At 45.1% G+C, this 61,919-nt stretch overlaps 1 protein-coding gene and 1 gene segment (V, D, J or C); both read right to left on the bottom strand.

Moving 5' to 3' along the window:
• Positions 1-1,484: 1,484 nt before the first annotated feature.
• On the bottom strand, positions 1,485-39,129 carry LOC146007801 (Ig mu chain C region secreted form-like). The segment is given in 12 exon segments: positions 1,485-2,460; positions 2,562-2,870; positions 4,681-5,034; positions 6,709-6,828; positions 8,318-8,638; positions 9,495-9,836; positions 11,402-11,511; positions 14,009-14,056; positions 19,995-20,079; positions 25,832-30,357; positions 31,663-33,550; positions 37,754-39,129. Coding segments are annotated over 7 exon segments (1,842 nt in total).
• A 135-nt stretch (positions 39,130-39,264) lies between these two features.
• TP53RK (TP53 regulating kinase) lies at positions 39,265-46,977 on the bottom strand. 2 transcript variants are annotated; one of them, XM_083146447.1, is made up of 3 exons: positions 46,839-46,977; positions 42,699-43,042; positions 39,265-39,831 (listed from the first exon to the last, which is right to left on the bottom strand). In XM_083146447.1, exons 2-3 carry the CDS (start codon positions 42,934-42,936, stop codon positions 39,362-39,364), a joined length of 708 nt encoding a protein of 235 aa, XP_083002573.1. In that variant the 5' UTR covers positions 42,937-43,042; positions 46,839-46,977; the 3' UTR covers positions 39,265-39,361. The 2 variants fall into 2 exon arrangements, with proteins under 2 accessions (XP_083002573.1, XP_083002574.1); XM_083146448.1 differs by having other exon boundaries at positions 46,860-46,977.
• Positions 46,978-61,919: the final 14,942 nt, after the last annotated feature.

Genomic DNA, 61,919 nt, shown 5'->3' with positions numbered 1-61,919 from the left:
GCAGCTATCTCTGCTGCACTTCGCGCGGCCGGAATCCTGTGTCACCTGTGTGCGTCATGACATCATGACGACGACGCCGCACATGCTGGTCCGGGAGTCGGTACCCGCAATGAATGCACCCTTGGGAACGGGTGCTTGGCAAGCCTGGGCGAGTCGGGTGCTTGGCGCACCTGACAGCCTGGGGGAGTCGGCTTTGGGCACAAAAACCGGTACATTCGGTACAGGTTTTATTTGCCGGTACAGACCGTTAAAAAACGGTACTGTACCGGCAAATCCGGTACAGTTGGAGGGTATGTATTTCTTCTGAAATATATATATTTATTATTATTATAAGGGTGTGTGTGTGTGTGTGGGGGGGGGGGGTTTGACCAATATAAATCTTGCCTTTGTGCAACTGGAACAAGCTTACACAGTGGCGTGCAGACCTACTGTGCACACGCCTCTGGAGAGAATCACACTTGCCAAGGATCTCGCACGGTCAGTCCCAACTCCTTAAATTGGGACTGTGACCACAATTTAATCTGGCACGCTTACAGCATTTCATAACACAGCCTTACCAATCCTATGCGCATTGTGGGTTACAAATCTGGGGGGTGGGGGGGGGCATTTTGGAGGAGGATTGGCAGGAAGTATTGTGAAAAATTTGCCATGCCACCGATTCTGATAGATTTCAACAAATTCAACTCTTCTTAGTACATACAATATATATGACCCCTGTGAGGCTCTTTAGATTTGAAACTTGCAGCTTGGAAATCCTTGGTTATTGCATACATCCCAACATGACCCTCTCCAGGAGGGACAGAATGTTCTGTTTCTGGACTTCCCTGTTAATGTATGATTGCCATCAGCTGTGATGAAACACCTTTCTTAACCATTAACCTGTTTAGGCTGCCCATACACTTGTGCGATTGCATTCGATGCAATCTCGGGTTCGATTTCCCTTGAAGCTCAGCATTCGATAAATCGCATGAAAAAAGCATTTAGTGCATTCGATTTTGCATTCGATCATGCGATTTATCCAATGCACCATTCGCTAAAAAAGGAGGAGGGGCCAGGAAGTGACCAGAACGCTTAAAGAATCGCACATCGCTGTTTAGAAAAATCGCATGCGAACAAAACAGCATTCGACCGCACATACAATTCGAGAAATATTATGTGTAGCACATAAGACCGTGAGACGCGACATTCGAGCAGCGTGGCATCGTGTCAAATGGTACACATTTTGTGCATACAATCATTCGATTTCTCGGCCAGCGTTTATGTTGTACTTGTGTAATGCATGATCATTGCTTACTGTTCACACGTAATATTTGACATTGTACTGTTTTCTTTGATTTTGTTTGTCATTTTTATTGCCAATGTTTTTTTGCAAAATCAATAAAAAGATATTGAATTCTAAAAAAATACACGGAAAAAAATTTGTAAATATACCCCCATATGTCTATTCATATATAGCAGTGAAGTGCAGTGAGGTCAGGAAAAGCCTTTCCTGTCATACTCCAGTTTAATCCCCAATTTTTACTATATAAAAAGGTATATCAAATATTATAAATCTCTTCTTGGCATTATTCTGCTATTTTTTTTAGTCAAAACTCAGGTGTAAAAGTCTATGACAGGTGAGGCACTGGCTCTATAACCTGCCTTGTCCCCACATCTCTGATCAAAACTCCCCAAATCTCCAGCAGTATATACTGCTGCACCCATGTCTAAAGCCTACAGTACATGGATGCTTGGGCTAGTATAGTGTGTGTAAGTCTGGCTCTGGTACTAGTCACAGTGACTCCTCAGCCAATCACCACACGTCTCTGATATATAGGCTTGCCATAATATATTCCTTTAATCTGGGAAAACTTTAATATACACAGGATCTTTTGGCTGAACAAATTCAAGCCTGAATTTCACATGGTTCTAATTAGCCACAGAACCAGATGGTTACACAACATAAATATATAAATAAGCCATAATCCAACTATTCTTCAAGTATTTGGATTTTGTGACTGTGGATGCCTTAACTTCCAGGGCAGAAGACAATAATGTTATACACAGACTGCCAAAATCACTTTAGCCTGAGAAGGCTAAAAAAAGTAGACAAAATTAATTTATTGACTTAAATTTTATCATTAGAATTTATTGAATCTGTAATCCAGGGTAACCTCAGTGTGTAAGACCTTTCTTCGCCATACTTTAGTGCAATATGCTGAACAGTACACATGAAAACACTCTCATCATCCTCATTTTGAGGCGTAAACTTTAAAATACTACACATCGAATGAAGGCCACTATTACTGGTGACACACTGAGAATTATAGATGCCAGCCTCCAGCCCACAGCCATTTTTGAACCAGTTTACTCTTATATCTGCCGGAAAAAAGTTATTGATCATGCAGCTGAGGCGTATTGGATCTCCGTTGGCGGGATTTGGAGGATCAGCAGAAATAAACTGAACCTCTGGCGGTGTTCCTGAGGGAGAAAAGGTGGGAACGGTTAGTGATATTTGTGGCTTTGATTAAATAGCATCGTTTTCAGCAGACAAGTCCGTTACAGCGGACTGGAAATCTCACCTTTTAAATTGATTTCATAGGACAGTTCCTCTATTCTTTCCAGGCTGCTATGACTGATCTGACATGTAAAAATCGTCCCATCCTCGTCTGCAGTCAGTAGTAAGTCTGTCTGGCTCCAGGAGGTGTAATAATCATTTTCACAAGGAAAAGGTCCAAGTGGAGTGACATTGGTCAGCGACTGTCCATTCTTTAGCCAGGTGATGCTTATCAGCTTTGGATAAAACTTTTCAACTATGCAGGTTAGAGTCAGAGATTTTCCTGTCTCAGGAACTTGCGGCCAACTTGTAATGTAACTCCTTTTAGGACGTGCTTTAGGAAAATACAGTATATACAGTAGGTCAATTTAATAATACAGTAAAATCTTAATTTCTTGTTACCATGATATTTCACTACAGCTGTGCTATAAAGTATAAGTCAAGTCTCAACTAAAATACAGTGTTCTTATGATATCACAAACACTGATCTGCTTAGTTGCAGTATCCAAAACTAGCACAGGGATATTGGTTCTGTTTCAGGGTGAACTTAGGCCCTTATTCTGGTTCACTCACAAAGGCAAATTCCCTCTCAGATGGAATGTGCACTGCAGGTGGGGCAGATGCAGGTGGGGGAGATGCAACTTGTGCAGAGAGAATTAGATTTGGGTGGGGTTTTACGGCAAATTGAGATCTATATTGCAATGAAAAATAAATGCAGCCAGTATTTTCCCTGCACAGAAACAAAATAACTCACCCAAATCTAATTCTCTCTGCACATGTTACATCTGCCCCCTGCAGTGCACATGGAAGGAATTTGCCTTTGCGAGTGAACCAGAATAAGGGCTTTAGACTCTGATAACCTCCATAGGAGATTAGGTTAAGAGAGTTTGGGTGCTCAATCTGGGCCAGGGGGGTTATCGTGTGTTGAATTCTTTTTGACATGACATTGCATTTGGTACCTTTGTTAATAGAGCCCCATTGTTGGCTAGGTACAAGTAATGTGTGCTCAGGTGAGGCACAGCCTGTCATACTCTAGTAATACTCCTGTTTTGACTATAAAAATGATATGAAAATACAAAAAAATATATTATGATAATCTCCTTTACATTAATCTAATCAGTTATATAGCCTGTCTGCCTTGTAGTAGTATGTACTGCTGCACCTTTATATAATGCCCACATGAACCCTTGAGTTCCGACAGTACATGTGTGTAAATCTGGCTCTAATATTAGCCATTTACCTCACCGCATGTCAATGGTACAGTATGTACTAATTACCCAGGTTGGGGCTTGTCTGGGTGGCATATGCCAAGCACAGAGGAAGAGAAGTGTTCCCTTATCATAGGTGCATCAGTGCCTACAATATTGGTACATCAGTCCAAATATTAACAAGAATGTATTGAAACTGTGGCTGCCACCACTGCTATACTCTGCAGACAGCAGTGGTGGCAGCAGAGGAGGTGAACGGATGCCTGTGTGCGGCATCCATTCACCTCCCGGTGCCCTTGGTGCTGGGCTGCCCCCAGCACGGTGATCGGTGATCCCTGCGCTTGGAGATGATGTTATCTCCAAGCGCCACCTCCATCTATACTGCGGGTAGGCACCACAGTGTAAACGGGGTAAATTTGACCCGGCTTGGATCCTTGTTACAAATGCCAGGTCGGATCCGGGATTTTTGGAGTAAAAGGGGTAGAACTCAGTGGCCCTGGTTCCTACAACACAGTAGTCATTCCTTAGCTTTTTGCTTTGTGTAGTGAAAGATGTGTATATGTAAGCCCCACATTAACATGTACACTTTTGATTTAAACAGGTTCTGTGGCTGGTAATGTTCAAGACTGCATTTCAACTGCTTTTTATCCACCACAGAACCTGTGTAATTCACAGATGTCCTGGATTAAAGCAATATTATGGCAAGACTAATGGAAGCAGAGGAGAAATGTTAATTTAAGCTTCACATTTTATACTGTTTACTGGTAAGATTCACATTTTTGTTAGGACTATGGTGTATATTCTATAGTGCAGTGTTATTAATCTGGTACATTATCATGCATGCACTCTGGGCCACACCCTACCACTGTGTTCCCCGGGCGGGCCCTTTATGCCCCATTGTGACACTGAAGGCAGACATACCTAAGGCATACATACCTACCACATTTATGGGACTCAGACGCCTGGTTACAGCCTGCAGTGCTTTGTGCTGCACCTCACATATTAGCATTGCTCCATCATTCAGGATACAGGGGGTGAAAGATAACTGTGAAGTCACATTATACACATTGCCATGTTTAGTGACGGGATGCTGTGCATGGTGCGTTATATCAGTTTGCAGCAGTCTCTCATTCTCTGACAGATCACTTCCCGCTTCTCGTCTGTGTGTATCAATGTACCAATGAATGTTGATTGTTTTGGGTCTGAAGCCACTTACGTTGCATATAGCTACCATCTTCTCCCCAGCAGCATTCAGTTCTGGCAAAATTAGCTGCGATACCAGTGGAGACACTAGGAAAAGTTAAATAATACTTCATTATTACATTTCCATGCTCTGTGTTCTATGACATCAGTGCTGTATATTTTATCTGATCTGTCTTGTTTTATTTTTTTGTAGATCTTAAATTGCACCAAAAAAGCATTGGATCATTATCGCAACAATCAGTCATAATAGGGGATGCGGTGCACTTGAAACTGTGTTCATGTCGACTGTGTTGACATGGAATCAGTACATCTGTCAGAATGAACTTAGGTTTACAGTCATTAGGTCGACCCCACTAGGTAGACTGGCAGGAAGGTCGACCTGACTTAAGGTCGACATGGGCCAAGGTCGACATGACTTAAGGTCGAATTTGCATAAAGGTCGACATGAGGAAGGGCGACATGGGTTTTTCACTGTTTTTTATCCGAATGTCGACACAGTCGACATGGACACAGTTGGCAATGAGAATCGGACGCTCGCTATGCTTCGGGCACGGTGCCTCGCTGCGCTCGGCACACTATTTTATTCTCCCACCACGCCCTAGTGCAGGGGTGGCCAACCGGTCAGAGGTAAAGAGACGAAAAATATCGGTAGTCAAGCTAAAGAGCCGACATCATGCGCGCGCCAAAGGCACATGCTCCAAAAAAAGGGGTGTAGTCTATTTTGACCCCTTGGGTGGGTGTGATACAAATATGCCTCCAATAGTGCAGTGCCATGTATACATATGCCCCCAATAGTGACAGATACACATATGCCCCCACGGTGCCAGGTATGCACCACACGGTGCCAGAAAGCTGGTATGCCCCCACAGTGCCAAAAAGCTGGTATGCCCCCACAGTGCCACAAACTGCTATGCCCCCACAGTGCAAATTTCCTAGCAGCAGCACTCACCGTTGTTGCTGCTGCTGCTGCTGCCGGGCGGGCGGGGAGAGGACAGTCTGGTGTCCCCCTGCAGTCCTCCTGTCATGTCACCGATGGGAGGAGAGCACAGCACACCGCGCGTCTCCTTCCCCCTCAATTCCCTGTGACTGGGCCGTCCACCAATCAAAGCTCGCTGGCTGGCTCCTGATTGGCTGCTGGCCCGCAAGCTCTGATTGGCAGACAGCCCAGTCACAAGGATGCACAGTAAGGGGTAGGAGAGATGCGCGATGCGCACTCTCCTCCCCTCAGAAGGAGAAGGGATTCAGGGAACCGGCAGCAGGGGGGACTGTGACGGACGGTGGGCGGCGGGCAGCAGTGGGAGCAGGAGCCGCACTTTACAAGGGGGAGAGCCGCATGAGGCTCAAGAGCCACGGGTTGGCCACCACTGCCCTAGTGGATGGTAGGGCATGAAATACCGCCTGTCGGCACATGTCGGCTCAAAAAACAGTGAAAAACCCATGTCGACCTTATGACCAGTCGACCTTCCGCATGTCGACCTTTATGCAAATTCGACCTTAAGTCATGTCGACCTTGGCCCATGTCGACCTTAAGTCAGGTCGACCTTCCTGCCTGTTCATTGGTAGTTACTTTAGAATTAATTGGTAGTTGTTACTTTAGAATGAATGGATAGATTTGCTGAAATAGTATCCAGTGATTAATTCTGATTGACTTTTGTGTTTAATTCAGGTATAGGCTCGGTATACAAATTAAATATTTGTGGTAGTACAGTTGTGAATATTTCTCCTGAAGGGGGAGCTGTACATTATTAGCTTGTAACATACCTTTAGCAAGTAGCCTCTGATATAAGATATTCATGACTATACAAGCTAATAGCAGCAGCCCAATTGTACTGGAAACAATTGTCGCCATATATCCTGCATCTCCCTGGATTTCCTGCGAAACTGTAAACGAGAGACAACATTTTCAGTAATATCCAGCAACTGATTTACAAAAGATAAAGTGTGCTTGTAAATCAGTCAACGGTAGGATTTGCAATGCGATCTAAGGGCCTAATTCAGAATGCATCATAAGGCAAAATCTTGTTGAACTGGAGGTCATATGCATCATGTTCAGAGAGAGTTAGATATGGGTGGGGTGTGTTCAAACCAGAGGCGGATTTAGATCTCATGGGGCCCAAGACAAGACACTGGTTTGAGGCCCTCCTTCCTCCAACACTCCATAGCACTCTATTTTTGCTGATGATTGCGGTCGGCATCGATAGAGCACATTCACATCCATGCTGAATTAGGCCCTGAGTGTGATATTAGAGCCCAGGATCGCATTGCTGAATCGGAGGCAGAGAGTGGGCCACTAAAAGGAGCCCGTCCCGTTGATGTGCCGAGTTTGTTGCCGGGGCCTCTGCACATGTGCAGTCAGCCTGACCGCAATGCACTGTATCCATTTCCAATGGAGGGTTCCTGTAGAACCCTGTTGGTTTTACATAACTGATTTGTAGCCTAAAGTTGGCAGTAGCTGTGGGGACCAATATCGGAAATGCTTTGGTGCATACACTCTGGGCGATTTTGCAAGCTTGTATGTACAACGATAATCACTGAGCTGAAAATCACTCAGTGCATAGTCATACACACTAAGCGATATTCACCCATCTTAGCGATTTTTCAGGGTGTGGGTAACTTTCCATAGCAGGACGCTTTGGAAAGCAGTCCACCCCTTCACTCATCTGCTGGTAATACTAGCAGATGAGTGGCTGGGCCAGAAATGATGCGGGAGCGCACATCATCGCTCACTGCTCATCGCTGCCCTGTACACTGGGTGGCTTTTGAGCTGAAAGCAGCTCAAATGTCATAATTGAGCTGCTTTCAGCTCAAAATTACCAAGTGTGTATGGGTAATAACAGTGGTTGCACATGCATCAATTAGTCAGTGAAGCACTACATGCAATGACTGGGTCTGACACAGGGCATATATACACCTTAGGTTACATTATTAGGATCAGAATGATAATGGGTTCCGGATGGCTGACAGACAGTCGGGATTCCGACAGTCTACACCGATGTCGGAATCCCGACTGTTACAATCCCGACTGTTACAACCCGACACTCGAGGTCCCGACGGCCACCGGCTATTCTCCCTTTTGGGGGTCCACGACCCCCATAGACCGAGAATACAATAAGTGGCGAACGTAGCAAACCACTGTGCCCGCAAGGTGCTTCGTTGTGCTCCCCCTGCTGTCTGAGTCCGGGCAATCGGGATCCTGACATCTGGCTAATGACTGTCAGGATCCCGGCTATCGGGCTCCTATACCACACCCATGAGATTCATGTATAGCAAAATGTTTTCATAAGGGCTGATGATCATACCCAGTATGTTCAAAGTTTCATCTGAGTTTCAGGCCAAAATATTGGTCCCACACATGCAAAAACCCACTCACTTGCAAGGTGGAGAATGCTGTTTTTCCTTAGTGGCTGCAACAGAGAATCATGTCTCACTTCACATATGAGGATGGCACCATTATCATCTTCAGAGAACACCAGGGAAACTTGACTACTGACGTTAAAGGTTCCGGATTCATCCAGAAGTGGAATGCCGGTGCAGATGTTGTTGGTAACAACTATTTCTATCTCCTGCTTCTTTATAAACCAGATTATATCAAGGTCTTGTGGATAAAAATTGCTAATTTTACAAAAAAGGGTCTTTGCCTCTCCCCCTGCTAGATTTGGATTCATCGGTGTGAGGTATACAATGGGCTGTGCTATATAGAAAAAAGACAAGAGAGATGCTAACTGCAGTATTTGCCATGTTAGACAGAATGTAGGAAATAACATTGATAGAATCACTGTTCGGACCTAGAATCAGGGTTGCCTACCCTCCCGGAATGGCCGGGAGGGTCTGGGAAATTGGGTCCCCCTAATGACTGTCAGGATCCCGACTGTTAGGTCCCTGTAGCCCCGCCCCCACCGTGATTGGCTGAATTGCACGCGGGGGGCATGGTCACAAGGACGCAATCGCATTGGCCATGCCCCCAAAACATGACGTACCATTATAGCTCCGCCCACCCCTTTCTTATCCCTTCAGCGGCCCCGCCCCCCTGTCTGATGGAACTGGCTGCCCTCTCCCAAATGATTTCTCTCCCCTCCGGCCGCATGCGAGGGGATGTGTTCTCGTACACATACCCGCGCATGCTAGAGAGGGGATGCGGGCGGCGCATGCTACGGCATTGAACTGTTCCCTAGGCTGCTAGTATATGCCGCCTAGTGAACAGGTCTGAAGCAGGTTCTTACAAAATGGTCTTGAGAGCTGATAATGAACAAATAATAAAAATATATGTAATAAAATAAAAATAACAAACAACAAGACTCTTCAGGGTAAATTTACTAAAGCTTCTAAAACAATAATAAGTGATGGTGCCCATAGCACCCAATCAGACTCTGTCTATAATTTTCTAGGATGCAGTAGAGAATAATCTGATTGGTCGCTATGGTTTCCATTTAAAAAGCTGCACAGAGTGTAAATGTCTATGTATAACAGGAGGGATTTGTCTTCGTTTTCTGATTCATTCCCAGCATCCCAAGTGTCATCATTTTGCTCTTATATTGCTTATCCATTACCTGCCACTTTAAGCAACAATGTAGATTTTCCCACCTCGTGGGAAATGAACACAGTGCAGGTGTACTCTCCCTCATCCTCCAGCGTCACATCTGGCAGGTATAATGATGCGTTGCCCATCGCTAGGAACTTCAGGTCAATACTGCTACCTGACCTCTGAGAATCTGCAGCAATGTCATTAAATGTGTACACTGGTTTCACCACACCGCCCTTCTTTATAGTCCACTTCACAGCAATATCTGCCAGCTGAATGGGCTCCAGGGTAATGAAATCACAGTGTAGTAAAATATCCTTCTGCACCAAGGCTGGTCTTTGCGGCTTGTATGTCTTCACTTCCAAGGAATCTGGAGAAAAATAAAGACCACCAGTAAAGGAACATGTTTATATGTTTGTTTCTATTATTATTGCAGTGGGGAGAACAGAGCATATACATGAAATAGGATATACATAGTAGGTACCATAACATGGAGGAGAAAATAAAGAACATGGGGGCTTTTTTCATTAGAGCTTACAATCTAGTGGGAAAAGGGCACATCTTATGCAATAGAAGCATGAGTGACTCAGAATTGGAGACTAAGGGGGTCCTGAGAACCAGCTGTTCTCAAACTGTGGGTCCTGACCCCAAAGTGGGTCCCAACCTTCTCAGTATGGGGTCGCGACTCCATGTTGCTGACTATCAGGCTGATGACTTTTCTAATCTCAGTCAGTGATTCAAGGAGTCTGAATAATCTGCTGAATTGTCTGTTATTTTAGACTCCTCCCATTTTGTGCCTCCACAATGCTGCCATGTATGTGCTGTCTGCTGACTACACATGTGATGTGATGACCTTCTGCAGTAACTTGCTGGGGTCCTGTGTTTATTTTTATTGTCTGATGGGGTTACAGAGCAAAAAAGTTTGAGGACCCCTGCTCTAGCCCCACAAAAATGACTTTCCGTATTCAATTTTTGCTGTTTTCGGACACTTTTTCCCCTGAAAAATTGGCACTTTAATTGCATAGGGCGAATGTAAATTCAACTGAAAACCTGCAAAAAGTGTTTTCTTTCGACTGTCGGAAAAATCAGCACAAATCTAGTACTCCCCTAAGACATATGTCAGTGTGCACTCGTATGAGTATACACATATCTAATGTATAATAGAAATAGTTTATTAAAAACAGCAATATTTTTTAGTTGGAGGAGGAGTACACCACACTCAGATTGTAAACTCAGGGTTGAACTGTCCCATGGCCACACCCTCCTCTAGGGGTCAGTAACTTGGTTTAGCGGGATCATGGAGGAACTTGGGGATCTTGATTTGTTTCTGTGGAAACTACAACAAGATCAGCCCTCCTGCTATTCAAAGTGCCCCTGTACCCTCCTATAATAAATGACCCTGTTGTTTGCGTGTCTTCTCTAATGGCTGGCCATGTCCACCTCTTATGGCTGGCCACACCCCTTAAGCTTGGACTGCATTCTCTGGTGGGACCTTCATGCTACAGTCTAACACTGTGTAAGATCATTAGGGCATGCTGCATTACCATCTTTACCTTATTTCATGTAAGTTTTTTGCATTATGAAATGTTGGTGACTTACAAATAAAAATTAATAAAAATGAATATAGAGAAAACAAATTACAAAAGAGTATATGAGTAGTTAAGCGTGGGAACACTGACAGATCACAAATTAATTACTTCATCAGCAGCAAAGGAACAAAAGGACAGTTAACTATGCCTGACACATTATGTGATCAATTAGACCTGATATGCAAATTAATTAAATTACTATGTCATCTTCACTTAAAGCCACATAGGTATTTACAAGCAAGTTTCATTGCAGAAAATATTGGTGTCTCACAACGCACACTGCATTGAATATTTCAATATCATCAAGGTTAACAGCGAGTAACGTATGAGATAGGATTGTGTTTACCTGTCAGCACAGAAAGGACCCACAGCACAACCAGACTTTCCATGGTTTGCTAGTAGACACTGCATCTCTGCTGTGTTATTTCTCAAATGGAAAAAATGGACTTTGATAACCTGTAAAACACACCTAAGGAATGAGGAGGAGTCTAAACTAACAGGTTGCTTGACGTCTCAGTAGTACAGGAAGGAAACATTCTTCAACTCATACACCTTTCCCACTGCAGCTCTTAAACGGTAAATTGTCATTTGTTTAGCCTTTTTAAAAGGGTAGAGCTGCAGTGTGAAAGCTCCAGGGTGCTTTACCCGTTTAACAAATACCGGTAAAAAGAGCCATTTTTTTGGGCAGTGAGAAAGGGTCTTAAACTGTATTTAAGATCCCACACTGGTTTTTCCCCTCCACTGGTACATGTCCTGCCTCCCTCCCCTGGTACCTGGCACCCCTGCTCCCCCCCTGGCAGCTGGTACCCCCGCTCCCCCTCCTCCCCTGGTACCTGGCAGCTGGTACCCCCGCTCCCCCCCCCTTTCCTGGTACCTGGCAGTGTGCGTGGATGCGGGCAGCGCGGTAGGCATAGTAGGCAGCGGGCGTGACAGGGCTGCTAGTCGGCATGTGCCCGGCTAGTCCTCCTGTAGGAAACTCCCTCCCAGCCTTAATGTCAACCCTAGCCAGCTTCTATGGGTTGCAGCTGATGCAGTCCATAGAAGCCAGGGTTTTGCTCATGCGCTGTACCATCATTGCTACTGTGCATGCACCGGGGTCCTGGTCCCTGTCAGCCACATTGCATAGATGCGGCGGTGGGAGCTAGGTGGCAGGGACCAGTGGCAGGCCCCTCCTCCTCCTCCTCCTCCTCCTCCCATGGAGAAGTGTATTGAAAATCTATTGTGTAGTGACTGGGCAGTAGCTATTCAGATGCACAGTGAGGGTGTATTGTGTTAGTACCACAAGCATGTCACTGATGTGTTTGTAAATACAGATGTGTAATCACTTACATTGGAGGTCATACTCAGACAATTCATCTGCAGATAATATATTGGTGGTTCAATGTATCTGTATATTTATTTTACTAGGGAATTGTACTCAGAGGCGTAGCGAGGATGGCTGCGGTGGAGCTCAATCTCTAGTAGCAGAGGAGAAGAATGGGTGTGCTAGCAGGCCCCCTCTCCTCCCTTGCGTTGATGCCACCTGCCCACGGTGGCCCCTCCAAAATTGGCCGCCCTCTTGGAGGAGACAGACACTAGAGGTCTTGCCGGACTTCTGGTGTCTGTCAGAGTAGTGCAGCATGCCCAACCCTACTGGGAAGTGCAGATTCTAAGAGTGCTGGCATGCTGTTAATAGTGAACCCCCGGGCCAGGAACATGTAAATCTCCCCTTCATGGCAATGAGCATGTAACCCACCTGGCAACAAGCATGCAAACCCCCCATGGCAACAAGCATGGAGCTTTCCACTGGCAACGAGCATGCAACCCCCCCATGGCAACAAGCATGTAACCCCCGGCAACAAGTATGTGACTTCCCCTGGCAAGGAGCATGTAACCCCCCGGCAAGGAGTATGAAACCGCTGGTTATGAGCAAGTAACCCGGCAATGAGCCAACAAGAAGCATGTAACCTCTGGCAACGAGTATGTAAGTAAAAATATTTCTGTAATTAATGTATGGGGTAGAAGCCTTACTGTGTAATTTGTAAAGGTCTTTTTTATGAGTGGGCCATAAAATGGTGTCAGTGGCATAACTGTAATGTGGCATAATATGTAATAGATGTTATGGTATGTGGTAGAATATGTAATGGCATTACAGTTTGTGTGGCATAAAGTGTAGTGGGTATTACGGTTTGTGTGGCATAATGTGTAATGGGCATTACAGTTTGTGTGGCATAAAGTGTAGTGGGTATTATGGTTTGTATGGCATAATGTTCAGTGACCATTACAGTTTGTGTGGCATATTGTGAAAGGGGCATTACGGTGCTTGGCATAATGTGGTGTGTTGCACAATGTATAAGAGGCATTACTATAAAAAGGAAAAATGGCTAAAGGGGGGTGGGAACATACACTTACTAGTTGTAAATTGTACATAATTAAAGTCTGACACATAAACAAAGCGCAAGGTTCCTCAGTGATTTTCCTGAAAGTAATTTTCAAATGTCAGCAAATACAATAGTGATTAATCTCCTTATAAAGCACATACCGGTCCATTAACATTTTAACATCTGCCTGCATAAGATGCAGGCAGATGTTAAAATGTCCATGGACCGGTGGAACCACAACTTCATGTGTGAGAAGCTGGGCACTTGGTCCGAGTGCTTATCTAGCAAGCGTGTAAATACACTGTAATCATGAGCAGGATGCAGTGCTAGGACGTCTTGCAGTGAGTGGGAGAACGAGGGAATTGAACTCTGGATGGTGGAATGCAAGGCAGGAGCTCTCACCACTGAGCTACAAGAAAAGTGTTCACGCCCACATGCTCACTCACTGCCTGCTATCAGAGACTAGCTCTGCTTAGAACAACTGGAGCTGTTACATTTACAGTAGCTCCATGCTTCAAAGTCAGAGTTGTTACTCTGTCTATTTTTATGTATATTTAGTACTGTAACTTAGACTGATGTTTATTAATACTTACCACTATTAATCTGCTTCTATAGGATAATAGTATGATTCTGCTTTCCCACTGCAATAAAGGATACAAAATTAGCTACATTTATTGAATTACAAACAGGTTAACGCAGTTGCAATAATGAGATGGAAAAGCAGAAGTGCACTACAAGGGACGATCTGACAGGTTTATCATTTTCATGTAATCCTACAAAAGAATGCATTTTATTAGAGCATCCTGACATGAGTGCAGACATGGTATTACACATACTGTATGACAGGGGCGGATTGGGATTTTAAACCAACCTAGGGATGGCCATTGACCATTAATGATTCAAAATCATCGATGGTTTATGGCCAATGTTGAATACCTTTGCCATTGATGCGGGAGAACCAGATGGTTTCCTTCTATCGGCGTCGCAGCAAAACCAATGTTTTTCATTTGTTTTCTTTCAAAGTGCCGAGACACAGAGATTAGCTCCGCTCCCCACGAAGCTCCGCCCTGTGTTTTGTTTGGCTCACAGGCAATGTTCCCTCTAATTTTACGAAGGCTGTGTGCGGCAAAAGATTTTGGCTGTGCAACTTTGGAAGGAAATTTCAATTTTTGTGCGTCACTTATATATAACTGGAAAATGGCGTTCAGCATTTGTGTTAACTTTAAATGTTTAATATCATTTTGAAGTAAACATTCAAAACACAGCACACAATGTAGTTAATGGGTGAAACACACATTAATTGAGTCCACAACTGCAAAAAGGGACCACTGCTACTTTGTGCGCTGTGTTGTAATGTCTGTGCGCACACTCGTTGAGTTGTGTGCGCGCGCACGTGCGCACAGCTTAGAGGGAACACTGCTCACAGGCCAATCAGTCAAAACAAAATGGATGACCATCGATAGGTAAAAATATTGATGGTCATCCATTACATAATTTCACAATATCGATGGCCAGTTGCACTATTGCCATCGATTACAATGGCAACGATGGCCATCCCTAAACAGGGAAATTTCTCAAAGAAGCCCTAATGGGAGTAGGATCTTGTGAGGGGTCATGGTCAGCCAAGGTGGAGGGGATACTCCCACCTCACACGATATTTCCCCACCACATTTATGCTGCAGGCCAGGGCTGTGGTCGAAGTGGCAATTTTGTAGTGGGAGTATGGAAAAGTAAAAGCAGTATAATGGGGTTTATTCTAGTTCATTCTTTCTGACAAAATCCTTCTTAGATGGACAAAACCATGTGCACTGCAGGGGGGCAGATGTAACATGTGCAGAGAGAATTAGATTTGGGTGAGTTATTTTGTTTCTGTGCAGGGAAAATACTGACTGCATGATTTTACACTTCAATATAGATCTCACTTTGAAGAAAAACCCCACCCAAATCTAATTCTCTCTGCACAAGTTACATCTGCCCCACCCACAGTGCACATGGTTTTGTCCATCTAAGAAGGATTTTGTCAGAAAGAATGGACTAGAATAACCCCCAATGTCTCCAGGGTGCACTGTTGCGCACGCCGAAGTAGGGGAAATTGTCAATCACAAAAGGGCGTATCCTTAAAAAGTACTGGATGAGAGGGAGGACACATGAAGGAGGAAGGATGGGGGCACTGGGAGAGAGGGGTGATGCAGGGTGGGAGGAGGATATATTGGGGAGAGTTACATAGGAAGGGGGATGCAGGGTGGCAGAGGGACATATTGGGGATAGGGACACTGGATGGCGAGGGGTGCAGGGTGGGAGAGGGGCACCAGGTGAGAGGGGGGACGCAGGGTGTGAATAGGACATATTGGGGAGAAGGACAGGGCGAGAGGGGGGTGCAGGGTTAGATAAGAGGAAGGATGAGAGGGGGGTGGTTCAGGGTGAGAGAAGATGCAGAGTGAGAGGGGGTGACGCAGGGTGAAAGGGGGGGGGGTGATGCAGGGTGATGGGGTGGTGCAGGGTGAGAGAAGACGCAGAGTGAGAGGGGGTGACGCAGGGTGAAAGGGGGGTGGTGCAGGGTGAGAGAAGACGGAGCAGGGCGAGAAAAGAGAAGATGCAATGTGGCGGAGGAGTGTTTGTATGAATAGGGTTAAGCTATGGGTGTGTGTTTGTGTGTGAAAAGGGTTAGGCTGCGGCTGTGTGTATGGACAGGGTTAAGGTACAGGTGTGTGTGGATGTATTGATAGGGTTAGGCTTTGGCTAGGCTGTATGTGTTTAAATAGGGTTAAGCTATGGGTGTGTGTGCATAGGGTTAGGCTGCGGCTGTGTGTATGGAGACGGTTAGGCTACGTGTGTGTTTGTAGATAGGGTTAGGCTGTGAAGGGGTGTGCATATGGATAGGAATAGGCTGTGAGGGGGTGTTTAGTGGCTCCTAACCTGGCCCTCTTGTGGTTGAAAGGAGCCAGCGATTTGGGGAGACAAATCGGACATTATTCAAGTCATGTCACCGCACTTTGGCTCTGGATACCTCCAGCGGGGAACTCGGACACCTCTCTCACACACACACAAAACACCAACACCCCCCCCCCCCCACTGACACCTCTCACACACAGCACTCCTCACCTCTCACACATACATACACACACACACACACACACACAATGCACCAAACCCCCACTGACACCTCTCACGCACAAAAAGAACCAACCCCAACCCCACTGATACCTCTCACACACTCAAAGAACAAAATCCAACCCCATTGACACCTCTCACACACAGCCCCATTCCCCCTGCACTGACACCTTTCACATACACAAAACACCAACCTCCCCCCCCCCCGACACCTCTCTCACACACAGCACCAACCCCCTCACTGACACCTCTCACACACAGCACCACTCTCCCCCAACTGACACCTCTCACACACAGCACCAACCCCCACCCCATTGTCACCTCTCACACAGCACCCCCCCCCACGACAGCTCTCACAAACACACAGCGACATCCCCCCACCTCCTACACAGAGTACCGACCCCCCGACACCTCTCTCACACACAGCACTCCCCTCCCCTCTACTTCTCTGTTTTCATCAGCTAGGTAGCTAGGGGTCAAGCAGCTTCTGTCCTAGTAAGGGCGGGATGAGGCAGCAAGAGTGTTGAGGACACGCACGCTGCTTACATTACTCCTGTTCCGAGGCAGCGGCTGCAGGGCCTGTCAGCAAGGCGGCGGATGGGATGTGGCTGGAAGAACTTACACGCTACTCTGAGTTTAGCAGCGTGCCAGCTTTTCCCGCCACATCTCGCTCCCCGCCGTGCTGACAGGCCGCTCGGCGCTCACCTCCTCTGGTCTGTCAGCTCAACTCTTTTAGCTGAATAAAATATTAATAGTAATAAATGCTAAATCAAACTTGTTTTGCTTTTAATGCTTTTGCTGTTTTAAATCCAGTGACCAAAGCTACAGAGAATCTGCAGCTTTAAAAGGGTATGGGTCATAGGGTAAACACAATTTCGACACTCAAGAGGTCGACAAAAAAAAAAAAAAAAAAGGTCCATATGCATTAGGTCAACATGACCAAAAGGTTGATACATGCAAAAGGTTGATGTGGGAAAGGTCGACATGGACACCTTATAAGTGTACTGCTGCACTAGTCATGCTTTGGGCTCGGTGCCTTGCTGTGGTCGGAGCACTATGATATCCGCACTCCATGTCCACTGGTATGGAAAATATGAACAAGTCCTTTTTATTAAAAAAAAAAAAAAGTGTGAAAAAGTCATGCTGACCTCTTTCATGTCGACCTTATGCTTAGGTTTACCTTTTTTGCTTGTGTCAACCCAATGCACATCAACCATTTTCATGTGTCAATATTTCAACTATCGACCTAATGATCGCATCCTGCTTCAAAAGACCCAGTTGGCCCTAGTTCTTGGACTTTGGGGGTTATTCTGGTTCATTCGCTCAGATGCAAATTTGCATCCTTGCGAGTGAACCAGATCCCGCCTTGCAAATGGTGGTATGCGAGCCCACCATTCACAAGGTGCGTACGTTCGCACTGGCTGCGAATGGATGTTTTACATAATCATCCATTTGCATGCCACTGGTACCCTCCCACATCTTTCGATGGTTGACGACCATCGAAAGATGTGGGAGGTGCACGCATATGTAAGGCTGCTCTGAGCAACTTTACATATGCGTGTACGCACTGGGGGAAGTGGGCGGGCAGCTGACATCCGGTGATGTCAGCTGCCCCCCCCCCCCCCCCCGCATGTCAGTCATGGCCTCATTAGCATGAGAACACCCATGCAAAGCGCAAACATCGTCCGCGTGCCAATGGACCTGAATAAGGTCCTTCATGTATTATAAACAAACTCTCTCAGTTCCATTCAGTTCTTGTTTCACTAAGAGTTTTAAATCTTAATAAATCATATGATTTACCATGGCAACAACAGTTACATGACACATGCTATGGTAAAAATATTGGTCAGACTGTGGGAACAGCCAATCAGAGTGCTGCCATTACTATGGCATGACTATAGTGGGTGCAATGGGTGCTATTGCTATAGGCCCTGATTCTTAGAAGGGGCCTGGACCCATGTTATAAAGTTGTATACCAATACCACCCAACATCCCAGTGCAAACTTTTTTATGTGTATGGACTTCAAAATCTAAACTTAGACATGTAATTGTGTAAAAAGTAAAAAGTTTATTTGGTAGCAGGATTTTCTTCACACTGTGATGAGTGCTAGATGTTGCAACTTCTGCGAAGTTTAGAATCTTTGAAATGCAGATGTCAGATACTGGCGTCTACGGGCTGCTATAACTAAGGAATTAAATGAAAACAAGGATAGACCATTAAAATACAAACTTTTGTAACATACAGTAGATATCTTCTACATCCATTCACTGCACTAAACCAAAAATCTATACATATAAAAGGCTAACTACTCCTCATCTCTATGAGTACTGCCAGTGACCACCAGAGGCCACTCGACGGACCAAATGACTTCTTTGTGTGCTTAAATATGCCATAACAGAAAGTGAAAGCAATTTGTGCAGGGACACTGATCTGTTTTAAACTTGCTGGATATGTATTTATTTACAGTTTCTTATATAGCGCAGCCTATTCCGTTGCACTTTACAGTTGGAAACAGTGATAAAATAAACTGGGTAGTAACAAGCTGACATTGACCTAGGAGGACCCCTGCTCGCTAACTTATGGTTTATGGGGGAGAATATAACACAGCGAGGCACCATGCCCAAAGCATGGCGAGCGCACGTGGTACACTTACTGTATACGGTGTCCATGTCGGAATAAACACAAACCCCCCTCCATAGAAGATTATGGGGGGGGGGGGGGGGGGGGTTGTATGTATGTGCATGTGTGTAGAGTACTATTTTCATTTTTTGAATAACTACTGTATAAATGACAACACTAACATAAGTATTCCCATAATATACATTCCAGTAGAAGGAAGCGGTTTCGAGTCCTATGTGGAGCCCTGGGATCTGCATCCTGCAAATCGATGTCAATGGGGTTTTTTCAATGTGGCTGGCAAGGGGGTTAAATGAAGGGGATCGATAAAAACAAGCGATCCTCGCCGTTTAACCCCCGCACCGGCCGCTCACCGTATTCAATGTTATGGGGGAATCCTCACTGTCAGTGACAGTGGGGCGCCTGCTGCATTTAGCCGCAACTCTTGCTGTTTCAGCGGCCGCATACGCCGTTTCCCCCTTGCCCCAAATACCTAGCAAGAGAGAAACGGCGTGTGCAGGGGGTCAGTTGAATACTGACCTGCGAGCTGTGGCAGCGAGCAGTCAGCACTGCTCGCTGTAACAGCTTGCAGAAAGCATTAAATACACCTAAATGAGTAGCATAAGCAGGTGGCACTATAGAGTCTCCCACATCTGTCCAAAGGGAATTGATTTGCAGCCGTATTAAGTAAATATTACTGTGTAGGTTCCTTCCTGCCACAAACTGAGACTGCAGATGCAATGGTAAAATGTTCAAAAGGGTTTTCTCACCCCTCCAGGTTCGCCTATACTACCCCTACTGTCCTTAGGAATTCTCCTGTTATGATGAGTAAACATTAAATACTTCCTTACCATGCCTGGTGGAAATCTCTAGGAAAAGGCAGTGCATACCATGGACGATCTTCTTATCCATGCCCGGGATGGAAATCGGTCCATGCTGGTGGTGGTTAGAAATAAAAAGAAGAAAAGTAAAAATGATGGAATAGGAAAAGGTTGGCAGAAGTGAAAAGGAAAACACAGGCTATGGGGATTATGGGAATAGCTGCAGCTGTAGCTTACGTGCAGTAGATGAGATGCCTTTAATGCTATAGAAGAAAAAAACAGTACTCTTTACTTAGAACGGCGCCCACGATTTTGATCGTGGGCATCGTTAGTAAAAAATCGCGGGCATTGAATGCACAAAAAAATCGGGTGCGATGCGAACGACGCGATGGCCGCGATTTCCCATAGGGAACAATGTTAAATGTCTCAATTGACCCGATTTTCCTGTTCAATGCCTCAATTGACCCGATTTTTCCATAGGAAAAAATGTTAAATGGCCCACAGAGGCCAAATAGGCACCCTGAAGTGTGAAATGGCCCCCACAATTGTTAACGCCACCCCACGATCAATGTGAACCCGAAGCGTGGCGAGCGCAGCGAGCCAGCAAGGGGCGGCGGTACGCGTCCTACGACCTTTTCATACCCCCACTATCCACGTCGGCGTGGAGTTGAGAATAGATTAGTGAGGCGAGCGCAGCGAGCCACCGAGCCAGAAGCGTGGCGAGCGCAGCGAGCCCCGCGAGGGGACGCGGACAGCTGTGAAGCCCGCGAGGGGACGCGGATACCTGTAAAGGTATCCGCGTCCGCTCGCCACGCTTCGGGCTCGGTGGCTCGCTGCCCTCGCCACACTAATCTATTCTCAACTCCACGCGGACGTGGATAGTGGGGGTATGAAAAGGTCTTAGGACGCGTACCGCCGCCCCTCGCGGGCTCGCTGCGCTCGCCACGCTTCCGGTTCACGTTGATCGTGGGGTGGCGTTAACAATTGTGGGGGCCATTTCACACTTCAGGGTGCCTATTTGGCCTCTGTGGGCCATTTAACATTGTTTCCTATGGAAAAATCGGGTCAATTGAGGCATTGAACAGGAAAATCTGGTCAATTGAGACATTTAACATTGTTCCCTATGGGAAATCGCAGGCATCGCGTCGGTCGCATCGCACCCGATTTTTTAGTGCATTCAATGCCCGTGATGGCCGCCTTCTAGGTAAAGAGTACCGAAAAAACATATAGGGGGTATTCAATCTGGGGGTCACGGCTGTCGAGCTTGCTGTCCCGTTCTCGGTCTGCTCGATGAGAAGGGGGCTTGGCCGGGAGTTGAAGTGAAGTGAAAAGGATAACAGAGACTATGGGGGTTATGGGGAATAATAGCTGTAGTTTATGTGCAGTAGATGCCATAAATGCCGTATAAGAAAGGACATTTAGTGAGCGAGAGAAACATGGGAATGTACAGTATCATCATTATTACATCCCCTGGTGTAGGTGCTCCCCCCCTCACGGGTGCTTTGTCAGTTATCAGCACGCCCTATGGTGTTAGTGTCAGCACGGTTTTGCCTGAGGGAAGCACACATGCCCAGTATAGTGTGAGTGTGTCCCACGTTGTGAGGAGAGGGGATGGCGCCACAGCCCACATCGCTTCCTGATCCCTGTTAATCACCGCCTCACAGTCAGAGAGTTTCTACAGATAGCACTCCTGGACCGTGAGCTCATATTGGCTCGCGGTCCAGCGTAGAAGAGCAACTGACAGGACGGGCTGAGATGAGCAGTGCAGGGTGGCATTAAAGAGGCAGCACACCCGACCTGTACCTCTGGGCACACCCGCACGGAGGGACCACTGTTGGTGGCACCTGGCCCAGCATAAGGTGCGGCAGCACACACGAAGCAAGGGGACATGGGAGTCAGCCACACACCACCAGAAGGACATACCTGGCCCTGACGACCCAGGAGAAGTGGGCAGTGACCAAGGTACAGTCCAATCCCACTTGGTAAGGAGCATGAAGCCCCCTTAACTTCGAGCTTGAAGCCCCTGGCATCATAGATCCATAGATGGAAAAAAAAACAATAAAAAACTCATGCTGACCTTTTCATATGTGCATGTCAACCTTTTACTGTCGACCAATAGTGGTTTACCGAATAATCCGACAGCATTGAAGGGTGTCAGATCCGACTGTTTTTAAAGTCAGATCTGTTTTGTCATAAACGGCTGTGGATTGTCAAATTCACTCAACAGACGGAACATTGAATTCTGACTGTCGAATTACTGTTGGATAAAACAAAAACAGCCCGCGATTCCGACTGTCGGTTCCTTCTGACAGTCGGGATCACATAATAAATACACCCTATGTGTTTTAGAATTTTCCTGTGGAGGCCTACAGTATGTGCTTCATCATTTATTGTGGGCCAGGGCGCTTTATATTTTTTCTTTTGGTGCCGATGTGTTACTCTGCCCAGGATCGCATTGTAAAAATACTGGGCTGTATCATCCCACAAGCGCAAGAAGAGGGCTCTGAAAGGAGTCCATCCCTATGATCTGCTGAGCCAGAAGCCAGAGGGTCTGCACATGTGCGGTTAGCGCTGACCACACGCCGACCTCACTGACCGCATTGCCCCGTCAGCAGTGCGATCAGTAGCCCATAGGCTACAATGGGCTATTGCCATCTCAGAATGGCGTTAGCCCAGGGATGCGAAGCGCTGCTGCCTGATGTTGATACATCGGGCAGCTTCACATCCCCCATAGCAACCTATGGGGGACGCAGCCAGTGACAGTATAGGGGGGGATCGCAGCAGGGATTGGAGATTTCTGCTGCGGTCCCCCTTTAGTACATTAGGGTGATACTTAATATTTGCAGCTAACCCCCAAAAAAAGGGGTTTTCAGGGATCTAGCCTCAAATATTGTTTGATAAATGCGGCCCCACGTCATCTACTGCTTCTTCCCATCTACTGCTTCTTACGCCTTTCCCCTGCATCACCATAACCCCTTTTACACCAAAATCCTGGATCCGACCGGGTGTTTGGAACACCGTTCCAATCTGGGTCGGATCTGGGATTTTTGACATTTACACTGCGGTGCCGACCCACAGTGTAAACGAGGGAGGTGCTTGGAGATGACATCATCTCCATTTAATGGGACCACTGATCACCCCGCCAGGACTGCCGATCGTCGCACTGGGGGAAAGCCCAGCACCAAGAAAAGCTACTGGGCTGCCCCCGTGCACCCCCCCAGGCCCCGTCTGTGAGGTGAATGGATGCCGCACACAGGCATCCATTCACCTCCTCCCTGCCTCCGCTGCTGTCTGCACAGTACAGCAGCGGAGGCTGTGTGCGCCCCTTGCCCAACCTCCATGTTGACCGCAGGATGCTGCGGTCTGGAGGTTAGACTTCCCCCATTGCTGTAAACGGGAGCCGGGTCGGATGACCCGGCATACACGTTTACACTGCCCTCTACCCAGGTACTGTCCTGCGACCTGGGTCCACGAGGGAAAGACCCGGATTTTTGCGGCAGTGTAAAAGGGGTATAGCTCTCCTGTCACCTTCTGCCTCTCCAAGAACATTACCACTTCACTTTACCCACTGCTTCTCTCTGACACCTCCTACTTCTAATGATCACAATTTACACTCACCCACTGCCTCTAAATCTCCCACTACACCATCACCCATCTCTACTATCACCCTCACCCTGTCGCCTATTGCATCTGCCCATCATTTTGTCACCCACTTCCTCTCCCTGGCACCTCCTACTGCTCTCCCTGGCATCGCTCACTTCTTGTACAACAAAGACATGACTGGTGGCTACTGCATACCCCTTTGAGGACGCACCCATTGTGGCAAGGCTACACTGACTTTCCCAGGAGTGCGTGAAAAGTCACCCCCATCCTTCATTGTTCCCCCCGTCATACTGTTCTGGATCCACCCCTGAGGAGAATAATTCCTAGCCTAGTGTCAACAACACAAACCAGGCTGTCAGTGTATACGGCAGATTCCCACCTTCATGTGATGTTTGCATGTAGCGACAGTAAGCTGAAAGATTGCAGCAGCTTCAGTCTGACGGCCATAGGTGTGCGCACCACATTTTATTAGGGGGTGCACCATCAAAGGGGTGTGTCTAACATTGCTAATCAGGCGTGTCTACCACCATCTATTGGCACTCGCTACAATATAAAACCTCTCTCATACACACCATAATCTCCTGCCTATCTCAGTTGTAATCTCCTAATTACTCTGTGTAACAGTACATGCAAATACAGTCACAAACATATATGGATGACGCAGGTATGTAGTAATATGACAATGGTCTAGTACAAGACCATTTAATGGAATACAGTTCTAAAAAGCAAAAGTCGGTACTTATGTATTATCTGAGCTCCCATGTTAAATGCAGCCCATTTTTTCATACCCCTACTATCCAACTACGCATGGAGTTGATTTTATATAGTGTGGCGAGCGCAGCGAGCCACCGTGCCCGAAGCGTGGTGAGCGCAGCGAGCCCCGCGAGGGGACGCGGTCTCATAAGAAAAACGGGAGCCCAGATATTACATAAGTACCCAAAAGTCTTTGGTGAAAAGTAATTGCTAGCGGCAGGGAGGTGTTCAGAAAGGTGTGCACAGCCTTAGGGGGTGCCTGTGATCTCCTAACAGTCAATGTGCGTATGCCTATGCTGACGGCACTGCTGCCCACAGTATGACAGAAGCAGTGGCAGCATCAGTGCACAAGCACAGCAGCAGGGATGCAGAGCTTTGCATTCTTTGCTGAGCGGGGTAACGCCGGCCCTGCTGGCAATTACACTAGACAGAAAATATGCTATAACTGTGTATAGATCTTAACCCTGTATTGCTTCAGCATTCAGGCACCTTTACAGATCCAAAGAAAAAACATCTCAAACATAGGGATGGCCATCGACCATAGAGGATTTGAAATCATTGATGGTTTAGGCCGATGTTGAATACTTTTGCCATCGATGTGGGAGAACCAGATGGTTTCCCTAAATCGATGGCAAAGGATAACCGATTTTTCTTTTCAAGGTGCCGGACACAGAGCATAGCTCCATCCCCCAACACCGGGAAGCCCTGCCACCACTTTCTGATGGGCTCATAGGCCATTCAGTCAAAGATAATGAATAACCATCAATAGCTAAAACTATCGATGGTAAGCCATCACATAGTTTATGACTATTGATGGCTGGTTGCAAAATCACCATCGATGGTGGCTGCACCGATGACCATCCCTACTCAAACAATGTTAAAAAGATGAGCAACGGGACCAGATAAGGGAGAGAGGCCGGACTAAAAGGGGCATGATCTCAATAGGATGACACTCACGCTGTCATGATTATAGGGGCATGGCTAGCGCTCTGAGAGCGGCTGTATATGAATAGACGCAAAGCGGAGTAGTCAGTGCCGGGGGGTTCCCAACCACCACACACACCGCGTATAGAAATCGGCTCCAACTTTGAATAACATCTATATGTATATGACAGTTATATACACTATATAGGGCTTACTTAATAGCATGTGAGCTGCACACGATTTGGAAATTCCAGTGAGTCTGTCCAAATTTTTACAGCAGTAATCATTTAAAAATGCAAAAGCAACGTGTTTTCGCCTTTAAAAAATATGGGCAGACACGCTGGAATGTCCCCACAGTGTGCAGCTCACATGCTAATATATAAGCTCCTAGATACAGTATTACAGATAATTTAGGTTACTGATATATGATATATGATATATACACCAGTATGAGGCTTAGAGGAAGATATTTACACCTGGATTTTCAATGGATTTCATTTAGCAGACCGTCACTTTTCAAACATTTGAATTGCAGGGTGACTAGGCTAGGAAATAATATTGGAGTAACACCACTGATTTTTCTTTACCTTATACACAGTGTCCATATTGTCCAGATGTTTCTGTCTAGGACACTGATCCGTCACAGTAATGTTGTTCTTATACTGTATCCTACTTGTCTTCTCCTTCTCCGTAGCCATCCCAGCCGGGGGCTCATACATCCTCCAGTCTTCCTCTGGAAGGGCCACCATCTTGTTAGGCTTTATATCCAGGTGCTGGAGAAAAGCATGCCAGGGTTTGCAGAATTAATTACAAACAACACATGTAATAACCTGCTATACAATGTTTTGTGTGTCATGATGAAGCATGCTATAGTGAATTTGTTTACAGTGGTGAATAATTCCCAGCAGCCTCAGCAGCTGGGCAAAAACAAAAAAAAGTAGTCAGTAGCATGTCACATGACCAGGGTCAGAAGGAGAGTGAGCAACAGTTGGGCAGGGCAGTTGGTGAGGAGAAGTCCAGGGAAAAAGTGTGGCAGATAGCGGTAGTATGGAGGATGCTTATACTTACTGGGGGTATGCAGAGACGGCTCATCAGTTGCTGAGATTCTCTCTCAAGTTTTTGCTGTGACCTGTCGGACTGTAAATGATAAAAGGAGAGGTGTGGGGAGTCCAGCCCCAAAATACATACATACCTGTATCAGCCCAGGAAAGAGGTGTTCTCATATTTACCTACACAGCTGTATACAGTTTAAAGACATTTTACCTCAAAAAAGGACATTTTACCTCAGATCGCTAAAGTCAGCTATATTTATACACAGCCACAGGCAGAAAAGATACATTTTACCTCAGAAAGGCTGTAATACGCTCTTCTCTCACCCAAATGTATATATTGAAAGATGTACTATCCCATACCCTCCAACATTTGAAGGGCAGAAATCGGTACACATCTGGGAAGGGGGAGTGGCCATGGGTTGAAGTGGGCGTGGTCACAGTTAAAGTGGGCGTGATCACACCCCCTTTCTGAATGTGTTCTGTGCCTTTTTTTTTTTTAAGAGGACCCCCACCAGTTGCCAGCCAGTCCCTGTTATATGTAAAGACCCTCCTAGCCTCCTGGTTGGCAGTACAACTTTGAGCAGAGCCTTATTGAGACCCCATGGGGTCCTAGGCACGTTTCTGACATGGGGCCCCTTCTGCTACATACCAAATATGGGCTGTCTTTGGCTATAATCAGCATTTCACATAGTACAATAGTACATAGGGGCTCTGCGCAGGTTACTGTACACCGGGAGTCCCACTGTACAGCGTTTCAGGACGGTCCTCTCCTGCACGCACTGTACGGCGGGCTGAAGCTTTGCACATAGGGGCGAGTAACATACCGCGCAGAGAGGCCCCGCTCAGTCCCGGCCGTAGACTGCCACCGTATGTTGTGCTCCATTCCATTCTATGGCCGTATGTTGTGCTCCATTCCTGGCGTCAGCGGAAGCGCCGGCGGAGTTGGCATGGCTCCGGCTGTCCATCATCTCCCTCTGCTGCCGGAAGAGCAGCCAGCGACTACAATTAGAAACAACAACTCCCAGAGTCAGGAGCCATCAAAAATCGGTACATCGGTACACTTTCATTTTTGCCGGTACAGACCGTTAAAAAGCGGTACTGTACCGGCAGAATCGGTACAGTTGGAGGGTATGCTATCCCATGAAGGTTAAAATAAGCTACCACCCTAATGCAGGGTTAACACAGAGACTGCAGTTACCTCAGATGATAACTGTATGACAGGCAGACATTTATTTTGTTCCTCCTCAGAAGGAGAAATGAAGTCATTTTCCCTGACTAATATTATTTGATGGCGAAATAGTGACTGTAACAAGCAATAAGGTGTAAAGACTTTATACAGTGAGTTCCACGCTTAGGCAAAGGATATGAAGAGAAGTGGAGAGAGGATGTATACAGTGTTGTTACAGAGTTGTTACATTGGGCCTTATTCTAGTTCACTCTTTCTGACAAAATCCTTCTTAGATGGACAAAACCATGTGCACTGCAGGAGGGCAGATGTAAAATGTACAGAAAGAATTAGATTTGGGTGAGTTCATTTGTTACTGTGCAGGGTAAATACTGGCTGCTTTATTTTGACACTGCAATATAGAAAGGAAAAAGGAATTAATATACTTTCCGGTTTATTACACACATCTAAAAGTATTTATATCCGTTATGCTCTCCCTACAGATTGTAAGCTTGCGAGCAGGGCCCTCATACCATTGACCCTCTGTAAATACACAGTTTGTTATATCATATTCTCCTAATGCAAAGCGCAATGTACTATGCTGCGCTATGTAAGAAACTGTTACTAAATAAGTAAGAGTCCAGTATGAGGCTAGGATATGGGTAAAGGGGCTTAGAGGAAGATATTTACACCTTGATTTTCAATGGATTTCATTTAGAAGACCGTCACTTTCAAACAATGTGCATTTGAATTGCAGGGTGACTAGGCTAGGAAATAACATTGGAATTACACCACTGATTTTTCTTTACCTTATACACAGTGTGCATATTGTCCAGATGTTTCTGTCTAGGACACTGATCCGTCACAGTAATGTTTTTCTCATACTGTATCCTACTTGTCTTCTCCTCCTCTGTAGCCATCCCAGCCGGGGGCTCATACATGCTCCAGTCTTTCTCTGGAATGGTGATCTGGTTATCCTTTATATCCAGGTGCTGGAGATTGGTATTTACCAGGGTTTGCAGGGCCCTGCAATTTATTAATCCTAGCGTAGCTGTAGCTACGTAGCTTAGAGGAAGATATTTACACCTGGTGTTTCAATGGATTTTATTTAGCAGACCGTCACTTTTCAAACAATGTGCATTTGAATTGCAGGGTGACTAGGCTAGGAAATAATATTGGAATTACACCACTGATTTTTCTTTACCTTATACACTGTGTCCATATTGTCCAGATGTTTCTGTCTAGGACACTGATCCGTCACAGTAATGTTGTTCTCATACTGTATCCTACTTGTCTTCTCCTCTGTAGCCATCCCAGCCGGGGGCTCATACAGTACATCCTCCAGTCTTCCTCTGGAATGGGCATTTTGTCATTTGCTGAAATCCCAGACTTGAATGTCTCCAGAGGGGTCTCTTGCGGTATTACTACAGCTGCAGACTTAGTTGATGGTTCTAGAATCACCCCCTTCGCTGCACTGCAGACACAATTTAACCTACCCCAAGTATTTACGTAATTACGTATATCTCATTGGCTGACTAGTTATATTAGATTATCAGGACCACTATCCCTCCCCCCTCCTCAGATACTTTCCAAATTATCTACCTGCAATATCAAAGGATCCATTAGTTTTTGGTACACTCTGCTTCGGGATTCCGTGATTCCGGTGAAATCTCCAGCCCAAATGCAGTGGGAAACAGACCTGAATGGTACTCTCACCCAGAAGCAATGGGAAGCGATTTATTCCTCCTCACATATGATGTCCAAATGCAATAACCATAAGGAAATGCACTTCAAACTCATGCATAGGCTATATTTTACCCCAACCAAATTACACAGAATCTGGCCAGACCAATCTAAATTTTGCTGGCGAAATTGCTCAGGGGTGGGAGAAATCTTCCATATATTTTGGTCGTGCCCCAAAATTCACCCCCTATGGAATGTGGTCTTCACCTTTGGCTCCAGAGTGTTTCAAACTACCCTTAAAGAATCCCCCTCCATTGCTCTTTTTCATATCTTTCCTGCAAACCTCTCGCGAGCAGACTGTTATATTTTAGGCCACTTATGCATAGCCACTAGAGCCGCAATAGCTCAGCACTGGAAAGACCCCACGCCTCCTCTGCTGCCCAAAATTATCCGTAAAACCCATCGGGCTTTTGAAATGGAGACCTTGGGCCTACCTAGACCTTGGGCCTACCCTATTCATTGCAGGAAAACTCCCCCTCAGTTAAATGGTCCAGTTGGCAAGAGTATTTACCTCTCAAGAAGGAGCGGATATTCTGTTAGATGCTGAATGCTGACCACTTCACAGGAAATTCTTAAATGACTGTTAGTATATATGGTTATTACAGAGCACTGTATATGTTTTTGAATGTTACTTAATTTTCTAAGAAACCTAGTGCATGTATATATGCCCCATTGGTATAAGTATATATCAGATGACTCCTTTTCCCCCTCCCACCTCCCCTTCTCTTTTTTCTGTACCCTCTTCCTTTTCCGTGGAAACGGAACAAAAATTTGAATAAAAATTACTGATGTAAAAAAAAAAAAAAAGTGCATTTGAATTGCAGTGTGACTAGGCTAGGAAATAACATTGGAATTACACAACTGATTTTTCTTTACCTTATACACAGTGTCCATATTGTCCAGATGTGTCTGTCTAGGACACTGATCCGTCACAGTAATGTTGTTCTCATACTGTATATTACTCCTCTTCTCCTCCTCTGTAGCCATCCCAGCCGGGGGCTCATAAATGCTCCAGTCTTTCTCTGGAATGGTGATCTGGTTATCCTTTATTTCCAGGTGCTGGAGAATGGCATTTACCAGGGTTTGCAGGACCCTGCAATTTATTACTCCTAGCGTAGCTGTAGCTCTGTAGCTTAGAGGAAGATAGTTACACCTGGAAATTCAATGGATTTTATTAAGCAGACCGTCACTTTTCAAACAATGTGCATTTGAATTGCAGGGTCACTATCCTTGGTGGCTCTCGCTGAAATGATCCCAGACTTGAATGAGTCCAGATGGGTCTCCTGCGGTATTACTACAGTTGCAGTCTTAGCCGATGGTTCTAGAATCACCCCCTTCGCTGCACTGCAGACACAATTTAACCTACCCTAGGGGAAAGTATTTACATATATCTCATTGGCTGTCTAGCGCTATTAAATTATCAGAACCACTATCCCTCCCCCTCTTCATATACTTTCCAAATTATCTACCTGCAATAGCAAAGGATTCATTCGTTTTTGGTACACGCTGCTTCGGGATTCCGTGATTCCGGTGAAATCTCCAGCCCAAATGCAGTGGGAAACAGACCTGAATGGTACTCTCACCCAGAAGCAATGGGAAGCGATTTATTCCTCCTCACATATGATGTCCAAATACAATAACCATAAGGAAATGCACTTCAAACTCATGAATAGGCTATATTTTACCCCAACCAAATTACACAGAATCTGGCCAGACCAATCTAAATTTTGCTGGCGAAATTGCTCAGGGGTGGGAGACATCTTCCATATATTTTGGCCGTGCCCCAAAATTCACCCCCTATGGAATGTGGTCTTCACCTTTGGCTCCAGAGTGTTTCAAATTACCCTTAAAGAATCCCCCCTCCATTGCTCTTTTTAATATCTTTCCTGCAAACCTCTTGCGAGCAGACTGTTATATTTTAGGCCACTTATGCATAGCCACTAGAGCCGCAATAGCTCAGCACTGGAAAGACCCCACGCCTCCTCTGTGGCCCAAAATTATCTGTAAAACCCATCGGGTTTTTGAAATGGAGACCTTGGGCCTACCCTATTCATTGCAGGCAAACTCCCCCTCAGTTAAATGGTCCAGTTGGCAAGAGTATTTTACCTCTCAAGGAGCGGATATTCTCTTAGATGCTGAATGCTGACCACTTCACAGGAAATTCTTAACCGACTGTTAGTATATATGGTTATTACAGAGCACTGTATACGTTTTTGAATGTTACTTAATTTTCTAAGAAACCTACTGTATGTATATATGCCCCGTTGGTATCAGATGACTCCCTGTTTCCCCCTCCCACCACCCCTTCTCTTTTTTCTGTACCCTCTTCCTTTTCCGTGGAAACGGAACAAAAATTAGAATAAAAATTACTGATGTAAAAAAAAAAATTGTGCTTTTGAATTGCAGGGTGACTAGGCTAGGAAATAACATTGGAATTACACCACTGATTTTTCTTTACCTTATACACAGTGTCCATATTGTCCAGATGTTTCTGTATAGGACACTGATCTGTCACAGTAAAGTTGTTCTCATACTGTATATTACTCCTCTGCTCCTCCTCTGTAGCCATCCCAGCCGGGGGCTCATACATGCCCCAGTCTCCCTCTGGAATGGTGATCTGGTTATCCTTTATTTCCAGGTGCTGGAGAATGGCATTTACCAGGGTTTGCAGGACCCTGCAATTTATTACTCCTAGCGTAGCTGTAGTTACGTAGCTTAGAGGAAGATAGTTACACCTGGAAATTCAATGGATTTTATTTAGCAGACCGTCACTTTTCAAACAATGTGCATTTGAATTGCAGGGTCACTTTCCTTGGTGGTTCTCGCTGAAATGATCCCAGACTTGAATGTGTCCAGATGGGTCTCTTGCGGTATTACTACAGTTGCAGTCTTAGCCGATGGTTCTAGAATCACCCCCTTCGCTGCACTGCAGACACAATTTAACCTACCCTAGGGGAAAGTATTTACGTATATCTCATTGGCTGTCTAGTGCTATTAAATTATCAGGACCACTATCCCTCCCCCCTCTTCATATACTTTCCAAATTATCTACCTGCAATAGCAAAGGATTCATTCGTTTTTGGTACACGCTGCTTCGGGATTCCGTGATTCCGGTGAAATCTCCAGCCCTAATGCAATGGGAAACAGACCTGAATGGTACTCTCACCCAGAAGCAATGGGAAGCGATTTATTCCTCCTCACATATGATGTCCAAATGCAATAACCATAAGGAAATGCACTTCAAACTCATGCATAGGCTATATTTTACCCCAACCAAATTACACAGAATCTGGCCAGACCAATCTAAATTTTGCTGGCGAAATTGCTCAGGGGTGGGAGAAATCTTCCATATATTTTGGTCGTGCCCCAAAATTCACCCCCTATGGAATGTGGTCTTCACCTTTGGCTCCAGAGTGTTTCAAACTACCCTTAAAGAATCCCCCTCCATTGCTCTTTTTCATATCTTTCCTGCAAACCTCTCGCGAGCAGACTGTTATATTTTAGGCCACTTATGCATAGCCACTAGAGCCGCAATAGCTCAGCACTGGAAAGACCCCACGCCTCCTCTGCTGCCCAAAATTATCCGTAAAACCCATCGGGCTTTTGAAATGGAGACCTTGGGCCTACCTAGACCTTGGGCCTACCCTATTCATTGCAGGAAAACTCCCCCTCAGTTAAATGGTCCAGTTGGCAAGAGTATTTACCTCTCAAGAAGGAGCGGATATTCTGTTAGATGCTGAATGCTGACCACTTCACAGGAAATTCTTAAATGACTGTTAGTATATATGGTTATTACAGAGCACTGTATATGTTTTTGAATGTTACTTAATTTTCTAAGAAACCTAGTGCATGTATATATGCCCCATTGGTATAAGTATATATCAGATGACTCCTTTTCCCCCTCCCACCTCCCCTTCTCTTTTTTCTGTACCCTCTTCCTTTTCCGTGGAAACGGAACAAAAATTTGAATAAAAATTACTGATGTAAAAAAAAAAAAAAAGTGCATTTGAATTGCAGTGTGACTAGGCTAGGAAATAACATTGGAATTACACAACTGATTTTTCTTTACCTTATACACAGTGTCCATATTGTCCAGATGTGTCTGTCTAGGACACTGATCCGTCACAGTAATGTTGTTCTCATACTGTATATTACTCCTCTTCTCCTCCTCTGTAGCCATCCCAGCCGGGGGCTCATAAATGCTCCAGTCTTTCTCTGGAATGGTGATCTGGTTATCCTTTATTTCCAGGTGCTGGAGAATGGCATTTACCAGGGTTTGCAGGACCCTGCAATTTATTACTCCTAGCGTAGCTGTAGCTCTGTAGCTTAGAGGAAGATAGTTACACCTGGAAATTCAATGGATTTTATTAAGCAGACCGTCACTTTTCAAACAATGTGCATTTGAATTGCAGGGTCACTATCCTTGGTGGCTCTCGCTGAAATGATCCCAGACTTGAATGAGTCCAGATGGGTCTCCTGCGGTATTACTACAGTTGCAGTCTTAGCCGATGGTTCTAGAATCACCCCCTTCGCTGCACTGCAGACACAATTTAACCTACCCTAGGGGAAAGTATTTACGTATATCTCATTGGCTGTCTAGTGCTATTAAATTATCAGGACCACTATCCCTCCCCCCTCTTCATATACTTTCCAAATTATCTACCTGCAATAGCAAAGGATTCATTCGTTTTTGGTACACGCTGCTTCGGGATTCCGTGATTCCGGTGAAATCTCCAGCCCTAATGCAGTGGGAAACAGACCTGAATGGTACTCTCACCCAGAAGCAATGGGAAGCGATTTATTCCTCCTCACATATGATGTCCAAATGCAATAACCATAAGGAAATGCACTTCAAACTCATGCATAGGCTATATTTTACCCCAAACAAATTACACAGAATCTGGCCAGACCAATCTAAATTTTGCTGGCGAAATTGCTCAGGGGTGGGAGACATCTTCCATATATTTTGGCCGTGCCCCAAAATTCACCCCCTATGGAATGTGGTCTTCACCTTTGCCTCCAGAGTGTTTCAAATTACCCTTAAAGAATCCCCCCTCCATTGCTCTTTTTAATATCTTTCCTGCAAACCTCTTGCGAGCAGACTGTTATATTTTAGGCCACTTATGCATAGCCACTAGAGCAGCAATAGCTCAGCACTGGAAAGACCCCACGCCTCCTCTGTGGCCCAAAATTATCTGTAAAACCCATCGGGTTTTTGAAATGGAGACCTTGGGCCTACCCTATTCATTGCAGGCAAACTCCCCCTCAGTTAAATGGTCCAGTTGGCAAGAGTATTTTACCTCTCAAGAAATAGCGGATATTCTCTTAGATGCTGAATGCTGACCACTTCACAGGAAATTCTTAACCGACTGTTAGTATATATGGTTATTACAGAGCACTGTATACGTTTTTAAATGTTACTTAATTTTCTAAGAAACCTACTGCATGTATATATGCCCCGTTGGTATAAGTATGTATCAGATGACTCCCTGTTTCCCCCTCCCACCTCCCCTTCTCTTTTTTCTGTACCCTCTTCCCTTTCCGTGGAAACGTAACAAAAATTTGAATAAAATTTTTTGATGTAAATAAAAAAAAATGTCCATTTGAATTGCAGGGTGACTAGGCTAGGAAATAACATTGGAATTACACCACTGATTTTTCTTTACCTTATACACGGGATGCGGTCATTTGGTCTACTGCATTATGGTCGACAGTCATTAGGTCGAATCCATTAGGTCGACATGCTAAAAGGTCGACATGGGAAAAGGTCGACATGATTCTAGTTCGAAAGGTCATTAGTTCGACAGGTCATTAGTTCGACAAGGTCATTAGTTCGACATTGTCTATGTCGACATTCACAAGGTCGACATGGAGTTTTTCACTGTTTTTTGAGCCAACATGTGCCGACAGGCGGTATTTCATGCCCTACCATCCACTAGGGCGTGGTGGGAGAATAAAATAGTGTGCCGAGCGTAGCGAGACACCGTGCCCGACGCATTGCGAGCGCAGCGAGCGATGCGAGGGGATGCAGTGCACTTTAAACTGTGTCCATGTCGACTGTGTTGACATTCAGGTAAAAAAACAGTGAAAAAACCCATGTCGACCTTGTGAATGTCGACATAGACAATGTCGAACTAATGACCTTTCGACCTAGAATCATGTCGACCTTTTCCCATGTCGACCTAGAGTCATGTCGACCTTTTAGCATGTCGACCTAATGGATTCGACCTAATGACTTTCGACCATAATGCAATAGACCAAATGATCCCAACCCTTATACACAGTGTCCATATTGTCCAGATGTTTCTGTCTAGGACACTGATCCGTCACAGTAATGTTGTTCTCATACTGTATATTACTCCTCCTCTGTAGCCATCCCAGCCGGGGGCTCATACATGCTCCAGTCTCCCTCTGGAATGGTGATCTGGTTATCCTTTATTTCCAGGTGCTGGAGAATGGCATTTACCAGGGTTTGCAGGGCCCTGCATTTTATTACTCCTAGCGTAGCTGTATTCGTGGCTATTTTTGCCAACTCATTCAGGGTTATTACCCTTCCCTTGCCATTATTTTTAGTCCCCGATGTAAATCAGGTGATGAAATATAACTTGAAATTGGTTATACATTTTGGGCTATAGATAAAATCTATAGAAAGTCCTCACAGTCAGAAAATACACCCTCTCTCCTCTGTACCAAGTGACGCACTGCTAGCCTCTGGCCTCAAGCTGTGGCATCACGAGTGGCAGTTGGTAGGCAGCAGCAGCATGGCACAGTGTAAACATTTATCAGTATACGTACTGACATGCGCCTGTCCCTTGATACCTGAGGGAAATACAGATCACTGAGTGCACAGTTTTTAATAAATCACTAGAAAATTAGTGCCAGCCTAAGCACAATAAAACCTTGTTCTAAGGTGAAGGCTTTACGGTATTGGTTAATTTTAACCCAAAGGCCCATACACATCTTATAGATATACTACTGGTGCTCATGGCACAAGTTATTTATATAGCACACACAGGGACCTGATTGTGGTTCACTTCCAAAAGCAAATTCTCTCTATAAGAATTTATAGGTGGGGAAGATGTAACATGTGCAGATAGAGTTAGGTGGGGCAGATGTAACATGCAGGTGGGGCAGATGTAACATGTGCAGAGTGAGTTATATTTGGGTGGGGTTTGTACTTCAAACTGATATCTATATTTGCAGTGTAAATATAAAGCAGCCATTATTTACTCTGCACAGAAACAAAATAACACCCAAATCTAACTCTCTCTGCACATGTTACATCTGCCCCACCTGCAGTGTACATGGTTTTGTCCATCAGAGAGAGAATTTGCTTTTGCGAGTGAACCAGAATCTGGCCCACATTCTGAAGCTCTTTACAGAGAATATCTGGCCACTCACATAAATACATAAAAAACAGAACATGCTTTCTGCACTCTTGACCCCACTTCTCTATAGAAATCCAGCATTTGCCCCGGGATATGTATCACTTCTTGGTCTCTAGTAGACCTAGGTCAGACGTAGGCAACCTGTGGCTCTCCGGTTGTTGTGAAACTACAAGTCCTAGCATGCTTTGCCACAGTTTTGCTATTAGGGAGTGCTAAAACTGTGCATGCTGGGAATTGTAGTTTCGCTACAGCTGGAGAGCCACAGTTTGTCTCCGCTTGACAACTTAACGACTAGTGCAGGGGTGGCCAACCCGTGTCTCGCGAGCCGCATGCGGCTCCCCCCCTTGTAAGGTGAGGCTCCTGCTGCCCGCCGCCTGTCCCCCCCGCTGCCGGTTCCCCGAATCCATATTTCTTCTGAGGGGAGGAGAGCGCGCATCGCGCATCTCTCCTACCCCTTACTGTGCATCCTTGTGACTGGGCGGTCCACCAATTAGAGCTCTCGGGCCGGCAGCCAATCAGCAGCTGGCCAGCGAGCTTTGATTAGTGGACAGCCCAGTCACAGGGAAGTGAGGGGGGAAGGAGACGCGCGTTGTCCTGTGCTGTGCTCTCCTCCACTCGGTGACATGACAGGTCTGCATGGGGACGCCAGACTGTCCTCTCCCCGCCCGGCAGCAGCAGCAGCAACAATGGTAAATGCTGCAGCTGGGAATTTTGCACTGTGGGGGCATAGCAATGTGTGTCACTGTGGGGGCATAGTAGTTTGGGGCACTGCAGGGGCATAGCAGATTGTTGCACTGTGGGGGCATAGCAGTGTGTGGCACTGTGGGGGCATATAAGCTTTTTGGCACTGTGGGGGCATACCAGCTTTCTGGCACCGTGGGGGCATACCCGGCACCGTGGGGGGCATATGTGTATCTGGCACTATTAGGGGCATATGTATATATGGCACTGCACTATTGGAGGCATATTTGTATCACACCCACCCAAGGGGTCAAATAGACCACGCCCCTTTTGCGCATGATGCCGGCTCTTTAGCTTGACTACCGATATTTTTTGGCTCTTTACCTCTGACCGGTTGGCCACCCCTGGACTAGTGGGAGTATTAGCCCCATTATCGCATCCAGTGCTACTTCTGATATATTTGTTGCAGAATATACATACTGGATTTGCGCTGTTGGTCCATGCTGTCACACTGAGCTGATCATGGTGTAAGAAGGAACAGCAAATCTGGTAAGAAATATATTGGACACGGTACAGCTTGGCTTAAAAAGGTCACAGCTTTTTATTCCAATCGGTAATTACTGTTACTAAACAAGGCAGAGGTGGGTAGGGGACGCTGCATTCCTGCTCTAGCTTTGCTTACTTCGGGCCATGTCCTGGAGGATGACTAAAACCTCCTCTCCAATTTAATCACCTATCATCGCGGGGGCTTACCTAACCCTCATGGACCACACCGGACGTTAACCGCACAAGTAATGCCCAGGTCCCCTCACACGGTGCAGGACAAACTCGACAATGATTCGAGGGTAGGTGCCCCATAATGATCATATGCGCCCTTAAGGCCACAAAAAATGCAGCGTTCTCAAGCCAAAGCCCGGGACTAATAGGACCTGGCCTGCCACCCACACGAGGAACTAATCCAAAAACGACAACAAGTCCTTAATGAAAAAGCCAAGACCAAGGGGGTTAAGATGAATACCGTCCGGTGTGGAAAACCTTGAAGGATCAGGCCCTAAAACTCATGGGTAATAACCCTGCCTCCATTTGATAAAATGCCCCCCCAAACTAGCCTGTAAGCCATTTCGGACCATACAACCAGTACCGAAGGTCAACGGGCTAAAATGGCCGAGAGTAAATCCCTCAACCTGACGATGACCTTGACCCCTTTTAAATGACAAATGTCATTCCCTCCTACATTAGAGACCAAATATGCTGGGGAAACCCCCTGACTGGCCTCAGCAACCAGCATCTCAAGGGTGTCCAAGCAACGGAGACCCCTAACTCCCAGCCACTGCACTTGCTGACCTTCTAACAATTCTGAGACCCTGCGAGTCAACTCATGGCACTCGGCCCAGTAAATATATGAGTGACCCACAAACCAAAAAAACAAAAATAAAAAACACAATGTTGAAAGTACTCTAAACTGCAGCGGACAATGATTTTACAGAGAGTGCTTCATACTACGTCAGGGAAGTCTGCACATATTTATAAGTGTTGTCATTAAAGACTCCCTATCCAGGTCTACTTTGATCCACATTTTAGAAGCTCAAATCCACTTGGGTACTTCCTATGTTCTAAGTGGTTGCAATCTACTGCATAGCAATGTCCTGGCCACATTTAATACAACATGGACATTTTTTCCCCCCACAAGCCTGGAGAGGAAGCAGGTTCCGCACCATTACCCTATCATAATAATATAATGCAGGATACAGGAATTTAAAGATCTGTGTCCTCCTGCTTGTATATGTAAAATTATTTTATCATATTAAATTTGTGTCAGTCCAATTACACGGGTAGCCCTTTCCTTTAGCTGCCATTAGCCCATCTACTCCACACATGGCAGAGGTGGTGGGCTATTTCACTGGTGTGAAAGTTCTGAGGGAACAGAAGGGTTACAGGCATCAGGGTATCTGGAGCACAATAGAGTATATAGACTTCACCACTACAGGAAATGAAAAGGGGAATGACATTTATTTCTTTATAACAAATGAAGTCTTTTCATCTAAACATTGTACACAGCAAAAAGAGTAAGGACCAAAAAATATACATTTATCCCACCATTGATCTCTTCCTTCCACGGAGTCGGACTTCTTCCAGTTTTTTGATAACAGGGCCTGATTTTTTAGATGATTCACTATAACTCTTGAGCAGAGCTTTAAACACCGCCTCTGTGTTAGGGTGTGTACTGAGAAAAGCCTTCTCTAAAACATAAAGATCCACACCCTTGTCCTCTGGAAGAGCAGAGATAAAACTCAGACCAAAATCAATAAGAATGAGATTCAGCTCTGGATGCGGGGGGCGTAGGAGCATGTTTGAGGTGGTGAGGTCCCCGTGAATGACATCCTCGTCATGCATACGTGCTAGAATGTGACCTATTTTCTCTGCCAGGCTGTACAGATTACCTCCATTCTCCTGTGTGCACATAATATAATCACGGACTGTGACGGAATCTTCTATATCTTCCAGGTATATACAATTAGAAACATAGTCAACAAAGTAGATGACAGGAGCAGGAATACCTGAGGGGGGCAGAGAAATAAATACATTTATGGAGAGCGAAAGTTATGGATAGAAAGATTTAAGGGTATATTTACTATATTCAAAACCTAGCATTTATGTCCCAAAATTTAAAAGGACAATGCTTTTCCTACAAAAACACGGCTAGTAAAACCATTGCCCCATTACATTTCTAGCATAAACATTATTGGAAGCTTAAGTTTTTAAAGCCCCATACACTATGAGATTTGGGCCTGATTTCACCCGAATCTTGCGGATCGTGCCGAGAAATTGGGTCAAATCACATGTGTATGACACCCGATCCGATGTGCGGTTCCGTGTGCATCAGATAGGTCGGACAGGCTGCACATAAGATACATTTCATATTCAGTAGTCAGTGGCACATTGCGGGTGCTTTTTAGCACCCGCAATGTATCGCATTTGAGGTCCATGTAGGTGTGTGCCAGCGGTGCCATCTGCAGAGTGGGAAAGCGCCGGTCAGGAGAGGCACTCTACCTGCTCTGCATCAGCGGCCGCCCATTCTTTTGTTTTTTTAACCCCTTCCCGACGAGGCCTTTTTTGTTAATTTTTTTTCCTCCTCGCGTTCAAATAAGCGTAACTTTTTTAATTTTCCGGCTATATAGACACATGAGGGCTTTTTTTTTGCGGGACAAGTTGTACTTTTTAATGGTACCATTTACTATACCGTAGAATATTCTGGGGAATCAGGAAATAATTCAATGTGGGGTAAAAAAGAAAAAAAAACGCAATTCCACAATTTTGCGCTGGTTACGGTTTTTTTGGAGTTCATAGTTCGTTTAAAATGATGGGTTATCTTTATTCTATGGGTCGTTACGATTCCGGTGATACCAAACTTATATAGTTTTCGTTATGTTTTACCACTAAAAAAAAAAAATAGAAACTTTTATGGTTTTTCTAATTTGCGTCGCATCGCCATGTTCTGCGGCTTATAACTTTTTTATTTTTCCACCTACGGACCTGGGTGAGGGCTCATTTTTTGCGGGCTGAAGTGTACTTTTTAATTAATACCATTATGGGATATGGGCGACTTTCTGATCTCTTTTAGTTATTTTTTTTGGGTAGGCGATGCGACCAAAAAACGTAGTTTTGGAGTTGGGAATTATTTTCCGTTTACGCCTTTAACCGTGCGGGATAACTAATGTTATATTTTAATAGATCGGACTTTTAGGAACGCGGCGATACCAAATATGTTTATTTTTTTTATTTTTTATTTATTTTTATTTGTGAAATGGGGAAAGGGGGGTGATTTGAACTTTTAATATTTTTTTATTTTTTTTTATTTTTAAACTTATTTTTTTTTTTTTTACTTTTCCTACAAGGCCCCCTAGTGTACTTGACCACTAGGGGGCGCGATCGCCTGTACTAGGTTCAGCCATTGCCTCAGGCAGGATGTAATAGGAATGCTGACACGGCCAGCACAGGGGTCTACATTAGACCCCTGGCTGCCATGGCAACCGATCGGCACCCTCCGATCTCGCCGCGGGGGGCCCCGATCGGCGCCGGAGGGGGGCGCCCCCCCTCCGATCAGCTATTAAAGCACTGCGGGCGCTTTGCCCGCGGTGCTTAAAGGGTTAAACGGCCACGATCGGCGAACTCGCCGCTCGTGGCCGTGAGAGCAGGTACCTGGCTGTAATATACAGCCATTACCTGCTCTCTTTCAAGCCAGCTCACTCCGTGAGCTGGCTTGATTCCCCCGCAACCGACATATGACGTAAATGTACGTCATATGTCGGGAAGGGGTTAAATTCTCATGCCCCCCCGCCTGTAGCTCTCCGAGCGTTACATGTGATTTAATGCATGTAAAAATGTCGAATGTGAGCCCTCCCAGGGAGCTGCCGGGGGGAGCTCAAGGGAAATCCAAATAACAAGTCGGACCCCCATACCATGACCTGGTGATTACAGTATTGTACAAGCCACAGTCTGATTAGGGTACATTCACAAGCACAGCTTTATCACTGCTCAGCACCATGACTTTTGAATAGATCACAGGTAATGAAGCAAAGTGGTTACACTGAGTTAGGAATGCCAATCCCGGGGCATTATTTTCAATCCCGGATTGAAAAATTCCCAATCTCGGGACATCCGGGATTGGCGGGCGGGCTGATGGAGCCAAGGTGGGTGGGTAAGCCTGGCTGATGGAGGATGGGTAGACGAGCCAGGCTCATGGAGCCAGGGCAGGTGGGCGGGTTGGGCCCAGGACATAAGCGGGCTGTACAGCCTGCGCAGCATGATCTCTGACCTCGTCACGCTGCGCAGAGCCACACTGCCGGGGATGGGAGAAGCTGTGCAGTGTCTGAGCACCCACTCAGACGCTGCCCACCCGCTTAGACGCATGCGCAGTCTAATCCCGAAATCCCGGGATTGATATTCCGGCATTTTGGGGGCCAAATCCCGGCATCTCGACGATCCTGGGATTGGCCACATTACCCGGAGTAGAACCTCATTGTTCAGTATGAAGCATTCTAGGCACTGGAAGGAGGAAGGGAAAATAAAGGGAAGAAAAAACAAACTATCTACCTTGGAAGAAAACCAACATATGAAAGTTTTACATTGTGTGGATTAGTGAGCTACAGAGTCATCCACTGTTCAAGTAACTGTGTAGTAAGATACAAATTGGGAGGTGTACTAAGCTTTGGAGAATGATAAAACGGAGACAGAGATAAAGAACCAGTCGATCAGCTCTTAACGTGCCATGGTACTGGCTGTGTTTGAAAAATGACAGCCCGGAGCTGATTGGTTGGTAGTCTCTGCATATGGCTTACTACTTCTGTCCAAAAGAGAAATAAGGTTACACAATAAGAGCACAATCCATTTACATATATCTATCTATCAATCCTTGCTGGCTCACCTGTCTTCCTGCACCTAATGATAGATCGCACTTCCTGTGAGGTTCTTCTATGTGTCAATTTCTCATCCAAGGTAGGGTGCCTATAAGTCTTGGGAAATCTCTCCTTCACCACGACAGCCTTCCCCAGGAAGTGTCCCCGGTATACTCGGGCTTCAGCCCCCTGTTTCACTAGCTGAAGCCCCCGGAGGAAATCCTGAGTCCGCTTCCGGCTACCGCACTCTGCCTCGCTTTCCATCATACAAGTAGCGAGAATGGTTATATAAAGAGCATAATTCGGATGTTATGCGATGTCCCGGATAACTTGCATGAAGTATCCCAGCTGGCAATGGTTTAATGTTGATATGCTGCAACATAAAATGATCTCCAGGTGAGACATGTTAGGAGGTTTATATTATACAGAAGGGCTGTCATGTATCTGATGTAAGTATGGGATGCAGTTAAGATCCCGGCGGTCGGGATCCCGGCGTTCAGAATCCCGACACTGGAATCCCGACCGCCGAAATGCCGACACTTTCTCCCTCCTGGGGTGTCCACGACACCCCTGGAGGGAGAATAAATTAGTGTGCCGAGCGTAGCGAGGTACCGGGCCCGCAAGGGGGGGCGATCCACGTCCCCCCCTTGTCGGCATTTCGGCTGTCGGGATTCCGTCGTCGGGATTCTGAACGCCGGGATCCCGACCGCCGGGATTCAATACTGAATCCGTAAGTATAGCTGGTCTGAAAATGGAGCAAAGGAATGGACCTCCAAAATATTTAGTACATTGTAAACTAGGCACACACAATATTTTATATATATTGCCTATATGTATAATACCCCCACACACTCATGGTTTAAGACAGTCATCTTTAGATATGAATGCGTGTATACTACACTGCCAAACCATGGGATAAAGAGAGAAAATATGTACATTATAGTGTGTCTCTTATAGAAGATTTATGTTTAAAGGGGGGATTCAAACAGACGGGTCCATTAGGACTATTCAATGAGTCCCAAATCCAGCCTGCAGGCAACAGTTATTCTTTTTAGGGTCCAAGAGCGGGCACAAAAATAAATCCTTGATAAATAGCCTGTTATCAGGTCCGGAAACTTATCCCAAATACTATGGCCTGGATTCAAACGATTAATTGTGCATGATCTGCTGCCTAAAGTGTTTGTAGATCACGGGACAATATTCAAATTGTCTTTTTTATCACGCATTTCACAACCAAGTTAAGGTTGGGTATAGGTGCGTATAGCGGCTCAACTTGACAATCTAATGTGCAAGTGCGGGGGTGCAAGTTGAAATGATGGCGCCAGCAGCCATATGCGCCCCCATTGGAGCTATATTTGAATAGCTTCGTTGAATGCCCTCTAGTGGCTGCTTGTGCAAAATCATTTAATCCCAGCCCATACACGGTGCAATGCGCACCGTCCGTTTTAAACTAGATTGCATCTAGTTCAAAATGCAGGCGATATGCTAAAGTACCATGCGTTAAAGCCTTAAGCTACCACCCTTTTTCACACATGGTAAATTACGGAGTCTAATGAAATTCCTTCCTAGATTTGCAAAAAATTTGGCAGATTTTGCCTGCCACATTTAAAAGAACAATAATAATTATTATTTCCCTTTTCAACATGTCGAATAAAATTGTCAAAAATCATTTGTTTCGATAATCCATTGCTTTTTAAATATACCCCAAAGGCATGGGAGTGGGGTAGAGATGCAGCTTCACTGATCTACCAATGTGACAATGATTAATGGTACTAAGCATGGGGAGCCAAGGCACACTGACTGCACAAGTGTGCAGTGCATTACTGGGAGTTGATGAAGTCCAATGAGACTTTGCACAAGAGGTCAGAGGCTGTGAGGCTTGTGCTGAGCTCTGCTTGGTGGAGCTCTTCATGTGCTTCTCAGGTCCATGTAGGACAGCAGCAGCATCGTCATGGGAGGGTTTTTAATCAGAGGCAGGGCTGAGCCTGTCAGGGCTCCTACAGAATAAGGTACAGAGGTGCAAACACAGGCTTTTCATGTGGTATAATATATATATATATATATATATATATATATTACGACAGTGTAATATTATCCTGTGCAGTTTGTGGACAGAAGTGGCAAGTGGGAGGGGGCCCCCCTGTCTAAAGTGAATCGGGCCCCCCGAAGGCTTAATCCAGCCCTGCCCTAAGGCCAGGTAAACACATAGCTTGGTGAAGTGGTATCTATCCCCATAAAGAATGTTATGTGCAAGGTGATAATGCACCAGCCAATCTTCTCCAATATGTAAATTGGCAGTTAGAAGCTGATTGGCTGGAGCATTGTCAACTTGCACATAATGTTATTTATTATTATAGATACCATTTCTGCAAGCTTCACACATTTACCTACAGACAGTATATGTTGTTTTCAGCCAAACTAAAACAACATATTGGCTGTATCGTTCAGTGTGTACCCCTGATTGTGCACTCCCGCAGGCAACATGAATGCAGCATGGCATGGAACATTATGCTGTCATACCATGCAAATATGTATAAATGTATCATAGGCATACGCAGGGGGGTTCCTTGGAAACCCCCCTCCTCTTGGCCAGTGCCTTAAATTACGACAACAATAGCACTGGTATATAATATGATCAGTAGAGCTGCCACCACATCATGCAGTGTAAAGGCCCCGATACATTGGCCCCGAAGTCAGACCAGTTTGCCCAGAGCCCCCGGCAGCTCCCTGGGAGGATCACATGCGATCTGGCACTTGATGTGCATTTTACATGCAATAAATCTCATGTGATTTATTGCATTTAGTTCTCCCAGGGGGTTGCTGCGGCGGCAGGCAGCAGGGTCCGGCCAGCTGGTGGTTGTGGGCCGGGGGGGGCAGGCAGCGGAGTCCATTTGAGCGGCGACAGAAGCTGGAGTTTGTAGCGTTATTTTGCTGGGTGGCGGGATGCAGCTGCTGAATATTTTGAAATGACTGGCCAGCCGTTGATCAATCAATGGCCGGCCAGCCATTTCAAAATATTCAGCAGTCGCATCCCACCGCCCCGCAAAATGCTGCAACAAGCTCCAGCAGCCTCCCAGCCGCCCCTGCTCGGATGCACCCCGCGGCCCGCCCCCACCACCAGCTGGCAGGACCACGCAGCCCACTCCCAACTGCAATGGAAGGAGCTCCCAGGACAGGTGGTCAGACGGCTAGCATGTCAGACCACCTGCTCGGGTCCGATACACACAGGACCACGCATCGGACATGAGGGGACATCGAAAACTAGACGAATTGGGACGATTTCACGGCCCGAATCGGCTCAGTGTATGGGCACCTTAAGGGACAGAGCAGAGCTGCTGCACATGCTTAGTGTACCAGCTTCTTCTACCACATTTACTGTATGTGTGGATCTGAGTCCTCAAACATCACACTGGACCAGACGGTAGCTGCCAGGAGCCTTACCATGAAGTGGGAGAATGTGAGCTTAGAAATTGCAGTACTGGTTCTGTTATGTTTGTACTTACTCCAATGTCCTGCAGAGTGGGAGATTTAGGATTACATTTGGAGACCCCCCTCTAAAAATCCTGCGTTTGTCACTGTGTATGTATGTATGTATGTATGTATGTATGCAGGGCCCGCATGCCGGATCAGTCAGGAACACACTTCCCTGATGTAATTTACAGCACAATAATTACTTATAGACAACACAATAACACTTAATTTCTTATGTATATTAGCCTACCAGTAAGAAGTGCGCAGAACATGGGGTACACTTACTGAACTAGAGTTGTAATCTTTAGTGGGTGCAGTAACAAATAAACAGGTATAGACTCTGGGGACTTGTATTGACAGTGCTGCTGCCTATATCTGTCATATGTATTTAGCAAAAGGTTAGTGTACCCCATGTTCTGAATTTTACATTCTTAATTTGATGCCATACTAATTATGAATTGACATATTTTTTAACAGCTGTAACTGAGATAGTTATGTAAGCTTGTCTGGTCTATTGGCATCACCACAGGGGAGCGGTAATTAATAGAAAAGAAGCAGCGTGTACAATATGCAAAATAATAAGTAATATATTGCACATAACGAGATTACATAGAAACGCTGCTAATGTGGGGATGCATAGCGGTAAGTTCCAGTAACTGGAAGGGTCCTGCCAATACCCGGAACTGGGATTGGAATACCTTGTGATAAGCGCCACTTACAGCCACCTTGCTCTTCCCTTGCCACAGTATTTACAGACAGCGAGGCCGCCCACAGCGTCCTGCCGCAGCTGCTGCTGGGATTGACAAGCCGCGGCACATGATGCAACTGCGCATGTGCCGCGTCTGCCGACGAGCGCGCATGCGCGGATATTTTTTTTTGGTCACGAATTACTGTGTATATGATAGGCTAATATTGCAGGTCATAAAGGATAATAGCATTTTCACAGAGATGGACGATTTAGCGGTAGTCCTGCTGCGGGATTTTTCAGAGCATAGGTCATTGCTTTTGTTTAGGTACGATCTGCGCATGTGTGTGCTGGATTCGGCGGCCATATTTGGGTAGATTTGTTTCATAATAGAATACTGTAGCCATGTTAGTGGAGCAAATAAACAAACACTGACGGTCGCTCTCCCCTGATGCAGCCAGACATTGCAGAGACAGCTTTTGATTATCAGGGCAAGTGCTGGGAGCGCGCTGCCTTGTTGTTGCTATTTGTACAGGAAGGCAACGTAATACGGGAGGCCATAATACCTCCCAAAATGACCCATGCAGGAGGGACCCAAACACAATGCTCTGCTCCTCCTGGACTTTCCTCTTAATGTATGATTTGCATCACCTGGTTTTGAACAGGTTAACTAGTAAGGTGATGCACATACCTCCCAACAGTCCCGATTACAGCGGGACAGAGCCTCTGGGTCATGCCCCCATAGCGGCAAAATTGGGGCGTGGCCTCGCGGGAGAGCCGCGAGTATAGGCCACACCCCCGGAATTAGGTCACGCAGCTGCGTCCCGCCTCGGGGACGTCAGAAGTTGGGAGGTATGGATGCATACTTGCCTACTTTTGAAAGCTAGTTTCAGGGAGATTATAATTGGTAATAGAATTTTGTACAGAGCCCCATTGAGGGGGCGTGTCATGCTCCACTTAAAGGGCGTGTCTAGTTTCATATATGGAGAGATTGTGAAAACAGATTGTGAACGTGGCACCTAGAAGCGTGGGTGTGCACTGCTACATCTGAGAGGAATCTTTGGTACTTATGTAGTATCTGGGCGCCCGATTTTTTGATTGTATGCCTTAAGTTAAGGCATACAATCAGATGCGATGCGATATCGCATCGCATACGAACTTATCGCATGCGGTGCGATGACCCGATTTTTCCATAGGATTCAATGTTAAAATGGACTGAGTCCATTTTAACATGGAATTCAATGGGAAAAAGGGGTCCTTTTCATACCCCTACTATCCAAGTGGGCATGGAGTTGGATATAAACCTGTGGCGAGCGTAGCGAGCCACCGAGCCCGAAGCGTGGCGAGCGAACGTTATTCTGTGTCCCCTCGCGGGGCTCGCTACGCTACGCTCGCCACAGGTTTATATCCAACTCCATGCCCACTTGGATAGTAGGGGTATGAAAAGGACCCCTTTTCCCATTGAATTCCATGTTAAAATGAACTCAGTCCATTTTAACATTGAATCCTATGGAAAAATCGGGTCCATCGCATCGCATCGATTTGGTCGCATGCGATGCGATGCGATGTGCCCGATCCGACCCGATTTCTAAATCGGGCGCCCAGATACTACATAAGTACCGAATCTTTTAAAATTACTTATATTCAAATGTAGATGAGCCCCAAAGCAGTTAGTAAGAGCTACTATACTTGGTACAGTGCTGGGAAATGGCACTGATGATTCAGTGTAAATGTATCTCATTCCTTTTTTTCCCCAAAAATATAACAGTGCAATGTGGGCTAGGTGATATGAGGGAGATTGCTAGACTAATGAGGGAGAGAGGGAGATTGCTGTTATTTCAGGGAGTCTCCTGCAGAATGCAGGAGGATAGGCAACTATGAGGTGATGCAATCATAAATTAAGATGGAGGTCCAGGAGCCAAGCATTGGGACCCTCCTGGAGAGGGTCATGTTGGGAGATCTGCGGGAAGCGGACACTCACTGTAGATTGATACTTTATAGATATAGATCTATCTATAGCATGTTACATTACCTTCCTACAGAGAAGTGTAGATATATATATATATATATATAGATATTTTATACACACACGCGCAAACAGGTGCTGCACTTCATCCAAATGAAAAATACTCAAACCAGTGTCTTACAAATTAACGTTTTAATTTTTTTGTCTTTTCAGAATTCTGAATACAGATAGACGCAGCACCTACCTGCGTCTATCTGGTATGTTGTGAGGGCACTTGCCGCAGTTTCTATTTCGTAGGGGTGCCTGAGTTCTCAGTGCTAATTATATATATATATATATATATATATATACACACACACATACACACACACACTGCTCAAAAAAATAAAGGGAACACTAACATAGCACATCCTAGATCTGAATGAATGAAATATTATCATTAAATACTTTGTTCTTTAAATAGTTGAATGTGCCGACAACAAAATCACACAAAAATGATCAATGGAAATTAAAGTTATTAACCCATGGAGGTCTGGATTTGGAATCACACTCAAAATTAAAGTGGAAAAACATACTACAGGCTGATCCAACTTTGATGTAATGTCCTTAAAACACATCAAAATGATACTCAGTAGTGTGTGTGGCCTCCATGTGCCTGTATTACCTCCCTACAACGCCTGGGCATGCTCCTGATGAGGTGGCGGATGGTCTCCTAAGGGATCTCCTCCCAGACCTGGACTAAAGCATCTGCCAACTCCAACAGACTGTGAAAAAGGCTCTTCTTAGCCGAAACAGATTCGTCGACTGCCGAGTGCTGTCTTCTTTATATCTTTATATCCTCACGATGCAATGCGATGCGATCTTAGTAAGTAATGTATTGACTGTTGAAAATCGCATGCGATTGAATGCGATTTTGTAAGGGGTGATGGCATTAACTGTAGTGCCAATTTTAGGTACCCCCCCCACTATTCACACCACCCCATAGCGTTGCAAGCGCAGCGTTCCCCCACTATCCACAGCACCCTGAAGCGTGGCGTGCGGCGACAGAACTCGTCCTCCCAACCTTTTCATACCCCCACTATCCACGAATTACAAGAATAAGAAGAATATAAGGAACAAGATAATGAAAAAAAAGACAGGCTCAATGCATATAAAATCCTTTCAAAAGGGTTTTCTGCCACCACACTTCTCCTCCACATGAACTCCTGCAGGTATGAGTTTAAGTGCTGCCTTGCAGTGCTTCGGTGTTTCTTATTCCTCCATTTGGCAGCCCCCACATCCTTTCTATATTCTGGGTGTGTATCCCAGATTCAGGGTCCACAAAATTGTATTTGTGGTTTACCCTGCAGTGTTCATAGCCGGCCTCCTGTAATTCCTCCGTCTTATAGGCCCTCCAGCAGTCACTGTAAATAATCGATCCGGGGGCAACATTCGCTGTAATGGCAGCCATAAGGGTGGTGGCGTCTCTCCTGTCGACGGCTGTGAGGAAGCAGGCCCCTGTCTCCCTGCAGATGCCACCGAACACCCATTGCTGGGGCAACATCCTCGCCACTGCATTTTTCCTTTTGGAGAACAGGGTCTCATCGCCTTCATCACAAGTCCCGGTCCTCCAATTTGGGTCTGGGGCTGTGAGAGAAGATCGGCGGTGCAAGCCTCTCTCATAAGTGCATTATACTGCACCGTCGTCTTAATGGACATCTGTAACTACCTTTCGCAGTAGGCAACACTGGTAAGTTCCTGTGCCCAGGAGTACAGAAAGCGTATGAGGGTGACGAATGGCAGCCGACATCCAGAGTACCAAAGGTCTGCTCGCACAGTGACCTTTCAGCGACAGGACTTGAAATGGCACCGCCACTGACCTTCTCTCACTGCGAGCCTCATGGGATGCCTATTTACGCAAGTCTGCGTAACCGGCAGCAAATTTTTGCGCTGCAAAAACACCAACGCCTCCTCCTCTGATGTCGGCAGGCTGAATAATGACATCTGCTGACCTGCTGCTGTCGACACTAGTCACTGAAACAGTGGAAGAGCTCTGGGTAGCATCCATCACTGACACTGTTTTACCTCAGAGTGAGGGACCAGGAGCACTTACGCAACTTCTGACTGACTACGCTATTTACGTAGCTTACGTTTATTCACAAAACATAGTTACGCTACTTTATATGCATACATCACTACTATATGCATAGAAAGTACTGGGATCGCATCGCACGGATCGCATGCCACTAAAATGGGACATGCGATGTAATGCAATGCGGTTTCCTTTCGCAAGCGTACGTTGCTAAATTGGGCACCCAACTACTACATAAGTACCAAGAATTTTTTAAGCTAAATATCACAGAGGATATGTCAAAAGGGATAATCTGGGAGGCGCATAAAGCCACAATAAGGGGTTCACTGATCAGTAAAACACCTTTCAGATGAAAAAAGGCTCAGAAAGAAATCTCATATTTAAAGCAGGAAATTTCAATGCACCTAAATCAACATAAAAAACATCCTAGGCCGGATTTACTATTAGAAAGTAATACTTTAAAGGGTAGACTTAATACAATTCTATCCCGTAGATCTGCAAATCTCCTTAAAAAACTACAACAAAAATTCTATGATAAATCAGATAAATCGGACTCAATTTTAGCAAATAAGCTTAAACAGAAGAAAATGTCTAGTTTGATCGCTAGAATAAAAAAATTTGACTCAAACGACATTACTTATGACCCACAACAAATAATAAAATAATTTCATTCTTATTATGAGAAACTATATAATCAAAATGGAAATCCCTCTGTTCCATTTAACTCAAATAACCCATCTCTCACAGATTTTCTTTATAGTGGGTTACTTCCTTCTTTAGATGAGGAAATTTTTTTAGCACTAAACGCAGAAATCACAGAAGAAGAAATTCGAACTGTCATCAAAGGCCTAAAAATTTCCTATGCACTGGGACCAGATGGGTTTACAGCTCAATATTATAAATAATGTACTTCTGTTCTTACTCCTTTTCTAAAAAGTTTTTTTAATGATTTATTAAACAATGGTACTTTTGATGCTCTGACCACCTTGGCCAATATAGTAGTGATCCCGAAACCTGAAAAGGACCCACCAATTATAGACCAAAATCCTTACTTAATGTAGATATTAAAATTTATGCGAAGGTCTTGGCAAATAGATTGGGTCCTTTACTTCCTGATCTTATCCTTCTGGATCAGGTAGGTTTTATAAGTGAATTTTTATTAGGAAAGAAAGAATGTCGCTTTGGTGGTGCACTTCAAAACGAGAGAAATTTTTAAAATGTAACCTTTAATAGAAATAGCTAATAAAATGTTGCGAAATATTGACTAAAACAAAACATATAGAACACGGACAGTGTGGTTAAAAAGGATACTGAATCCTCGCACAGTGATCCCCGCTGTCAAGCCGTCCCCTGATGTGTTAATTTCACAGTTTCTTATGGTGCGCGTCACCAATTACACAAATAAATATTTTGTCAATCCTGTGTGTGTCACTTTTGTCACTGACATACAATATAATATAAATGAGGGAATTTTCCTCTGTGATAATTAAGACATATCAGGGGACGGCTTGACAGCGGGGATCACTGTGCGAGGATTCAGTATCCTTTTTAACCACACTGTCCGTGTTCTATATGTTTTGTTTTAGTCAATATTTCGCAACATTTTATTAGCTATTTCTATTAAAGGTTACATTTTAAAAATGTCTCTCCTTTTGAAGTGCACCACCAAAGCGACATTCTTTCTTTCCTAATAAAAATTGTCTTCCATTTGTGTCCCGTGGTAGCACCCGCTTATATGTATACCATCACCAAGAAATCTTTTCAGTAAAGTATTGTGATCATTAACAAAAGGGGTTCTCATGTAAGTCTATGAAAGTACTTTTCCTGTGCGACTGGCGCAAACCTCTTTTTCTTTGCTCAGGTTTTATAAGTGGACGACAAGCGTTTGATAACACGCGCTGCATCATTGATTGAATCCAGGAAATCCATAAGAAAAAGACACCAACATTGGTTCTCTTCCAATGTCTTGATGCTGAAAAAGCCTTTGATCGCGTACAGTGGCCTTTCATGTTTAAGACTCTGCAGTCGGTGAGTTTGACTGATCGCTTTCTCAAAGGAATTTCGTCACTTTATGATAAAACAAAAACAACTGTATTGGCCAATGGGGTTAGGTCTCCACAATTTTTAATCTCAAATGGTACCTGCCAGGGATGTCCCCTTTCTCCATTATTTTTTGCCCTATCAATAGAACCTCTGGCAGCATGTATTAAAGAGAACCCAAATATAAAAGGAACCAAGATTGGGAATTCAGAGTACAAAATCTCACTGTATGCAAATGACGTTTTGTTAACAATTTCTGACCCAATCCAGTCTCTTCCACATTTAATCAAAGAAATTGAAGATTTTGGAATGATATCTGGTTATAAACTTAATAAACAAAAAACAGAAAGATAAGGATATATTGGCACTTACTTTTGATTTTAAATGGCAAAGACAACATATTTCTTACTTAGTGTAGGTGTCTCCATTACCAAAAATTATTGGAAACTTTATGATGCTAACTACCCCAAATTAATTGCTCAACTACGAAAAGATCTTAGTAACTAGGGCAGGTATCATATTTCATGGATAGGAAGGGTTAATGCAATTAAAATGAATCTTCTTCCTCGTTTACTTTATTATTTTCAAACCTTACCGGTCAGGGTTCCGACGTGTGCCTTTAAATTTTTGCAGCGTAACATTATGAACCTTATCTGGTCTATGAAAAAACCAAGAGTAAATTATTTAGTAATTCAGAGGCGTATGTCGGAGGGTGGTCTGGGGGTCCCAAACGTTAATTCGTATTACCTTGCTGCGAGATTGTCGCAATGTATCCTTTGGAATAGACCAAAAACAGAAAGAGTTTGGATAGAAATTGAATCTAATGTCCTTAAAATGCACTCTATTTCTTCGTTGTTATGGTTGCCTAGAAAGACTCGACCCAAAATTGTAAAAAATCATCCAATAATTTATTTTAATCTTGATATATGGGATATGTGTAATAGACAATACAACATTGCTCCTTTGCCAAGTCCATTGATACCGTTGTTTGACAATCCCAGCTTTCGTCCTGGATACTACACAAAATGTTATGATTTTTGGTGGAAAAGTGGAATTAGATTTCTTAATGATATTTCTTAAACTACTATCTTTCCAACATTTGCGGATATTCAAACTTTACATTCAATTTCTCATAAAATATGTTTCCAGTATCTTCAAATTAGATATTTTCATTTATCGGCAAAACAGCAAATCACTGCTGGAAACTTGACTCCAATTGAAAATGTAGTCTATTGCAATACAACCACTAAAGGCCTTATATCTGCATTGTATCCTTTATTATTACAACAGGGTTCAAACAATAGAGATTTACATGAAATAGCGTTGGATAGAGCTTTGGGAGAGTCTTTAGAGGATGAAGAATGGTCTGAAATTTACGAAAATGTTTATTCTAGCTCAATATGTGTAAGACTAAAGGAAAATGCGTACAAATTATTTTATAGATGGTACTATGGGCCTTATTCTAGTTCACTCTTTCTGACAAAATCCTTCTTAGATGGACAAAAGCATGTGCACTGCAGGTGGGGCAGATGTTACTTGTGCCGAGAGAATTAGATTTGGGTGGGGTTTTACTTCAAAGTGAGATCTATATTGCAGTGTACAAATAAAGCAGCCAGTATTAACCCTGCACAGAAACAAAATAACTCACCCAAATCTAATTCTCTTTGCACATTTTACATCTGCCCCCTGCAGTGCACATGGTTTTGTCCATCTAAGAAGGATTTTGGCAGAAATTGTGAACTAGAATAAAGCCCTATGTCCGAGTAAAGCTTAACAAAATGAATTCTGAAATTACCTCTGTCTGTTGGAGATGTAATTACATGGAAGGCACATTTCTTCATATATGGTAGAATTGTCCAGTTTTAATCCCACTCTGGCAAAAATTATCAATTCAAGTTCCTTTCAAGGCTGGATACTATCTTTTTTCCATGGGCATCCCCAGGGGCGGGCTGGGCCGGGGGGCAGAGTGCCATATGCCCCCCGGGCCGCTTACCCACCCACTGGCTGCGGGCCGTGCTGCGGCTGGATCAGCTTCTCCAGCCCTCCTGCACTGGCCGCGGCTTACAGAACACGGCCGCGGCTACAGGAAAATGGCCGCCGGCCCCCTGCACTGAGGACATGTTCTCAGTGCAGGAGGCCGGCGGCCATTTTCCTGTAGCCGCGGCCGTGTTCTGGAAGCCGCGGCCAGCGCAGGAGGGCTGGAGAAGCTGATCCAGCCGCAGCACGACCCGCAGCTAGCGAGTGGGTAAGCGCTCCCCCTCCCTCACCCCAGCATATGTGTTTCTGTCACTGTGGGGGCATATCTGGCACTGTGTGGGGGCATATCTGGCACTGTGTGGGGGCATATCTGGCACTGTGTGGGGGCATATCTGGCACTGTGTGGGGGCATATGTGTATCTGGCACTGTGGGGGGCATATCTGGCACTGTGGGGGCATATATGTATTTGGCACTGTGGGGACATATGTGTATCTGGCACAGTGGGGCATATGTGTATTTGGCACTGTGGGGTCATATGTGTATCTGGCACTGTGGGGGCATATGTGTATTTGGCACTGTGGGGGCATATGTGTATCTGGCACTGTGGGGCATATGTGTATTTGGCACTGTGGGGGCATATCTGGCACTGTGGGGGCATATGTGTCTTTGGCACTGTGGGGGAATATGTGTCTCTGGCACTGTGGGGGCATATGTGTCTCTGGCACTGTGGGGGCATATGTGTCTCTGGCACTCTGGGGGCATATCTGGCACTGTGGAGGAATATGCGTATTTGGCACTGTGGCAGAATATCTGGCACTGTGGCGGCATTTGTGTCTGGCACTGTGGGGGCATATGTGTATTTGGTACTGTGGCGGAATATCTTGCACTGTGGGGGCATATCTGGCACTGTGGACATCACATTGTGCGGTGTAATGGGCATCATGGTATGGGGCGTAATGGACATTACGGTGTGGGGAGCATTGGGTAATTGCCATCACAGTATGGGGTGTAATGGGCATCAAGGTGTGCAGCATAATGTGTAATTAGCATCACAGTGTGCGGTGTATTGAGTAATTAGCATCGCAGTGTTGGGCGTAATGTGTAACTGGCATCATGGTGTTCAGCATAATGTGTAATTGGCATTACGGCATGTGGCTTTATGTGTAATGGGTATTACAAGGTTCGCTAAAATGTGCAATCTGCAGGTACACAATACAATCATGGTACAGGCAACGCCCCTTATGATAGGCCACGCCCCTAATTTTTCGGCGCGCCTATGGCGCGCAAAAGCATTCCTTCCGACGGTGACTTGGCTGATTATGGGCCAGTGCTCTGGACTTGCCCCCTAGGCTAAAAGTTGCCAGCCAGCCCCTGGGCATCCCAGGAGCTAGTCATGCACAGAACAAATTATTCATGCATATAGTTCCTGCGACTAGAACTTGTATTGCTAGCCATTGGAGATCTTCAGAGCTACCAACTTTGGCTGAGATAATTAGCAAAATATGGCATGTTCATACAATGGAATATATAACCAGCATTGTAAAGGGATCTTCTGCAAAATGTATTAAAGTCTGGAATCCATGGACTTCATATTTCAATGTCCCTCCAGCTTTTCATTAAATTGACAGTGACAAAAATCCTCAAATCTCCAAAGAAAATTTATTTTACATCATTATGAAAGAATTTCAATCACCAGTCGCGTTTGGTTTCCTTTCCTTCCCTTTTTTTCTCTTTTCCTCTCTCTTTTCTTTTCTTCAAAATTTTTAAAATATTAATTTAATGAGTTTAATGAGTCTGCATTTAGAGAATATGCTTATAATTTTTGGAATGCACTAGACATATCTACAGTACATGTGATATTTTTCAATGTGTTCTTAAAATGTCTCTATTGAATGAAAGCTTATAAGAAAATTGTAATGCTTTTTATTTGTATTCAATGACTTCTCATTAATAAAATTTATACAAAGGAAAAAAAAAAACAGCAGGGGGCAGTATGATGATGACGACGTGTAGTCTTGCCCTGATAAGTACGGTGTAGAGATACATCTGATTTCAGACAGATCTTTTGCGCCAAGGACATGGATTGTGCAAGTGAGTGTTGATAATGCTGATGACTATTTCACCAAATGAGTATAATATGTGGGCGGTGCTGTGGTATAAAGGCATATAGCGTGTCATATGGACATTTAGTTACATGCACACATTGCAATTGTAATCTGTTTTGGTTGCCAGTGCCACGCTAAATCTTTCTATGGGGGTGATTCTGATTTTATTGGATGGGGCAAAATTTGGCCCCTTTCCGAGGGTGGGGGATCTGCGCACGCTCATATTTGCACAAATGCTGACCCCGGGAGCGAACATTTTTGGCTTCCACACTCGCTGAGCCAATCACGCCAGAGTGGGTGGGCAGGGGCGGGCACCAGGCCTGGGAGCAGGGGAACGGCCAGAGTTTTATGGGCGTCTCCATGAAAATGCTTGGCATTCCCGGAGGACGCAGGAGGGCCAATGCTGACGTTACAGCACCTGCCCCCTTTTTGGCGGACAGCGGCGGGAATAAAAGTCAGTTTTAACTGACTTTTATTTCCGAAGGGGAGAAAAATCATTCGATGTTTGGCGAACATCGAATAATTTCTCTTCTCTTCGCTGTATGCGCAGGAATGTGTTCTTGTGATCTCCCGACCAAGCTAAGCAAGGGGATAAATGTACTAAGATGGGTGTTCTATTAAAGATGCCCATAGCAATAAGATTCTACTTCTTAATTTTTTGAACACTTTCTAGAAGATAATAGATGGAATCTTATTGGTTGCTATGGGCAACATCCCATCTTCAATAGAACGCCCGCCTTAGTAAACCTACGAAAAGATGTGGGTGATTCACCTACTCTTCCTGGAGTGCAGGGCACTACCCAAACAAATAATGAGTATCCAGCAACTGCCAGGAGAGTAGGTAAGTATGTGCATAGGAGTGACAAAGAGCATGGTGATCATTTGTGATGTGTATTACTGTTGACGTGGCAGTTATTTAAATATATACCTCCCAGTCATGCTGTTTTTTTGTTCCGATAACAGGGGACTGTCTCACCCTTCCGCAATAAGCACATACATCCTTATTTGGGAAAGGTTGGGAAGTATTTACCTGACACTGCAGGCAGCAGCAATATTTGGCTATGTCCACCAAGACACAGGGCAGTATTCAATACCGGGGGCGAGTTGTGACAGCTGCCTGCTCGCTGTCACAGCTCGCATGGTCAGTATTCAACTGCCCCCCTGCTTATGCCATTTCCCCCTTGCTGTGTTTTTGGAGCGAGGGGGAATCGGTGTGTGCGGCCGCTAAAACAGCGAGACTCCCTGCATTAGCCGCAAGCCTTGCTGTTTGGGGGAATCCTCGCCGTCATCTGACAGCGAGGATTCCACCGGAACGTTGAATAGGGTGAGCGGCCGGCGCCCGTTTAACCCCCTCGCCGGCCGCATTGAATACACCCCTAAGTCGCATTGCTTTTACTATCTTTTAGTGTAAACAATTGGCTTCTCTATCTGCTTAAATGTTGTTTTAAATGTTACCTTACAGTTACAGGGTTAATTCCTATAGCAACCTACTTAGCATGATACAAGCTTATGTCTTCGAACATCTGTTGCACTCTGCTGTAAGTGCCTACTGTATCTGTCCATAATTAAGCAGTAATGGGGAGATTTTCAGAATTTGGAGAGAAATAAATTGTGGAGAGATAAAGTATCAGCAAATCAACTTCTGACATTTTCCATATACAGTCTGTAAAATGACATTTAGAAGCTGAATCGTTAGCATTTTATCTCTCTCCAAGCTTTGATTAATCTGTCCCTTGTTTTTAAGTCTTACCTAATTAACATAACAGAGGCTGTTGCTATAACTGCAATGGCCTTGAAATCCTTTAATGATCATTTCTGGCTAGCTCCTTTGTGACATGGCAAGCGCTGTTTTTTAACCTGTTACAGTACAGTGTTTGTGTACTGGTGATTAGCTCTCGAAATTTTACCTCACAACTTTTAAGTCGTGGTAATGCTTAATGAATGGCATGCGATTAAGTAGTTAATACTATAGGGTAAAGTGGTGTGAAGATTAAAATGAGTATGTGTGTAACTTCAGATCTTTGTGGTATCTCCATCTAGTACCTGGAAAATCTTGTCATCTGTAGATCACGGGACAACATTGCGGCTCATTACTTATAATGAGCAGAGAAAGAGAATATACATTTGTGCACTGAAAGGACGCCAAGCAGCATTTAGTGGTATGTTTTCCATACGCTGATTTTTCTGTTTCCAATTCTTTTGATATTTCCGGGGGTATTTATTAAAGCTATACAATTGTAAGAGATAAAGTACTAGCCAATCAGCTACTGCTTTACATTTTACAGGCTGTTTGAAAAATTAATGTTAAGAGCTGATTGATTGATACGTTATCGCTCACAATTGTATCCCTCGCCAAGCTACAGTATGATAAATACTCCCTTACTGTTTCTTATTTTCACTCTTTTAAAACATATGTTATTTGTGATAGGTTCATAACTTCACATTAAATATATATATATTTTTTAATGTATGGTTGTTCTAATGTAATGCGAGAATTAATTTGAGAAATAACTGGAAAACCTTCCTCTACGTATAATGGATGTGATATACTTTGTCCACATTCTAACTGGGTGGAATATTACCGCCCAGGATCGCATTGTAAAATGTGATCTTATCGGCAAGATGTATCATCCATGACGCGCAGGAACAGGGCTTTGAAAGGAATGCAATGGGCTACCGCCATCTCAGAATGGCGGTAGCCTAGGGATGCGAAGCATGGCTGCCTGATGTTGATGTTCGTATCCCCCCATACTGTAGAAACCTATGGGGGATGCGGCTGGCAGCGATGCAGGAGGGATCGCAGCAGGGACTGGAGATTCTTTGGGGATTTAGCTGCAAATATTGAATGATAAATGGGCCCCTAATTGTTACCAAAAATTAAAACGAAATATTAGTATATTAAATTACTAGTTACCAGCCCTTTGACATGATGGAACAGCTGTGCTTGCTTAAATGGAACAAACAGTTGAATTCCCCCATAGAGTTGAGGAGCAGCATTAGCCTTTTGTTATATAGGAAAGTTAAATTGTGCTTACCTGTTATCCTGAAGTTCTGGTATGTGGTGGTGGACAGGGTTGCAGTACTGTGTGTCCACATATTTTCAATTGGCATCCACCAGAAATGTTTGGAGAGTGATCATAAGTGCTGCCGGTATTCAAATGTGTGTGTGGTGGTAAAATGATGAAACTGAGGGCATCACTTTAAATTTCACTTTACTAATTTGGACAAAAAAGAAATAATTAATAAAGTGAAATTTAAAGTGATACTTACCCACAGTTTCATCATTTTACCACCACACACACAAAATTAATTTTCATTTGAATACAGGCAGAACTTTTCTACAAACATTATATACAGTATGAACAAAAAGGGTTTGGGATACCCATAAGACAAAGCAGCACCCAAACACAACTGACTAAGAGGTGAGCGCAGTGCACCCTATCTGCAGCGGCTTAACTACAGCACCGCAGCCCCCGCCACCGCGCGGGGGGGGGGGGGGGGGGGGGCGCTGTGCATGTGGGGGCACCGGGGGCTGCGGTGCTATAGTTACCCCCCCCCCCAATCCCCCGCAGACTTACCTATCTCGCTGGTCCCGGCGGCTCCGTTCTTCTGCTGAGGACCACCACAAAATGGCCGCCCCCATATAGTACACTGTTCTCTGAAACTGTCTGCTGTATGGGGGCGTCCATTTTGTGGTGGTCTTCAGCAGAAGAACGGATCCGCTGGGACCAGCGCGATAGGTAAGGCTGCGGGGGATTGGGGGGGGGGTTTGCATGGGCGGTGGGGCGGCGGGGGGAGGGGGTGCTTGGCGGGGCGGCGGGGGTGCTTGGTGGGGCGGCGGCAGCGGGGGGGGGGGCGCCCCCCCTAACGGCGGGGGGGGGGGGGGGGTTGCCCAAAACTTAGCTACGCCACTGCCTATCTGTATCTTTCATCCACAGAAATGGTTTTGCCGATCACATTGATCGTAATATAATTTAATATAGTAATGGTATTCCATCCTGTTCAACAACTGCAAGTGCCACAGCACCCACTTTGGAAGCACCGAGTTAGGGTATACAGGGCTAATACAGGTTACCTATGCACTATTGATATACTGTACACATACTGTAGGACATGCTATTAGAAATACGTTTCCACATGTACAGTTTTGGAAACAAAGGGAGAAAGTGTAACAGGTACACTTGATTAGCACTTTGGGCCTTATTCTAGTTCACTCTTTCTGACAAAATCCTTCTTAGATGGACAAAACCATGTGCACTGCAGGTGGGGCAGATGTTACTTGTGCAGAGAGATTTAGATTTGGGTGAGTTATTTTGTTTCTGTGCAGGGTAAATACTGGCTGCTTTATTTTTACACTGCAATATAGATCTCACTTTGAAGTAAAACCCCACCCAAATCTAATTCTCTCTGCACAAGTAACATCTGCCCCACCTGCAGTGCACATGGTTAAGAAGGATTTTGTCAGAAAGAGTGAACTAGAATAAGGCCCTTTGATCCTACAGGTGGCCATACCCTAGTACGATTTGACTCATTTTCTACATGATTTTGGCAAATCAAGCTGACAAACTGTGCAAAATTGTATGCTATTTACTTATGATTCTGATCTGATGTGCGTTCCTATTCACATTGGATCAGATCTGGAGATCGTCACTGCTGCACCCACCACCTACCCACTGTATCCCAGTGTGGTAAATGGGAATGAATGCAATGTATCCCATGTGATCTAGCAGCCTGGGAGCTACCGGATCATTTCAAGAGGTACCTCGTCCTAGTGTATGGGGGCCTTAAGCATAACGATACATGGCATGGGGCATGACGTGGTCGCTCATATCAGAACTGTCTTTTGCATTTTGTAACCAGATTTGGTCGCATACAGAACCGACTTGTGTTCCAAGTGGGCATAAAGGGCATGTGGTACACTAATACTGTGTACA

The sequence above is a fragment of the Crinia signifera genome, chromosome 6, assembly GCF_055691185.1.
Source record: "Crinia signifera chromosome 6, ASM5569118v1, whole genome shotgun sequence".
NCBI classification, from domain to species: Eukaryota; Metazoa; Chordata; class Amphibia; order Anura; family Myobatrachidae; genus Crinia; species Crinia signifera.
This window is presented reverse-complemented; position numbering and strand designations above follow the sequence as displayed.

What these genes read in the sequence shown, in the direction of transcription:
- TP53RK (XM_083146447.1), bottom strand. Translation starts at nt 42,936, where the DNA reads ATGATGGAAAGCGAGGCAGAGTGCGGTAGCCGGAAGCGGACTCAGGAT. An exon ending in CATTAGGTGCAGGAAGACAG is followed by an intron (nt 39,832 to 42,698) that starts GTGAGCCAGCAA and finishes TGCCCCCCTCAG; the next exon opens with GTATTCCTGCTCCTGTCATC.